Consider the following 72089-nt stretch of genomic DNA (forward strand, 5'->3'; position numbering starts at 1 on the left):
AAAAAAAAATAACGACTTTCTTGACTAAATGCGACGTTAATGCTAATACGTGTTTTTTCAAGTTTTGTGGAAAGAAATTCTTCAGTTTCTATTGGGTTTAAAAAAGAGTTTTTTCTTGTAAGTTCTATGAGTTTTTTTAACAAAATAAGGGTAAAAATAACTTTGTTTGATTGTCATGTCATAATAAAGTTTGGGATTATAATATAGGTATTCAAGCGTGACAGTTCTCATATAGAGAGGGAGACGAACAATTGGTGTAAAAATAAATAAAATAAAAATTAATTAAAAATAAGGAAAAACAAAATAAATAAAAAGAAGAAATGGAGTTATCTGAACTGCGGTTAAAATGGCAGTCTCGTGGAATAGGATCATGTGGTGCTGTATTGTTTCGCTCTGTAAGTTCTTATGTGGAAAAAATTGCTCCGTTGGATCGGAAAAATGTTGTGAAAAACTGGTATAAATGGGCTAAAGAGCAAAGGAAGGTTGGAAATCTGCCTGATTGGGGCATGCCTATGCCTGAAGAAGATATTCTTGGTGAAAATGTGAAAAATATTAATCTTGAACTTGAAGTCATTAGGAGGAGAAAAACAAGCATGTTGTTTAGTGAAAAATACAGACTGGCTTTGTTAGAAAAAACTAAAACCGATAGAGACAGATTTTTTGTGATTATGGAAATGGTAAAAATAAAGTTAAATACTGAAGTGATGGCACCAGTGAAAGCTGTTAAAAAGGAAGTTGTTGATGAAAATAATGTAACTGAAAAAACTGATTCACCACCACCTTACCTAGAAGGTGGAAACCAAAATGTAAACTCACAAATGTTGTCTGATAGATTGCAAAAAATGGTAATGAAAGAAAAAGTGAACACCCAGGCTCCAGTGTTCAATGTTACAGGAGGGCAGCTGATGATGGATCAAGATGGTAATGAAATAGATAAAACAAAAATGATAAATGTAAAAGAGATTATGGATAATGTAGCAATAATAACACACAGGCAAGAAAATCTCACAAGAGATCTGTTAGACACAGCAGAAAAAACACTTAACAGATCAGTTGAAATGGCAATTAGACAAGGACAAAATAAAGAAGATGAAGATGTGAGTGCAGCCCTGACAAGTGCACTAGAAACCATAGAAAAGTTGCGTAAAAAAGCAAAGGACAAAGCAGATAAATTGAAAAAGAAAAAGTACAGCGAGGAAGAAAGCAGCAGTGAGGATGAAGAACTAGACAAATATTGTAAGTATAAACTTGACCCAGGCACGCCATTGAAACCTTCTAAATATACAGTAAAAACTAGAAAAGGTGAGAAAGGGACACTAAAAGAAAGATCAGATGGATTAGGAACAAGCCTTTCTGGACAATTTCCTTTAGTGGTGAAAAGTGGAAGAAGGAGGGATTATACTGATTATGTCTCAGCAAGTATGATGGATGTACAATGTCTGAAAGAAAAACTTCCTCCGTTGGAAAGAGGAGCAGGTCCGTGGATTAATGTTTTTTGCAACAATATGACAGGAATTGTATTGGCTATTGGAGATTGGAGACAAATTGTTACAGCATGTGTGGGTGCTGATAAAGTGTCAAAAATAGAGGAAGAAGCAGGAACAGAATGCGAGCCTCATCAAACACCATTCTCTCATCATTCAAGACATATATGGCTGGCCATGAGGGAGGCGTTCCCTACAAAGGTGGATGTGAATGAACTAACGTCATGCATGTACAAAAATGAAGAAAGTGGTAGTGAATATGTAACACGTTATAGGACTAAGTGGGAGGAACAACTGGGTGGTCCACTAACTGACAGTCACCTTGCACTCTTCAGGGGGGCAATTGTAAAGGGATGCCCAACTTCTGTAAGAAACCGTTTAGAGGCTATAGTAGGATTGGATAAAAAATCTATAATAGAATGGGAAGAATATTTAAGCCATTATGTTAAGATGTTTATCGAAGAATTGAAAGAACAAGAAGAATGTGACAAAAATGACATGAGACAATTGAATAAAACAAAACTCTCTGAGCTTCGTCAACCGGTCAAGGAAAGACAGAAAGAAAAACAAATGGCACAACGGCCACCAATTACTGCAGCCCCACAGTATTTCACACCACACGACGACTGTTGTTATTCATGTGGGCAACCAGATCACTGGAGTAATGAATGTCCTTTCTATCTTCAGCATTATTTAACAGCCTAAAATACAATAATGCATAAATCTGCTTTCACCCCCCTACCTGATATGAATCCTCAGCCCTCATCAAACTAATGGTAGCATAAAAGAATAGCTAAAAATGATACAGTAGCAACAAGACAAAATAATTCCATTTTTTAAGGCTATTTCTAACTGAATGTGTTAAGTTGTGTAATTACAGGAAAGGAGATGTTTTAAATCAGCTACACAGAGGCTGGAGCGAGTTGTGTTGTGAGGACAGTTAAAACAAAGGACACAGACCCCTGCTGACATTCCACAGGTTGTAAACAATGCGACATGAGCCGTGTTGCAGTGGGGAAGATGATGTCAGGCTCATGGAGAAAGTGACTCCTGTGTCCAGTTGTAAGATGTAGGTAAGGAGAAGAATTTTGAGTAGTAATGAAGGTGTGAATCAGATTGTAGAAGTGGAGGTGTGAATCAGTTGCTGAAATGGTCATCTAAGAAAGGTCTCTAATGTAATTAATGATAAAAACAATTGGTCAAAAGGAAAGATGTTTTTTTGGGCAAGACGGTGATGCACAGAAGATTCTAGTTGGCTTTGAAAAAACATTGCATTACAAAGCCCATGAGATGTTTTTTATCAGGAATTTGTTAATTACAGAAGTTGAATTTATCAATGAAAGTGAAAATGGTTACTCTTTCATCCTTACTGTACAATGATTTACAATCTCATTTAGAAGACATGGTTCTGACAGGGAAGTCTTCGCAACATAAATAAATAGTGGTGACATTCACTTGAAAAATGACTTGAAAGGTTTCATATAAAATAGATGTAGGTTTTAATTCAATGGTAAAGGAATGATTTCCAAAGTTCAGCACAGGTGAGGTCAGACAACATAACACCCCAGTTTCAATTTTGCAGAAAGAAAAGTTGTATGTTTTTCTTGTATTTAACGAATATGTCTAGTTCTCCTTTTACAGTTGAAGGAGACCGGAAGCCTTAAAATGACCTAACAAAGGTCATGGATGATCCAGATTTAAATAAGCATTCAGGTGGAGATACCTGGAATGTGACACAGCAGGGGGTGGCACCAACACCAGTGCAGAACAGTGACACCATCATTTAAAGAAAACCTGGTAAAATAACATCTTAAGACTCTCACAGGTTCCACAAGAAGGACTACAGCAGAGACGGCGTAGTTAAACAGGGGGAGTTGGATCAAGGTGATCTTTGAGATGATCAGACAACAGTAGCCCAAAGGACAGGTAACATAAAAAGATGTTGTGTCTAAAAAGGAGGTTGATGTATGAATGGAATGAATGGAATGAGCAATGAATGAACAGTGAACAGTATTGGTGAAACTGATGTGGGGATTCCTGGTTTTATGTCCTAAATGGGGGACGCCCCGGGTAAATCAAAGCGAAAAAGAAAAGAAAAATGAAAAAATAAGCAAACAAAAACTAAGAATGAACCTAAAAACTTAAACTACACTAACAATAAAAATTAGCTCATTTAGATTAAAACTAAAACTGATCTAGATTTAAATAAACTAAAGAAGAAATAAAATATATATTAAAAGTAGAAATAAAAAAAAATATAAAAAATGTAAAGAACCAATATGGAAATAATAAAAATACAAAATAAACAAATGGGGTAAAAGAACATGTATTGTGGTCGACTCATACTGCCAGGTAACAGGCAGAGGGCAGGGAACGTGTATATTACTCTCTCCAACCAGGGTCAAAATCAGTGGACGCAGGATTTTCTGACCTGGATGAGTAAAGGCACTCAGAAGCATCAACCACATTCCCCATCAGAAAAAACAAGCGGATAAGTACATGGGGAAATTACCCAATTCTATTACATTAATAAAAAACTTTTTTTGGTCAGAGCTACTCCTGAATGAAGGTTGTTTGTGTGTAGGTTCAAGAAGATGGACTCGAAGAAGATTGAAGAAGACGGATTTCTGGGATCGTTTTTTCCTCTACACGCCTGGAATCGGATCATGGACGAAGAAGACCAGCTAGACTACGAGGAAGAACAGTCGGACCGACTGGTGAAGAACAATCATACCAACAACCAAAGAGGAACAATCGGACCAACAGACGGACTGGACTAATGAGAAACATGAAAGAATGATGAAAGACCACCTCTAAATAAGGCCAAACCTTGTGTCACCGTTTTAAAATGTTTTAAGCATAACAGACAGATGATTATATTTTCGGTTATACATATAGCGTGTGCAGGTACATGATAATAATATGTTATTGGGAAAATGATAATATTAGATAATATAATAATAAAGTAATGATAAAATATTGCTGCGGAACAACCATTTACTTAGAAAATTGGACCTTTTTGTTTATGACGTGACCTGTAAAGGCCACGTCAACAGGGGGAGTTGTTAGATTGGAAATTATTCTACACTATACGTATACGCCATAAGTTAAATTAATGCTAAAAAGATGATCAAAATATAGAGTATAAAATACTAGCCTCATCTAAGAGCTTAAACGTTTAAATACACATTCACAACCAACATTTCACTTTCATACTGATATACACTGTGTCAAGGGTAGCTTGAAACAGACTAGAGATTATTCAGCGATTTAATGAAGGACTGTCTGTCTGCTCAGTTCACACCTGTGGACATGAAACAAAAGGGCAACACGGAACACACCCAAAAGAGGGGGGCTGGAAGACAAAGGAACTTGCCCACACAACAGGCAAGGAAGGAAGTTACTCTCCAGGTGACTCGAAACAGGAGTTAACATAAAAGAACCACTGCCCCGGAACAGACGCCCCCTGGACAGGAAACTTTCCCTTAAATGTAGAGACAACCCATAACCAGAGACCGTCTTTCCCGGAGCTATTGACCTGTACAGCTGCCGGCAAAGAGCGAGTCCGATCGATCGTAAAAGTTTCTATGTTTGTTTGTTTTGAAGCGGTGAATAAACGACCGTACACTCTGAATTGATCCTTTTTTCTCCATAAAGCAAAGTATTAAGACCCGGAGGTGACGTCGTGTTGGAGCGACGGTAACGGACTCCGGTTTTATCCGTTTTACAATCGTTGTTTATTAACTAATCTTTATCTACTAGGTTCTGGTAGTGAGTGACACATGTGCGAAAAAATAGGTGAAATAAGGCGGCATTAGCTTAGCTACATGCTAACGTCATGCTACAGAGGTGGGATTAAATAAACGAATAAGCTTCGAAAATAATAAGCCAAATTGATAGATTAATTAAACCATATCGACGATAGTGAGATGTTTATTTCCCCGTGTAGCGACACAAGGATCTCAACAGGATAAAAAGGTTGTCGTGGTCAACGTTGACAAGTGTAACGGCTAGTTTTAGTGTTAGCCGCGTGACAAGTACAAACTTGAATCAAAAACTTCGAAGAGAAGGTAACAAACAAATCTTTTAAGAAATGAAACAAATAAACAACAAAAAACGGTCACTCACGGAACATCGAGTCCTCACCGATGTACGAAAACATGACGGCGATGACACCTGCAAGTGGACGAACGCTCGCTTCTGATTGGCTGACACCTGAACCTGCGTCAATGATGACGTACACGAGGCCTTTAATGCGTCTTTATCGAAGCGATATAAAATGTAATTTCCACCTGGATTTACCGTATTTCGCATCGGACCTTCGGTAAGTATCACCTTTTCCAATTGAGTCCATCATAGTTCTGCTTTAGCCACATTTTTGCTAACAATCCCACAACTGATCCAACGTCACTCAACACACATGTCAATAAAAACTACTTTTAACGTAATTTAAATGTAAATGACTCGTTTGAATTAGGCAGTAACTTAATTACTTTGACATGTTAATTAAAACAGCAAGAAATATTATAAATATAAATGTATTTATTTGTACAAGTAGGAAAATTATTGTACAGTTTATTACCACAGATCAATGTTAGTAACATCACAATAATCCATAATACATAATACACGTTGCCTAGAAAGTGTTGTTTCAACAGTTAAGGTTTATGTTTTAATTATAATTTAATTATATTTCTTAAAGAATTATAAATGACTTTTTTTGTACAGATGATTTCAACGATGGACCTCGTCACTATCGATCTGAGCAGCTTCTCGTCCGATTGGACTGATCCAAGCATGGAGTCGGACACAGTCCACTCCACGTTCCTGTCCATGATCGGGGACCTTCCGTCTGCTCCTGATTTGGACTCTGCTGCTCACGACGATCTGCTCTTGCTCAAACTCATTGAAGAGGTTGATGTCGAGCAGTTGGAGAAGGACTTGACCTCAGAGTTCAAGATGACGACGGCCCCTGAAACCAAACCCTTCCAATGTGGAGCCACGACGGTTCCATCGTTTGGACGAGTGCTGTCAGAGAACACACTAAGGCACTACCATCAAGTCCCATCTGGGTTGACTTGGGTCAACAGTGGAGTCCCCCCAGGGTTCTGGGTTCAGCCGCCACCAGCTGTGGAAGTCATGAGCCCGCTCGTCTTTTTGTTAGTGTCACACATGTTCATATCCAACTCCACGTCTTAAATATCGTCTTGAAATTAACTTTCCTTTTCATTCTAGCAACAATCAGAACATCAGGTCGACCTCCAGCCGCGCTCCTTCTCCGCCTCAGGCCTGCTCTTCCACGTTAGTCCTCACGTTTGATTCATCTAAATGCACACTTAACTCATAACATAGATCTAATGGCAATGATATGATGTTCCACCAGATGCTGTGGGGCCAGACCGTACGTCAAGAGACCAGCGAACGCCTTCATGGTGTTCATGAGGGAGAACAGGCAGATGGTAAAAAACACCATGAAGCCGAAAGATAGTGCCGAGACCAACACCATCCTGGGGCACATGGTGAGTGTCTAGAACACAGCCAGATTTGAACAAGTCCGAAAAGCTCTTGTTTGACGACCTGTTTTCCCTGTTTCTACAGTGGCGGAAGTTGTCGTCTCCAGACAAGGATTTTTACTATGGGATGGCAAAGGATGAGAGAAGAATGCACGCCGAGAAACACCCAGACTGGTCGGCGGGCAACAATTATGTAAATCACTTTATTTTCTCTCTTTCTCTTTTGGTAAGTGTTTTATTAATCTTTTTGTTTCTCTGTGTGCAGGGAAGGAAACACAAGAGGGAGAGAAAGAAGAAGAATCGTATCATCTAAAGCCGCTGTTTTAACTGCTGTACATATGTTGAGTGTAAATAAATTATTTTTAATCAAAAAGTCTTTTTGAATGCAGCAGATGATGTTGTCTACATCAGGGCTCGAGAACCTTTATTGTTTATAGAGCCATTTACGGGACGTGTCCCGCCAAAATAAAACTCTGTTTGACGGATAAACTGAATGCTAAACAGCTAATAGTCCTATAAAGTATATTTTACAAAAACAGGAAAGAAAATTATGAACTAATAAATGGTCTGTTTTAAACATGTAGCATGTGTCTGAAAGTTTAACTCTTTATACTCTTTATGCAGAAATTAAAAGAGAAATCTGGGGCCATCTTGTTACAAAGAAGTAGACGTTTCCCTCGTTTATGAGTTTAAATATACACTAAAAGTTCAACAGAGGTCCCGTATAAAGAGCTAGCAAGCTAAATGCTAAGTGGCTAACTCTTAATCCAGGACTGTCATATTTTAAGATAAATTAATAAAATAAATAGGAAACTATTTTTATGGACCATGACTGGAATGTGGGGCCATTCCCTGTCCTTCAGAGGGCTTTTCCTCTCCTCCTTTTCCCTGCAGCGGTGATTCTCAGCGGACGTGTTTACAGTAACTTCTGCTTCTGAAGTCTTCGCCAACTCGTCTCGGTTCAGCCATCATTCATAGTAAATAAAAACAAGGAAACAAGTTGGCTGAGAAGGCAGTACATCTTACATTGATGACGTCCAGGTATTGTTCTAGAACGGTGCGTCAATAACAACATTCATTTGACACCTCGGCACATGACATTAGAACTCCTGTTTTTCTTAATGATAATCTTTTAAACTGACTCAACAAGAGAATTTATCTTGTTTTGTAAACAAATGCATAGTATGTTGTGGCCGGCAGCTACACTTTAGGGACACTTGGCGGCGCCAGAAGCAATATTTTAAACCTTATGTATTTTCCCTTTTTAATAAGACTGTGCTTTGAGCAGTAAGTTATTCCAAAAGACAGACTTGAACTTGATTTTTAGACCAAGGAAACTAATAAAACTTCAATTTGAAGGCACACGGGCAGGATATGGGACATTTTCCCTTTCTCTTGATTTTAAAAATGAAATGCAAGACAACCCGTTCTCTCTTCTAAAAAAAAAAATATTGTGGCCTCATGAGCAAGAACAAAAATTAATTAAAATTTCAAGGGATTAATCTGCAGTATTTATTGGAATTTGGAATGATAATTTTAAAGAAGAAAACATGAGTAGGGGACACTTTGATTTCTCTTAACGTATCGTTCAGAATACTTTTCACCGTCTGTCGGTCCTCCCTGGAGATGTTTGTCTTGAGTTTCAGTAGAGCGGACACGTGTTTTTCACTGGAAAGAAATGGACACGATTCGATAAATGGCAGGTTATTCTAGCATGACATCGATCTTTTGGTCTGGACTTTATACTCGTCCTGATAAAGTTTGTATTTTGGTACCTGAGGTCGGGATACGAGGAGGCCAGTGTGACGACTTGCATCTGTATGGCCGGAACATCCTGGAGGCTCAACACTCCCGCAATCATGTCCAGGTATTCCTTCAGCCAGTTTTCTTTGGAACCCTGCACAAACATGTTTCAATAAGCTTTTAATTATCTCTTTGAAAAGTTAAATTAAATATATGAATACATCATACATAAAATGCACTTTTTCTTCTTTTTTTTTATTTGACTGAAAAAGAGAAAATATGGGGTTTGAAAATATATTTTTATTTACTAGTTTCAGTGCTGGAGGAGCTAATAATATGTAGCGGGTCCCAGCAGGGCCTTCGCTGACAGATATGATAATCCTGGAACCAGAAACTGTTTCCTTCAACTGATAAAAATCTCTAAACTTAGGAAAATGTTGTCGGAACATGATCTGGAGCTTGTAATCCATGCGTTTGTTTCTTCTCGTCTGGACTATTGTAACAGTTTGTTTCCATGTCTTAACAAGAAGGAGCTGTCTCGCCTGCAGTTGATTCAGAACTCTGCAGCGAGAATTCTAACCCGCTCAAGTAGAAGAACTCACATTTCTCCGATCCTTAAAACTCTTCACTGGTTTCCAGTTTCTTTTAGGATAAACTTTAAAATTCTGGTTCTTACTTTCAGAACTATTCATGGTCAGGCTCCTCCTTACATCACTGATCTGATCCAGCCTTACACCCCAGCTCGGGCTCTGAGGTCTGTGGATCAGAATCTACTTATGGTTCCTCGCACAAGGTTCAGAACCAGAGGAGAGAAATCTTTTCAGGCTGTTGCTCCTAAGCTTTGGAACAATCTTCCTCTCTCTTTGTGCTTGATGGAGTCTACTGACTCCTTTAATAAACATCTTAAGACGTTTTTATTTGTTCAGGCTTTTCCTTGATTTTCTGGAACTCCTGTTGTGTTATCAGTTTTATCTTGATCTTTAAAATATATACTTTATTGAATATTGTTTTGATTGTTTAAGCGCTTTGTGACCCTGGTCTGGAAAAGCGCTATACAAATAAGAATTACTTACTTACTTACTTACTTACTTACTTACAATGGACATGAACGACACCGGACCACAAGTGCTCATGAACTAAGTCTCTTGGATTATCTTTATTCACATATTGATAGAAGGAATGACGTTAAAGCTAACTTAGCATTAACTTAAGACACACTTATGTTGTCTAGCTAGCTAGGACTTCACTTACCTCTCATTCCTCATTGCTTTATCCCTGCTGCGGACTTTCTGATATCCATCTAGGAGTTATACAGGAGTTCCACCCAAATCAAAATCCAAATGATATATTTAACAAGTTGTTGTCGGCTAACGTTACCTTCCTCACGCAGTGATTCTCATCGCCTGCCTCTCTCTCTCAACAATGACTGTCTGTCAAATCTGCATCAACTTCCTGCTCCCAGGCTCGACCTTTGACACTGTTGAGTATAAATGTCTGGATACAAACCCACTTTTTATCATAGTATTGGCTCTTTTAAATTGATATAGATATTTATTATTTAAATTGTTGACATAAAGATTATATTTAAATATATTCATCATTCATTTTAACAAATCTAGTTTTCATCCTTGGTGAGATTTTAAATGTATTTGTGATACTCACAAAAGTGTTTTGTTTAGATATTATTATATAATGTTTTCTGTCACTTTTTGGTTTGTTGTTTAGTCCCACTAAGAGGGTGTAATAAAGATAAATGTGCAATGCCATGCAGAAAACGGACACAAGGTGGCAGCACTTGCGGGCGACGGTATTCATGGCAATACTTCGCACAAGTGAAACCCAAGAGACTTGGTTCATGAGCACTTGTGGTCCGGTGTCGTTCATGTCCATTGTAATTCCAGGTTGGTTAAGAACTCTTTCTTTAATTCCTCTTACTTTAAACTGTTTATAAGGATTTTTGATATGACAGTTATGTGTGTGAACATAGAAAGTGCTGCGGTTCATGATCGTGGCGATTACTAAAATGGCGTCCGTGGCCGTAGTTAAATGCTTCTGTGTGTATTTTTCTTTTGACTCCTTGACTTTTGTGCGGTAATATTTAATATGTTAAAATAGTCGTGTGTGTGTGGTGTGTGAGTCTGAATTGTGCATTTGTGTGCTATGAAGTTCAGACCAGTTATAGGAGCCGCCCTGGTTGAAAGCACGCGCAGAAATAAATATGTTATACCGTTTTGGCGAGTTAAACTGCAAAAGAGATTCATTTTGTTTTATTAAGTGTTCACTTATGGCATCTACTGTACATAATGTACGATTATTATTCTTGATGAAAGAATGAAGGGTGTATGTTGGAAGTGAAGGAATGATTGATAACAAGAAAATGATTAGTGATTAAAAGACATGGTTTGTTTTCAAAGGAAAATTGTAAAATTGACATTTATGTAAATGTACTTTGAAAGTGGTTTTTAAACCATTGCTAATGCAAAAGAAAAAGAACAAAGGAAGAGTCACGATTGCAGTTTAATGAAAATATGTGAATAAAGATAATCCAAGAGACTTGGTTCATGAGCACTTGTGGTCCGGTGTCGTTCATGTCCATTGTAATTCCAGGATTATCATATCTGTCAGCGAAGGCCCTGCTGGGACCCGCTACATATTATTAGCTTCTCCAGCACTGAAACTAGTCAATAAATATATATTTTCATACACAATATTTTCTCTTTTTCGGTCAAATAAAAATAAAAAGTGCATTTTAGATGTATTAACTTTTGAATATAATAACTATGATTATAATATTACCCTGAAGGTATAATTTTCAAATCATTCATTTTTGATCCTTGTTTATTTAGATTTACAATATAATGGATAAAAAGCTATGATTTGATTTTTATTTTGTTCATGGAGATAATTAGAGTCTCCAGAACGGGAATTTGAACTAGTGTTGTCTGGGGGTCAAGGTGACCCCGAAGGCCCTAAAACAAATGTGTTTGTGGTATCCCTTGTGTTGTCTCAGGGTCAAGGTGAACAACCTCCACCACTGCATATTTGTTCACTTTTTAAAAGTTATTTTGAAACCGACTACACTGTGGAACATCTTTTCAGTTTTGTCTCGTTTTATTTTCATTTTCTAAAAGGTTGAAAGGAGAAACGACTATGAAGATCTTTTGATTTATTTTTTAAATCAAAGTGAAAAGTCAAGTCAAGGTTAACTTCTTTGAGGGTAGAGGATCTAAACCGAGTCTCAGACGGATAAAAATGCCCCTCAATATAAAAAACGAAATTTGAATGAAAATGAAGTAATAAAATGACATGAAGCTAAAACGAAGATAAATCAAAAATAATAAGGAAAATAAATGCAAAGATATCTTGAAAAAAAAGTTTTTTTATTGACCTTGCATGAAATTAATTAATTGAATTTTTGTTTGACCTGAAACTTTGACTTGGATTTAAATTGTGACCTTTATTCACAATAACACCTGGCAAAGTCATCCAAATGTTGCTGCCCTGGAATGAAGGTGCCGCATGAAAACTAGAAGCATGCTTGTGCAAACAACGAGACAAAAGTGAAGGTGAAAGTACGATGAGTGCGTGGGTGTGTGCACGCAAGGGGTGGGAGGAAAGTGGGAGGAGCCTGTAGCCTCAGAAATCCTCCAACGCTCAGAGGACCAGAGAGTTATTTCCCCGACTGTAACTTCCAGGAGCTCACATCAGCCAAAGGCTGCTTGGAAGAGAATCCTCTCAAAACGAACAAATCTGGTGAGTAGGATGTTTGCGTTAACAATGTGTTTTGAATTTCTGTGTAAATGTAAATGTATTTTAACATAAAATCTGGCTGAGGATAGAAGTTGAAGTTGATAATGTTTGTCAGTTTAGTGCCAATAATTAAATATCAGGCTCTAGATGAGGTTAAAAAATGGCAAATAATGGGTTTTTTTGTTCTTAAAAATGATTGTTCAGCATCTTAAAATATTCAGAAGTGTAAGAAAAAATCATGTATGAATGGAAAAAACCCTTTTGTCATTTAAACGCTGTATTATGGTTTTCCTGCAGAGCAAACGGCTTGAATGAGGCTCCGGTCAAGGTCAGCGGCGTCACACGTGCCACCGATCCCAGAGGGAAGCCCAGCCGGAGGTTGGAGGTTCCCCAAAATATGGCCAGTCAGCAAAGGTCAGAAGGAACGCTCAATATCTAACCACTTATTTGTTTCTCTTCCAGTCGTCTCTTTTGACCAAGACCTGGAGCAATCTCACTTTTACGAGGCAGCACTTCAGCTGGTGGACAAAGAGAAGCTTCTGTTTGGTCAATCAGAGGAAGACAAAAAAGTCCTCAAGCTTGTTTCGGACCAGAAAATCCTGGAGACTCTCGTGATCCAGACCATATAGACTAAGAGTCTCTGAAGGGGGAACAAGAAGCGGCCGTGTTAGTGTCCGCCGTGAAAGCAGTCCAGCTGCAGGAGGAGCAGGACCAACTGGTGGATCAAATGGCCGGGTCGGCGCCATCCTGGAGGCAGAGCAGATGGAGGCAACAACACGACCAAGTGCTCACCAGCCTGGTGGAGGAGCGAATGGAGAACCCGTCGGTCTCAGCAGTCCGGTGAAGCAGAACTGCCTCCAGGCGAAGATCCACAGCATGGGCCTGCAGATGAAGGAGGACCTGCTGACGGTCGTGAAGGTGGTCAAGAGCTGCTACCCTCCGGAGATGGACATCTGTCAGTTCTATGCCGAGCTGTACCACCAGTAAATGAGCAAAGGCTTGGAGGAGATTGCAGAGTTCGGGCTGGGGGATGAGGACTGCAAGTTCCTGCTGCAATGGGTCACTGACTATTATCCTGGGTAAGTTGCCCGTCCAACTCCCCACCAATGCTATTCCTACCTTGAACTTCCTTCTTTGTTTTTAATTGGAAATTAAAGTGATTTTATATTTATCAATATAATCTTCTTATTCTATAAGACTGTTTAAGAACCCTCTTTTGGCGCCAGAGATCAACTTTGAAGGTCTAGGAAGTCTGCTGCCTGACCACATGGTGGCGTCGCTGCAGGAGCAGTACCTGAGCAAACAACAGGTATATTTACACATTAACTACACAGTAATATAAGCTTGTAAAACATTATTGAAGAATAAGATAAAAAAACAAACATTTTCCAAGCATTGTTATTTTGTTTCAGGTGGCCAAGACAAGAAAAAACATGTAATTTACCATTTGTTTATTATAAATATAAGTTGTATAAATTGACTCCACCCCTTACAATATGACTTAATTTAGTAACTAGTGAATCGTTTCATTGAAGACAACTTTGATGGGCAAGACAAAAGTGATTTTATATTTATCAATATAATCTTCTTATTCTATAAGACTGTTTAAGAACCCTCTTTTGGCGCCAGAGATCAACTTTGAAGGTCTAGGAAGTCTGCTGCCTGACCACATGGTGGCGTCGCTGCAGGAGCAGTACCTGAGCAAACAACAGGTATATTTACACATTAACTACACAGTAATATAAGCTTGTAAAACATTATTGAAGAATAAGATAAAAAAACAAACATTTTCCAAGCATTGTTATTTTGTTTCAGGTGGCCAAGACAAGAAAAAACATGTAATTTACCATTTGTTTATTATAAATATAAGTTGTATAAATTGACTCCACCCCTTACAATATGACTTAATTTAGTAACTAGTGAATCGTTTCATTGAAGACAACTTTGATGGGCAAGACAAAAGTAATTTCCATTCATTATTCATTCATCATCAGGTTTGTCCTGAGAGACAAAACTACACAAAGTTATTGAATTATTTAATACATTTTTAAAAAATACTTTCACAGTTAATGAATTGTTTTTTTTACATATAGAGTTTGATATTTTGATTCCAATAATTAAAAAATCTGAATTTCCCTATTCCATAAACCAGGGTCACAAAGCGCTTAAACAACAAAACAATACACAGTTAAAATACCTACAAATTAAAAAAGTATTTAAAAAAAAGTTCTTTCTTAAAACCTTTTTTTTTCAAATGTATTTTCTGTTCGATTGTTGTCATTTTGAACAGGCATGGTTGACTGATTTGACAGCATTGCAGTTATATTTTTCTGACACAGGGGGAGCCAACATTTTTTTTTTCAAACTTACGTATTATGACTTTAACAACCTTTGGAACAAATGTTTTTATAGATAAGATGTCTCGGTTGATCTTTAACACTTTTCTATTTATACACCTAAGATTGTAGGATTTAATCATAACTCGTGATTGATAACGTATCAAGCTTTTTTTGGTTTGATCAGGCAGAGATGACGACGTTCATCAGTCAAGTCCTGGCGGAAGCGAGGGAATCGTGGAAAAGCGAGCCGACAAAGAAGGACGGAAGCTTCACCATGTCCTATGACATCATTCAGGTATTTGAAAAAAAAGGATTCTTTTGGCTAAATCTAGTAGCGGTAACGTTTCAAACCATGACTTCATTTTCACACTTCAGCTCATCAACGGAATGCTGACCTCAGCGGGAATGGTCGTGGGTGATAGAGAGAAGGTCCAGTGTATAACTTGAACTGAGCGACTCGCTGTGCAGGTAACGTCTCTCACGTCAAAAGAAAAAAGATTCAAATGAATTAATGTTTTAGTTTCAAGGACTTCCAGGAGGACGTCATGAAGCAAAACAAGTGGAGCAGAAAACCGTTCATCAAAGCCAACCTCGGATGGATTCAACAATTCAGGTGGAGCCTCCGACTTCAGGGTGTGACCGCGAGGTGGTCATGTGACTCAACTGTCATGTGTCTGCAGGGATTTTATTTTGAAGAAGAGCTCCATGATCCTGGACGACGTTCGAGAGAGATGCATGAGCGTCCTGGCCGACATGAAACAATCGGCGCACCAGTTCCTACTGAGCCCGGTCCACCAGGCGCTCAAGGTGAGTGTCAATAACAGACGTACAGGTGATCAAAATAAAAATCCATCACTTGTGTCGCCCCAGCCAAACCACAGAAAGCTTGGAACCCACGATTGGCTGCACTCGTCAACGTTCGACAAGATGATCATCCCCTGAATCTTCTCACCAGGTAATAAAAAAGAGCTAAAAAAAAAAAGGTTTTCACGAGCTAAGACTCATGATCCGTGTCTTCAGGAGTTGATCGGACAGCTGCACCAGGAGGTGACGGTGGAATACGTCAGACGGCTGCTGAAGGGAGACGTGAAGCTGAGGAGTCGGGCTCAGCAGCAGGAGGCCTTCGACAGAGTGACGAGCGACGCCGACACTTTACAACGTTGGTTCAGTGATCAGGTGAGAAACTGTGGTGAAACTATGGACGTAGTTCAGTGACATTAGAATATGTTGAATTTAACCTTAAACTTGTTTTTATTGAAATGTTGTTGTTTAAGCATTTAATTGTTTCTTTTAAATAATTGAATTCAATAATGTGTATATATCGAAAGGTTGATTTTGTGGTTACAATTTTTTGAATACTTTCAAAATTAATTAATTGTTTTTTTACTGTAGAGTTTGATATTTTAATTCCAATAATTCAAAAATACATTTTTTGATTTCTTTTTTTATTTTTAATCGTAGCCTAAACAAAACATAAACATTCATTATATTTATAGTTATTTAAAAGGCTACCAATTGAACTATAATATAAATGACCTTTATATGTTGAGTGTATCCTCTCGTCCTCAGTTATCGCCAGAATCTCGCGGGATTTCATTGTCCCTTTGCTGATGACATTATGATTGATGCCATGAAAACCGATATTGTAAAATGAAACAGGGTGTGTTTGGTTTCATGCAATACATTTTTGTAAGAATTCTGACCCACTCTAGTAGAAGAACTCACATTTCTCCAATCCTTAAAACTCTTCAATGGCTGTCAGTTTCTCAATGGCTGCCAGTTTCTTTCAAGATCAATTTGAAATTTCTGGTTCTTACTTTAAGAGCTATTCATGGTCTAGCCTCGAAAAGCGCTTTACAAATAACACTTACTTACTTACTTACCTTTAAATATACTAATTATTGAAAAAGATTTTTCAATTAAAATAAATTCAACTTTTCAATATAAAAAAAACATTTAATTTAACTTTTCAAAGAGATAATTAAAAGCTTATTAAAACATGTGTGTGCAGGGGTCCAAAGAAAACTGGCTGAAGGAATACCTGGACATGATTGCGGGAGTGTTGAGCCTCCAGGATGTTCCGGCCATACAGATGCAAGTCGTCACACTGGCCTCCTCGTATCCCCACTTTATCAGGACGAGTATAAAGTCCAGACCAAAAGATCGATGCCATTTTAGAATAACCTGTCATTTATCGAATCGTGTCCATTTCTTTCCAGTGAAAAACGCGTGTCCGCTCTACTGAAACTCAAGACAAACATCTCCAGGGAGGACCGACAGACGGTGAAAAGTATTCTGAACGATACGTTAAGAGAAATCAAAGTGTCCCCTACTCATGTTTTCTTCTTTAAAATTATCATTCCAAATTCCAATAAATACTGCAGATTAATCCCTTGAAATTGTAATTAATTTATGTTCTTGCTCATGTGGCCACAATATTTTTAAGGGATGATATTTGAAAATAAAAGTGTATATTTCTTAATATAATATTTGCAAATGTTGTGTATTGTTTACAAGGCAACTTGTACATTGTAAATATTTGAAAATACTTATGTTTTTTCTAAATTAAAAATGTTTGGAATAAAGGGTGGACTTTTTTTTTTTTTAGAAAAGAGAACGGATTGTCTTGCGTTTCATTTTTAAAATCAAGGGACAAGAGAAAGGGACAATTTCTCATATCCTGCAAGTGTTCCTTCAAATTTAATAAGTTTAATAAGTTTTCCTGTTTTTGTAAAATATACTTTATAGGACTATTAGCTTTTTAGGATTCAGTTTATCCGTCAAACAGAGTTTTATTTTGGCGGGACACGACCCGTAAATGGCTCTTTACACAATAAAGGTTGTCGAGCCCTGATGTAGACAACATCATCTGCTGCATTCAAAAATACTTTTTGATTAAAAATAATTTATATACACTCAACATATGTACAGCAGTTAAAACGGCGGCTTTAGATGATAAGATTCTTCTTCTTTCTCTCCCTCTTGTGTTTCCTTCCCTGCACACAGAGAAACAAAAAGATTAACAAAACACTTACCAAAAGAGAAAGAGAGAAAATAAAGTTATTTACATAATTATTGCCCGCCGACCAGTCTGGGTGTTTCTCGGCGTGGATTCTTCTCTCATCCTTTGCCATCCCATAGTATAAATCCTTGTCTGGAGACGACAACTTCCGCCACTGTAGAAACAGGGAAAACAGGTCGTCAAACAAGAGCTTTTCGGACTTGTTCAAATCTGGCTGTGTTCTAGACACTCACCATGTGCCCCAGGATGGTGTTGGTCTCGGCACTATCTTTCGGCTTCATGGTGTTTTTTACCATCTGCCTGTTCTCCCTCATGAAAACCATGAAGGCGTTCGCTGGTCTCTTGACGTACGGTCTGGCCCCACAGCATCTGGTGGAACATCATATCATTGCCATTAGATCTATGTTATGAGTTAAGTGTGCATTTAGATGAATCAAACGTGAGGACTAACGTGGAAGAGCAGGCCTGAGGTGGAGAAGGAGCGCAGCTGGAGGTCGACCTGATGTTCTGATTGTTGCTAGAATGAAAAGGAAAGTTAATTTCAAGACGATATTTAAGACGTGGAGTTGGATATGAACATGTGTGACACTAACAAAAAGACGAGCGGGCTCATGACTTCCACAGCTGGTCGCGGCTGAACCCAGAACCCTGGGGGGACTCCACTGTTGACCCAAGTCAACCCAGCTGGGACTTGATGGTAGTGCCTTAGTGTGTTCTCTGACAGCACTCGTCCAAACGATGGAACCGTCGTGGCTCCACATTGGAAGGGGTGGGTTTCAGGGGCCGTCGTCATCTTGAACTCTGAGGTCAAGTCTTTCTCTAACTGCTCGACATCAACCTCTTCAATGAGTTTGAGCAAGAGCAGATCGTCTTGAGCAGCAGAGTCCAAATCAGGAGCAGACGGAAGGTCCCCGATCATGGACAGGAACGTGGAGTGGACTGTGTCCGACTCCGTGCTGGGATCAGTCCACTCGGACGAGAAGCTGCTCAGATCGATAGTGACGAGGTCCATTGTTGAAATCATCTGTACAACAGATTATTGATCAGATAAAATATGTTTAAACCAAAATTAAAACATAAACCTTAACTGTTGAAACAACACTTTCTAGGAAACGTGTATTATTGTGATGTTACTAACAATGATCTGTGGTAATAAACTGTACAATAATTGTACTACTTGTACAAATAAATACATTTATATTTATAATATCTCTTGCTGTTTTAATTAACATGTCAAAGTAATTAAGTTACTGCCTAATTCAAACGAGTCATTTACATTTAAATTACATTAAAAGTATTTTTTATTGACGTGTGTGTTGAGTGACGTTGGATCAGTTGTGGGATTGTTAGCAAAAATGTGGCTAAAGCAGAACTAAGATGGACTCAATTGGAAAAGGTGATACTTACCGAAGGTCCGATGCGAAATACGGTAAATCCAGGTGGAAATTACCTTTTATATCGCTTCGATAAAGACGCATTAAAGGCCTCGTGTACGTCATCATTGACGCAGGTTCAGGTGTCAGCCAATCAGAAGCGAGCGTTCGTCCACTTGCAGGTGTCATCGCCGGCATGTTTTCGTACATCGGTGAGGACTCGATGTTCCGTGAGTGACCGTTTTTTGTTGTTTATTTGTTTCATTTCTTAAAAGATTTGTTTGTTACCTTCTCTTCGAAGTTTTTGATTCAAGGTTGTACTTGTCACGCGGCTAACACTAAAACTAGCCGTTACACTTGTCAACGTTGACCACGACAACCTTTTTATCCTGTTGAGATCCTTGTGTCGCTACACGGGGAAATAAACATCTCACTATCGTCGATATGGTTTAATAAATCTATCAATTTGGCTTATTATTTTCGAAGCTTATTCGTTTATTTAATCCAACCTCTGTAGCATGACGTTAGCATGTAGCTAAGCTAATGCCGCCTTATTTCACCTAATTTTTCGCCCATGTATCACTCACTACCAGAACCTAGTAGATAAAGATTAGTTAATAAACAGCGATTGTAATTGAATTTTGCATTATTACTCGAAAACAACTTATTTAGGAGTAGTTTTCCGTTTTGTTTTTCAAATGGTGTCCAGCAGGGGGCAGTACCTCGGTGTGACGCCAAAGTCTAAACCCAATTTACTTAATTAAATCTTGTTTTTTATTATATTAATGTTTTTGGTGCTGTTTCTTATTGTTAAATAATGTTTGTTTTTTACTATTATTTAAAGAATAATGTCGCTACTCTCAGTCTGAAACGTGTTATGTCCATAAAGATCATTATTATTAATAATCATTGAGAAGCTCGAAAAGAACATGTGAGGAAAGATCGTATTCGGTAAAAAGTTTTTATGTATCTATTACACATTTTTACATCATTTGGCTGCAGCAAACATAGATTAAAAATGTAAAATTACTTCATTTTCAATTTTAAGTAGAGAAACCAAACAGGAACACAACAAATTAGAACCGATTGAAGATCCAAATGTTTTTTTTCATAAAATAAGAATAACTAAACATGAGGTAAAAGTTGTTTTTGTTGAGAAGAAATGTCTATTTTCTGTTTTGTATTTACTTAATTATCCATTTACCATGAAACCTGAAAATTGAATCTTGTTTTTAATCATATTCCTTTTTTGGTGCTGTTCTGGGTGCTGCTGCTCTCCTGCAGAAGATCCTGGAGGTGGATATAAATCTGCCGGTGGTGAAGGTCGAGCAGATGACCCGCCGCTCCTGATTCCATTTCTGGCGTCAGTCTCACAAGCTTAGTTTGAACGTCAGTCTGAACAGCTAGTAGATGCTTTTCAAGGTTCGTATCATCTTTCACTTCCATCCCTTTGAACTGTTGATCCACAAATGTGTCAATGACTTTTATTTCCTCCTTAGGATCTTCATCATCTGATAGTAGAAATCCTTGTCCTGCGACGACAACTTCCGCCACTGTATAAACAGGAAAACAGGTCGTCAAACAAGAGCTTTTCGGACTTGTACAAATCTGGCTGTGTTTTAGACACTCACCATGTGCCCCAGGAGGGTGTTGGCCTCTGCATCTTCAGGCTTCATCGTGTTTTTCACTTTCTCCCTGTTCTCCCTCATGAACACCATGAAGGCGTTCGGTGGTCTCTTGACATAGGGTTTTCTGGCCCCACAGCATCTGGTGGAACATCAGATCATTGCCATTAGATCTATGTTATGAGTTAAGTGTGGGTTGTTGCTGGAATGAGATAGAAAAATGATATTTAGAATCAGAATTAATATTAAAAAATGTACAAAAAGGAGACAAAACTTGTGTGACACTTACAAAAAGGCGAGAGGGTTCATGGTTGGCACTGCTGGAACATTCTGGAGACACCAACACGAAGAAGGTCATGAACAGCTACTACATCAACAGTTGACAGTTGAAAAGCCACTGACCTGCTGTTGGAAAACAACGTGTTGTTCGTACGTGTTTCCATGTATGAAGGGATGAATCATCATCGGTGGAAGCTGCACCCAGAACCCCGGGGGGGGGGGGGGGGGCGCCACCGTCGATCCATCTCCCTCCTGTCTGGACCGGATAGTTCTGCCCGACAGTGTTCTCCGACAGCACCGGTGACTCCAGGGCCTCGACTTCATCGAGGAGTTTCATCAACTCCTCAAAGTCAATTTGAGGAGCAGAGTTGGAATCTGACGGAAGATCCCCGAATATTTCCTGGAGCGTTGAGGGTCCACGCCGGAGAGAAACTGCTCGGATTCGGAACAACGAAGTCCATCGTGGAAATCATCCGTGTAATAGTTTGAAAATGTCATTTAGAATTCTTTAATAAATACTCTGAGCAGAAACGTGTCTTTACCTTCTTCAGACGTCTGGAGATACAAGGTGTAAAATACTCTGTTGAACCTGAGATGAAGACAGAAAAAGAAATTTAAAATATATTGCCAATGGCTCATAAATTAAAGTGTAAGGTGCTAATTTGACAAGGTTTATATTTAACACTTAATGAACAAACAGTAGAGAGCAGCTAGAAATGCAGTATATCTTGTCAGGTGCATTATTATGGGCTGTTTATGATCCAATCCACTGATAAAAATCGAAATATTATGTGGATTAACACAAAAAACAATGGATAAATGTTCACGTCATTTTGAAAATATATTAGGCTAATAATTCAATCACATGACTTGTTTAATGTTGTTTTTTTATTTTAAAGTAATCAACTTGAATTAATTTTCACACACTTACAGTCTTTATAGTTTATTTCAACCTAATACTGGGGAAATTGACCATTTACAGTAAATAAACACATACAGTGGATCTTTATTGATAAATAAGTACAAATAAGTTTCAGATCAAATATTTTTTAACCAAAATTAAAACATAAACCTTAACTGTTGAAACAACACTTTCTAGGCAACGTGTATTATTGGAATGTTACTAACAATGATCTGGGGTAATAGACTGTACAATTATTTTCCTACTTGTACAAATAAATACATTTATATTTATAATATTTCTTGCTGTTTTAGTTAACATGTCAAAGTAATAAAGTTATTGCGTAATTCAAACGATTCATATACATTCAAAATCACATTAAAAGTAGTTTTTATTGACATGTGTGTTGAGTGACGTTGGATCAGTTGTGGGATTTTTTAGCAAAAAAGTGCCTAAAGCAGAACTAAGATGGACTCAATTGGAAAAGGTGATACTTACCGAAGGTCTGATGCATTTTATATCACGTCGACACAATAAAGGCCTCCTTCACACTCCCTTTAGCTAAATAACGGACACACACAGCTTGCTGCTCGGTGTTGCCATCTCTAGCCTCAAATCTGCAGGTGGGGTAGTTTAAAGTAACTTACTACGTCAACCAGGTGTCACCTCTCAGTGTCTACTCTCTGTGACATCTCTCTCTGAAGCCCATCAACTTCCATCTCTCTGCCTCTGCACTCCGCTCCACTTAGTCTGAAGCAACATGAAAACATTACTGTTTATTAACGTACAAATATGTACATAGTTCAAATTTTTTATGGTCTTCAGTTTTCCCATGGAATTATAATAACAGTTTTTTTAGTGATTAAAAGACATGGTTTGTTTGTCTAGACAAAGCGGAACAACAGTTACTGGGAGAGATGAAAGTTGATGAGCAAAAGCGGAGGTGAGTTGACTATCAATGAATGATGTCCCAATGTTTTCCTTCTTTTTTTTGCATCAGTCATTTGATGAGGAATATGAGGAAAAAAGAAAAAACTGTCAGTTTCTTACAGAATGCATTTTGATCAGGTGACTTTTTTGTCACAAGGAAGGATGGGATAACTTTGTAAACAGAGCAGCTTTCGCTGTTATTATAATTCCATGGGAAAACTGAAGACCATAAAAAATGTGAACTATGTACATATTTGTATATTTATAAACAGTAATATTTTCATGTTGCTTCAGACTAAGTGGTAGTGCAGAGGCAGAGAGATGGAAGTTGATGGGCTTCAGGGAGAGATGACACAGAGAGTAGACACTGAGAGGTGACACCTGGTTGAAGTAGTAAGTTACTTTAAACTACGCCACCTGCAGATTTGAGGCTAGAGATGGTATATATATACCATATATATATGGTATATATACTTTTAATGTAATTTAAATGTATATGAGTCGTTTGAATTACGCATTAACTTAATTACTTTGACATGTTTATTAAAACAGCAAGAGATATTATAAATATAAATGTATTTATTTGTACAAGTAGGAAAATAATTGTACAGTTTATTACCATAGATAGATCATAGTAACATCACAATAATACATGTTGCCTAGAAAGTGTTGTTTCAACAGTTAAGGTTTATGTTTTAATTTTGGTTAAAAAATATTTGATCTGAAACTTATTTGTACTTATTTATCAATAAAGATACACTGTATGTGTTTATTTACTATAAATGGTCAATTTCCCCAGTATTAGGTTGAAATAAATTATAAAGACTGTAAGTGTGTCAAAATGAATTCAAGTTGATTACTTTAAAATAAAAAAACAACATTAAACAAGTCATGTGATTGAATTATTAGCTTAATATATTTTCAAAATGACATCTGAACTGTAATAATAAATATTTATCCATTGTTTTTTGTGTTAATCCATGTAATATTTAGATTTTTATCAGTGGATTGGATCATAAACAGCCCATAATAATGCACCTGACAACATATACTGCATTTCTAGCTGCTCTCAACTGTTCATTCATTAAGTGTTAAATATAAACCTTGTCAAATTAGCACCTTACACTTTAATTTATGAGCCACTGGCAATATTTTTAATTTCCTTTTTCTGTCTTCATCTCAGGTTCAACAGAATATTTTACACCTTGTATCTCCAGACGTCTGAAGAAGGTAAAGACACGTTTCTGCTCAGAGTATTTATTAAAGAATTATAAATGACATTTTCTAACTATTTCACAGATGCTTTCCACGATGGACTTCGTTGTTCCGAATCCGAGCCGTTTCTCTCCGGCGTGGACCGATCCCAGCGAAGAGTTGGACACTGTCCTCTCAACGCTCCAGGAAATGTTCGGGGATCTTCCGTCAGATTCCAACTCTGCTCCTCAAATTGACTTTGAGGAGTTGATGAAACTCCTCGATGAAGTCGAGGCCCTGGAGCCACGAAAAGACTCGACCTCCGGACTTGTCGACACGACAACGTACGACATCAACCCGCTACAATGTGGAGCCCCGACAGTGCCGTGTCGTATAGACCGGTGCTGTCGGAGAACACTGTCGGGCAGAACCATCCGGTCCAGACAGGAGGGAGATGGATCGACGTTGGCGCCCCCCCGGGGTTCTGGGTGCAGCTTCCACCGATGATGGCTCATCCCTTCTTACATGGAAACACGTACGAACAACACGTTGTTTTCCAACAGCAGGTCAGTGGCTGATCAACTGTCAACTGTTGATGTAGTAGCTGTTCATGACCTTCTTTGTGTTTGTGTCTCCAGAATGTTCCAGCAGTGCCAACCATGAACCCTCTCGCCTTTTTGTAAGTGTCACACAAGCTTTGTCTCCTTTTTGTACATTTTTTAATATTAATTCTGATTCTAAATATCATTTTCTATCTCATTCCAGCAACAACCAGAACGTCCAGCCGACCTCCGGCTTCGCTCCTTCTCTTCCTCCGGCCTGCACTTCCCAGTTAGTTCTCTCGCTTTTTTTACTTTTCCAAAAATGCAACCTTCACTCATAAAATTGATCTAATGTTGTCAATGATCTGATGCGGTTGTGGCAAAAAACCACCCTATGTCAAGAGACCCTGAACGCCTTCATGGTGTTCATGAGGGAGAACAGGGAGAAAGTGAAAAACACGATGAAGCCTAAAGACAGTGCAGAGACCAACACCATCCTGGGGCACATGGTGAGTGTCTAAAACACAGCCAGATTTGTACAAGTCCCAAAAGCTCTTGTTTGACAACCTGTTTTCCTGTTTCTACAGTGGCGGAAGTTGTCGTCGCAGGACAAGGATTTCTACTATCAGATGATGAAGATCCTAAGGAGGAAATAAAAGTCATTGACACATTTGTGGATCAACAGTTCAAAGGGATGGAAGTGAAAGATGATACGAACCTTGAAAAGCATCTACTAGCTGTTCAGACTGACGTTCAAACTAAGCTTGTGAGACTGACGCCAGAAATGGAATCAGGAGCGGCGGGTCATCTGCTCGACCTTCACCACCGGCAGATTTATATCCACCTCCAGGATCTTCTGCAGGAGAGCAGCAGCACCCAGAACAGCACCAAAAAGGAATATGATTAAAAACAAGATTCAATTTTCAGGTTTCATGGTAAATGGATAATTAAGTAAATACAAAACAGAAAATAGACATTTCTTCCCAACAACAACAACTTTTTCCTCATGTTTAGTTATTCTTATTTTATAAAAAAAAAACATTTGGATCTTCAATCGGTTCTAATTTGTTGTGTTCCTGTTTGGTTTCTCTACGTGAAATTGAAAATGAAGTCATTTTACATTTTTAATCTATGTTTGCTGCAGCCAAATGATGTAAAAATTTGTAATAGATGGATAAAAACTTATTACCAAATACGATATTTCCTCACATGTTCTTTTCGAGCTTCTCAATGATTATTAATAATAATGATCTTTATGGACATAACACGTTTCAGACTGAGAGTAGCGACACTATTCTTTAAATAATAGTAAAAAACAAACATTATTTAACAATAAGAAACAGCACCAAAAACATGAATATAATAAAAAACAAGATTTAATTAAGTAAATTGGGTTTAAACTTTAGCGTCACACCAGAGATACTGCCCCCTGCTGGACACCATTAGAAAAACAAAACGGGGAAAAACGGAAAACTACTCCTAAATAAGTTGTTTTCGAGTAATAAGGAAAAATTCAATCACAATTGTTAGATTGGAAATTATTCTACACTATACGTATACGCCATAAGTTAAATTAATGCTAAAAAGATGATCAAAATATAGAGTATAAAATACTAGCCTCATCTAAGAGCTTAAACGTTTAAATACACATTCACAACCAACATTTCACTTTCATACTGATATACACTGTGTCAAGGGTAGCTTGAAACAGACTAGAGATTATTCAGCGATTTAATGAAGGACTGTCTGTCTGCTCAGTTCACACCTGTGGACGTGAAACAAAAGGGCAACACGGAACACACCCAAAAGAGGGGGGCTGGAAGACAAAGGAACTTGCCCACACAACAGGCAAGGAAGGAAGTTACTCTCCAGGTGACTCGAAACAGGAGTTAACATAAAAGAACCACTGCCCCGGAACAGACGCCCCCTGGACAGGAAACTTTCCCTTAAATGTAGAGACAACCCATAACCAGAGACCGTCTTTCCCGGAGCTATTGACCTGTACAGCTGCCGGCAAAGAGCGAGTCCGATCGATCGTAAAAGTTTCTATGTTTGTTTGTTTTGAAGCGGTGAATAAACGACCGTACACTCTGAATTGATCCTTTTTTCTCCATAAAGCAAAGTATTAAGACCCGGAGGTGACGTCGTGTTGGAGCGACGGTAACGGACTCCGGTTTTATCCGTTTTAAATGGTGCCGTGACCCGGATTTGTTTTGGAGATTCTTGGAAAGAGGAATGGCGACTGACTGAAGTTTTTTCTCAGCCGGACGAACGGGACAAAGATAAGGTAAGCAGAAAGCCTTTTATTTGATTTCTGCATTTAGTTTCGTCTGGCTGAGTTGATCGATGTCCGAAGCTGTGTGAGTGGATGGGTTGTGCGTTGATTCCGCTTGTAAAGCAAACGAACATATAACTTGTTGTTTTGGTTTTGGTTTTCCGTTACGATTCTCGGCACATAAAGTAATCACAGACAGAACAAAATTGGCCGGGGATTCTGTCGAGTGACAAATATATCTCTATTAGCACGTTTTAAAGGCATTTAATTCACCCTTTTAGAGAGGCTTAACCCCCGAGAGTACGAACGGAATGTTTTAAAAAAAAAGGCTTTTCTTGGTTAAATAATCGAGTTTCTGGGTATGGTTACGCTGACTAGTGAGTACTTATATTATGATAAAAAATAAAAACACTTTCTTGATTAAATACAACGTTAACGCTAATGTGTGTTTTTTAAGTTTTTTGGGAAGAAATTTATAGATAAGCTTTCTTGAATTTCTATTGGTTAAAAAAGAGGTTTTTTTCTTGTAAGTTTTATGCTGCGAGTTTATTTTTAAAAAAGGGAAAAAACGGCTTACTTGGAGTTATTTATAAAAGTAGTTTTACGGTCAACTGCCGTGGACTTCTATTGGTTGAAAAAAGCGTTTTTTGCTTGTGAATTTTATATCACAAGTTTTTTTTTAATAGATTTTTGGTCATTATAATATAAGTATTCAAGCATGTTTTTTGTTTTAAAAAGCATTTTCTTGCGAGGATTGATGCCGCAAGTTTTTTGACAAGGGTTGAAATACTTTTGTTGTTTCTTATGTTACGTTGGTTGCATAGTGAGTACCTATATTGTGATAAAAAAAAATAACGACTTTCTTGACTAAATGCGACGTTAATGCTAATACGTGTTTTTTCAAGTTTTGTGGAAAGAAATTCTTCAGTTTCTATTGGGTTTAAAAAAGAGTTTTTTCTTGTAAGTTCTATGAGTTTTTTTAACAAAATAAGGGTAAAAATAACTTTGTTTGATTGTCATGTCATAATAAAGTTTGGGATTATAATATAGGTATTCAAGCGTGACAGTTCTCATATAGAGAGGGAGACGAACAATTGGTGTAAAAATAAATAAAATAAAAATTAATTAAAAATAAGGAAAAACAAAATAAATAAAAAGAAGAAATGGAGTTATCTGAACTGCGGTTAAAATGGCAGTCTCGTGGAATAGGATCATGTGGTGCTGTATTGTTTCGCTCTGTAAGTTCTTATGTGGAAAAAATTGCTCCGTTGGATCGGAAAAATGTTGTGAAAAACTGGTATAAATGGGCTAAAGAGCAAAGGAAGGTTGGAAATCTGCCTGATTGGGGCATGCCTATGCCTGAAGAAGATATTCTTGGTGAAAATGTGAAAAATATTAATCTTGAACTTGAAGTCATTAGGAGGAGAAAAACAAGCATGTTGTTTAGTGAAAAATACAGACTGGCTTTGTTAGAAAAAACTAAAACCGATAGAGACAGATTTTTTGTGATTATGGAAATGGTAAAAATAAAGTTAAATACTGAAGTGATGGCACCAGTGAAAGCTGTTAAAAAGGAAGTTGTTGATGAAAATAATGTAACTGAAAAAACTGATTCACCACCACCTTACCTAGAAGGTGGAAACCAAAATGTAAACTCACAAATGTTGTCTGATAGATTGCAAAAAATGGTAATGAAAGAAAAAGTGAACACCCAGGCTCCAGTGTTCAATGTTACAGGAGGGCAGCTGATGATGGATCAAGATGGTAATGAAATAGATAAAACAAAAATGATAAATGTAAAAGAGATTATGGATAATGTAGCAATAATAACACACAGGCAAGAAAATCTCACAAGAGATCTGTTAGACACAGCAGAAAAAACACTTAACAGATCAGTTGAAATGGCAATTAGACAAGGACAAAATAAAGAAGATGAAGATGTGAGTGCAGCCCTGACAAGTGCACTAGAAACCATAGAAAAGTTGCGTAAAAAAGCAAAGGACAAAGCAGATAAATTGAAAAAGAAAAAGTACAGCGAGGAAGAAAGCAGCAGTGAGGATGAAGAACTAGACAAATATTGTAAGTATAAACTTGACCCAGGCACGCCATTGAAACCTTCTAAATATACAGTAAAAACTAGAAAAGGTGAGAAAGGGACACTAAAAGAAAGATCAGATGGATTAGGAACAAGCCTTTCTGGACAATTTCCTTTAGTGGTGAAAAGTGGAAGAAGGAGGGATTATACTGATTATGTCTCAGCAAGTATGATGGATGTACAATGTCTGAAAGAAAAACTTCCTCCGTTGGAAAGAGGAGCAGGTCCGTGGATTAATGTTTTTTGCAACAATATGACAGGAATTGTATTGGCTATTGGAGATTGGAGACAAATTGTTACAGCATGTGTGGGTGCTGATAAAGTGTCAAAAATAGAGGAAGAAGCAGGAACAGAATGCGAGCCTCATCAAACACCATTCTCTCATCATTCAAGACATATATGGCTGGCCATGAGGGAGGCGTTCCCTACAAAGGTGGATGTGAATGAACTAACGTCATGCATGTACAAAAATGAAGAAAGTGGTAGTGAATATGTAACACGTTATAGGACTAAGTGGGAGGAACAACTGGGTGGTCCACTAACTGACAGTCACCTTGCACTCTTCAGGGGGGCAATTGTAAAGGGATGCCCAACTTCTGTAAGAAACCGTTTAGAGGCTATAGTAGGATTGGATAAAAAATCTATAATAGAATGGGAAGAATATTTAAGCCATTATGTTAAGATGTTTATCGAAGAATTGAAAGAACAAGAAGAATGTGACAAAAATGACATGAGACAATTGAATAAAACAAAACTCTCTGAGCTTCGTCAACCGGTCAAGGAAAGACAGAAAGAAAAACAAATGGCACAACGGCCACCAATTACTGCAGCCCCACAGTATTTCACACCACACGACGACTGTTGTTATTCATGTGGGCAACCAGATCACTGGAGTAATGAATGTCCTTTCTATCTTCAGCATTATTTAACAGCCTAAAATACAATAATGCATAAATCTGCTTTCACCCCCCTACCTGATATGAATCCTCAGCCCTCATCAAACTAATGGTAGCATAAAAGAATAGCTAAAAATGATACAGTAGCAACAAGACAAAATAATTCCATTTTTTAAGGCTATTTCTAACTGAATGTGTTAAGTTGTGTAATTACAGGAAAGGAGATGTTTTAAATCAGCTACACAGAGGCTGGAGCGAGTTGTGTTGTGAGGACAGTTAAAACAAAGGACACAGACCCCTGCTGACATTCCACAGGTTGTAAACAATGCGACATGAGCCGTGTTGCAGTGGGGAAGATGATGTCAGGCTCATGGAGAAAGTGACTCCTGTGTCCAGTTGTAAGATGTAGGTAAGGAGAAGAATTTTGAGTAGTAATGAAGGTGTGAATCAGATTGTAGAAGTGGAGGTGTGAATCAGTTGCTGAAATGGTCATCTAAGAAAGGTCTCTAATGTAATTAATGATAAAAACAATTGGTCAAAAGGAAAGATGTTTTTTTGGGCAAGACGGTGATGCACAGAAGATTCTAGTTGGCTTTGAAAAAACATTGCATTACAAAGCCCATGAGATGTTTTTTATCAGGAATTTGTTAATTACAGAAGTTGAATTTATCAATGAAAGTGAAAATGGTTACTCTTTCATCCTTACTGTACAATGATTTACAATCTCATTTAGAAGACATGGTTCTGACAGGGAAGTCTTCGCAACATAAATAAATAGTGGTGACATTCACTTGAAAAATGACTTGAAAGGTTTCATATAAAATAGATGTAGGTTTTAATTCAATGGTAAAGGAATGATTTCCAAAGTTCAGCACAGGTGAGGTCAGACAACATAACACCCCAGTTTCAATTTTGCAGAAAGAAAAGTTGTATGTTTTTCTTGTATTTAACGAATATGTCTAGTTCTCCTTTTACAGTTGAAGGAGACCGGAAGCCTTAAAATGACCTAACAAAGGTCATGGATGATCCAGATTTAAATAAGCATTCAGGTGGAGATACCTGGAATGTGACACAGCAGGGGGTGGCACCAACACCAGTGCAGAACAGTGACACCATCATTTAAAGAAAACCTGGTAAAATAACATCTTAAGACTCTCACAGGTTCCACAAGAAGGACTACAGCAGAGACGGCGTAGTTAAACAGGGGGAGTTGGATCAAGGTGATCTTTGAGATGATCAGACAACAGTAGCCCAAAGGACAGGTAACATAAAAAGATGTTGTGTCTAAAAAGGAGGTTGATGTATGAATGGAATGAATGGAATGAGCAATGAATGAACAGTGAACAGTATTGGTGAAACTGATGTGGGGATTCCTGGTTTTATGTCCTAAATGGGGGACGCCCCGGGTAAATCAAAGCGAAAAAGAAAAGAAAAATGAAAAAATAAGCAAACAAAAACTAAGAATGAACCTAAAAACTTAAACTACACTAACAATAAAAATTAGCTCATTTAGATTAAAACTAAAACTGATCTAGATTTAAATAAACTAAAGAAGAAATAAAATATATATTAAAAGTAGAAATAAAAAAAAAATATAAAAAATGTAAAGAACCAATATGGAAATAATAAAAATACAAAATAAACAAATGGGGTAAAAGAACATGTATTGTGGTCGACTCATACTGCCAGGTAACAGGCAGAGGGCAGGGAACGTGTATATTACTCTCTCCAACCAGGGTCAAAATCAGTGGACGCAGGATTTTCTGACCTGGATGAGTAAAGGCACTCAGAAGCATCAACCACATTCCCCATCAGAAAAAACAAGCGGATAAGTACATGGGGAAATTACCCAATTCTATTACATTAATAAAAAACTTTTTTTGGTCAGAGCTACTCCTGAATGAAGGTTGTTTGTGTGTAGGTTCAAGAAGATGGACTCGAAGAAGATTGAAGAAGACGGATTTCTGGGATCGTTTTTTCCTCTACACGCCTGGAATCGGATCATGGACGAAGAAGACCAGCTAGACTACGAGGAAGAACAGTCGGACCGACTGGTGAAGAACAATCATACCAACAACCAAAGAGGAACAATCGGACCAACAGACGGACTGGACTAATGAGAAACATGAAAGAATGATGAAAGACCACCTCTAAATAAGGCCAAACCTTGTGTCACCGTTTTAAAATGTTTTAAGCATAACAGACAGATGATTATATTTTCGGTTATACATATAGCGTGTGCAGGTACATGATAATAATATGTTATTGGGAAAATGATAATATTAGATAATATAATAATAAAGTAATGATAAAATATTGCTGCGGAACAACCATTTACTTAGAAAATTGGACCTTTTTGTTTATGACGTGACCTGTAAAGGCCACGTCAACAGGGGGAGTTGTTAGATTGGAAATTATTCTACACTATACGTATACGCCATAAGTTAAATTAATGCTAAAAAGATGATCAAAATATAGAGTATAAAATACTAGCCTCATCTAAGAGCTTAAACGTTTAAATACACATTCACAACCAACATTTCACTTTCATACTGATATACACTGTGTCAAGGGTAGCTTGAAACAGACTAGAGATTATTCAGCGATTTAATGAAGGACTGTCTGTCTGCTCAGTTCACACCTGTGGACGTGAAACAAAAGGGCAACACGGAACACACCCAAAAGAGGGGGGCTGGAAGACAAAGGAACTTGCCCACACAACAGGCAAGGAAGGAAGTTACTCTCCAGGTGACTCGAAACAGGAGTTAACATAAAAGAACCACTGGCCCGGAACAGACGCCCCCTGGACAGGAAACTTTCCCTTAAATGTAGAGACAACCCATAACCAGAGACCGTCTTTCCCGGAGCTATTGACCTGTACAGCTGCCGGCAAAGAGCGAGTCCGATCGATCGTAAAAGTTTCTATGTTTGTTTGTTTTGAAGCGGTGAATAAACGACCGTACACTCTGAATTGATCCTTTTTTCTCCATAAAGCAAAGTATTAAGACCCGGAGGTGACGTCGTGTTGGAGCGACGGTAACGGACTCCGGTTTTATCCGTTTTACAATCGTTGTTTATTAACTAATCTTTATCTACTAGGTTCTGGTAGTGAGTGACACATGTGCGAAAAAATAGGTGAAATAAGGCGGCATTAGCTTAGCTACATGCTAACGTCATGCTACAGAGGTGGGATTAAATAAACGAATAAGCTTCGAAAATAATAAGCCAAATTGATAGATTAATTAAACCATATCGACGATAGTGAGATGTTTATTTCCCCGTGTAGCGACACAAGGATCTCAACAGGATAAAAAGGTTGTCGTGGTCAACGTTGACAAGTGTAACGGCTAGTTTTAGTGTTAGCCGCGTGACAAGTACAAACTTGAATCAAAAACTTCGAAGAGAAGGTAACAAACAAATCTTTTAAGAAATGAAACAAATAAACAACAAAAAACGGTCACTCACGGAACATCGAGTCCTCACCGATGTACGAAAACATGACGGCGATGACACCTGCAAGTGGACGAACGCTCGCTTCTGATTGGCTGACACCTGAACCTGCGTCAATGATGACGTACACGAGGCCTTTAATGCGTCTTTATCGAAGCGATATAAAATGTAATTTCCACCTGGATTTACCGTATTTCGCATCGGACCTTCGGTAAGTATCACCTTTTCCAATTGAGTCCATCATAGTTCTGCTTTAGCCACATTTTTGCTAACAATCCCACAACTGATCCAACGTCACTCAACACACATGTCAATAAAAACTACTTTTAACGTAATTTAAATGTAAATGACTCGTTTGAATTAGGCAGTAACTTAATTACTTTGACATGTTAATTAAAACAGCAAGAAATATTATAAATATAAATGTATTTATTTGTACAAGTAGGAAAATTATTGTACAGTTTATTACCACAGATCAATGTTAGTAACATCACAATAATCCATAATACATAATACACGTTGCCTAGAAAGTGTTGTTTCAACAGTTAAGGTTTATGTTTTAATTATAATTTAATTATATTTCTTAAAGAATTATAAATGACTTTTTTTGTACAGATGATTTCAACGATGGACCTCGTCACTATCGATCTGAGCAGCTTCTCGTCCGATTGGACTGATCCAAGCATGGAGTCGGACACAGTCCACTCCACGTTCCTGTCCATGATCGGGGACCTTCCGTCTGCTCCTGATTTGGACTCTGCTGCTCACGACGATCTGCTCTTGCTCAAACTCATTGAAGAGGTTGATGTCGAGCAGTTGGAGAAGGACTTGACCTCAGAGTTCAAGATGACGACGGCCCCTGAAACCAAACCCTTCCAATGTGGAGCCACGACGGTTCCATCGTTTGGACGAGTGCTGTCAGAGAACACACTAAGGCACTACCATCAAGTCCCATCTGGGTTGACTTGGGTCAACAGTGGAGTCCCCCCAGGGTTCTGGGTTCAGCCGCCACCAGCTGTGGAAGTCATGAGCCCGCTCGTCTTTTTGTTAGTGTCACACATGTTCATATCCAACTCCACGTCTTAAATATCGTCTTGAAATTAACTTTCCTTTTCATTCTAGCAACAATCAGAACATCAGGTCGACCTCCAGCCGCGCTCCTTCTCCGCCTCAGGCCTGCTCTTCCACGTTAGTCCTCACGTTTGATTCATCTAAATGCACACTTAACTCATAACATAGATCTAATGGCAATGATATGATGTTCCACCAGATGCTGTGGGGCCAGACCGTACGTCAAGAGACCAGCGAACGCCTTCATGGTGTTCATGAGGGAGAACAGGCAGATGGTAAAAAACACCATGAAGCCGAAAGATAGTGCCGAGACCAACACCATCCTGGGGCACATGGTGAGTGTCTAGAACACAGCCAGATTTGAACAAGTCCGAAAAGCTCTTGTTTGACGACCTGTTTTCCCTGTTTCTACAGTGGCGGAAGTTGTCGTCTCCAGACAAGGATTTTTACTATGGGATGGCAAAGGATGAGAGAAGAATGCACGCCGAGAAACACCCAGACTGGTCGGCGGGCAACAATTATGTAAATCACTTTATTTTCTCTCTTTCTCTTTTGGTAAGTGTTTTATTAATCTTTTTGTTTCTCTGTGTGCAGGGAAGGAAACACAAGAGGGAGAGAAAGAAGAAGAATCGTATCATCTAAAGCCGCTGTTTTAACTGCTGTACATATGTTGAGTGTAAATAAATTATTTTTAATCAAAAAGTCTTTTTGAATGCAGCAGATGATGTTGTCTACATCAGGGCTCGAGAACCTTTATTGTTTATAGAGCCATTTACGGGACGTGTCCCGCCAAAATAAAACTCTGTTTGACGGATAAACTGAATGCTAAACAGCTAATAGTCCTATAAAGTATATTTTACAAAAACAGGAAAGAAAATTATGAACTAATAAATGGTCTGTTTTAAACATGTAGCATGTGTCTGAAAGTTTAACTCTTTATACTCTTTATGCAGAAATTAAAAGAGAAATCTGGGGCCATCTTGTTACAAAGAAGTAGACGTTTCCCTCGTTTATGAGTTTAAATATACACTAAAAGTTCAACAGAGGTCCCGTATAAAGAGCTAGCAAGCTAAATGCTAAGTGGCTAACTCTTAATCCAGGACTGTCATATTTTAAGATAAATTAATAAAATAAATAGGAAACTATTTTTATGGACCATGACTGGAATGTGGGGCCATTCCCTGTCCTTCAGAGGGCTTTTCCTCTCCTCCTTTTCCCTGCAGCGGTGATTCTCAGCGGACGTGTTTACAGTAACTTCTGCTTCTGAAGTCTTCGCCAACTCGTCTCGGTTCAGCCATCATTCATAGTAAATAAAAACAAGGAAACAAGTTGGCTGAGAAGGCAGTACATCTTACATTGATGACGTCCAGGTATTGTTCTAGAACGGTGCGTCAATAACAACATTCATTTGACACCTCGGCACATGACATTAGAACTCCTGTTTTTCTTAATGATAATCTTTTAAACTGACTCAACAAGAGAATTTATCTTGTTTTGTAAACAAATGCATAGTATGTTGTGGCCGGCAGCTACACTTTAGGGACACTTGGCGGCGCCAGAAGCAATATTTTAAACCTTATGTATTTTCCCTTTTTAATAAGACTGTGCTTTGAGCAGTAAGATATTCCAAAAGACAGACTTGAACTTGATTTTTAGACCAAGGAAACTAATAAAACTTCAATTTGAAGGCACACGGGCAGGATATGGGACATTTTCCCTTTCTCTTGATTTTAAAAATGAAATGCAAGACAACCCGTTCTCTCTTCTAAAAAAAAAAATATTGTGGCCTCATGAGCAAGAACAAAAATTAATTAAAATTTCAAGGGATTAATCTGCAGTATTTATTGGAATTTGGAATGATAATTTTAAAGAAGAAAACATGAGTAGGGGACACTTTGATTTCTCTTAACGTATCGTTCAGAATACTTTTCACCGTCTGTCGGTCCTCCCTGGAGATGTTTGTCTTGAGTTTCAGTAGAGCGGACACGTGTTTTTCACTGGAAAGAAATGGACACGATTCGATAAATGGCAGGTTATTCTAGCATGACATCGATCTTTTGGTCTGGACTTTATACTCGTCCTGATAAAGTTTGTATTTTGGTACCTGAGGTCGGGATACGAGGAGGCCAGTGTGACGACTTGCATCTGTATGGCCGGAACATCCTGGAGGCTCAACACTCCCGCAATCATGTCCAGGTATTCCTTCAGCCAGTTTTCTTTGGAACCCTGCACAAACATGTTTCAATAAGCTTTTAATTATCTCTTTGAAAAGTTAAATTAAATATATGAATACATCATACATAAAATGCACTTTTTCTTCTTTTTTTTTATTTGACTGAAAAAGAGAAAATATGGGGTTTGAAAATATATTTTTATTTACTAGTTTCAGTGCTGGAGGAGCTAATAATATGTAGCGGGTCCCAGCAGGGCCTTCGCTGACAGATATGATAATCCTGGAACCAGAAACTGTTTCCTTCAACTGATAAAAATCTCTAAACTTAGGAAAATGTTGTCGGAACATGATCTGGAGCTTGTAATCCATGCGTTTGTTTCTTCTCGTCTGGACTATTGTAACAGTTTGTTTCCATGTCTTAACAAGAAGGAGCTGTCTCGCCTGCAGTTGATTCAGAACTCTGCAGCGAGAATTCTAACCCGCTCAAGTAGAAGAACTCACATTTCTCCGATCCTTAAAACTCTTCACTGGTTTCCAGTTTCTTTTAGGATAAACTTTAAAATTCTGGTTCTTACTTTCAGAACTATTCATGGTCAGGCTCCTCCTTACATCACTGATCTGATCCAGCCTTACACCCCAGCTCGGGCTCTGAGGTCTGTGGATCAGAATCTACTTATGGTTCCTCGCACAAGGTTCAGAACCAGAGGAGAGAAATCTTTTCAGGCTGTTGCTCCTAAGCTTTGGAACAATCTTCCTCTCTCTTTGTGCTTGATGGAGTCTACTGACTCCTTTAATAAACATCTTAAGACGTTTTTATTTGTTCAGGCTTTTCCTTGATTTTCTGGAACTCCTGTTGTGTTATCAGTTTTATCTTGATCTTTAAAATATATACTTTATTGAATATTGTTTTGATTGTTTAAGCGCTTTGTGACCCTGGTCTGGAAAAGCGCTATACAAATAAGAATTACTTACTTACTTACTTACTTACAATGGACATGAACGACACCGGACCACAAGTGCTCATGAACTAAGTCTCTTGGATTATCTTTATTCACATATTGATAGAAGGAATGACTTTAAAGCTAACTTAGCATTAACTTAAGACACACTTATGTTGTCTAGCTAGCTAGGACTTCACTTACCTCTCATTCCTCATTGCTTTATCCCTGCTGCGGACTTTCTGATATCCATCTAGGAGTTATACAGGAGTTCCACCCAAATCAAAATCCAAATGATATATTTAACAAGTTGTTGTCGGCTAACGTTACCTTCCTCACGCAGTGATTCTCATCGCCTGCCTCTCTCTCTCAACAATGACTGTCTGTCAAATCTGCATCAACTTCCTGCTCCCAGGCTCGACCTTTGACACTGTTGAGTATAAATGTCTGGATACAAACCCACTTTTTATCATAGTATTGGCTCTTTTAAATTGATATAGATATTTATTATTTAAATTGTTGACATAAAGATTATATTTAAATATATTCATCATTCATTTTAACAAATCTAGTTTTCATCCTTGGTGAGATTTTAAATGTATTTGTGATACTCACAAAAGTGTTTTGTTTAGATATTATTATATAATGTTTTCTGTCACTTTTTGGTTTGTTGTTTAGTCCCACTAAGAGGGTGTAATAAAGATAAATGTGCAATGCCATGCAGAAAACGGACACAAGGTGGCAGCACTTGCGGGCGACGGTATTCATGGCAATACTTCGCACAAGTGAAACCCAAGAGACTTGGTTCATGAGCACTTGTGGTCCGGTGTCGTTCATGTCCATTGTAATTCCAGGTTGGTTAAGAACTCTTTCTTTAATTCCTCTTACTTTAAACTGTTTATAAGGATTTTTGATATGACAGTTATGTGTGTGAACATAGAAAGTGCTGCGGTTCATGATCGTGGCGATTACTAAAATGGCGTCCGTGGCCGTAGTTAAATGCTTCTGTGTGTATTTTTCTTTTGACTCCTTGACTTTTGTGCGGTAATATTTAATATGTTAAAATAGTCGTGTGTGTGTGGTGTGTGAGTCTGAATTGTGCATTTGTGTGCTATGAAGTTCAGACCAGTTATAGGAGCCGCCCTGGTTGAAAGCACGCGCAGAAATAAATATGTTATACCGTTTTGGCGAGTTAAACTGCAAAAGAGATTCATTTTGTTTTATTAAGTGTTCACTTATGGCATCTACTGTACATAATGTACGATTATTATTCTTGATGAAAGAATGAAGGGTGTATGTTGGAAGTGAAGGAATGATTGATAACAAGAAAATGATTAATGATTAAAAGACATGGTTTGTTTTCAAAGGAAAATTGTAAAATTGACATTTATGTAAATGTACTTTGAAAGTGGTTTTTAAACCATTGCTAATGCAAAAGAAAAAGAACAAAGGAAGAGTCACGATTGCAGTTTAATGAAAATATGTGAATAAAGATAATCCAAGAGACTTGGTTCATGAGCACTTGTGGTCCGGTGTCGTTCATGTCCATTGTAATTCCAGGATTATCATATCTGTCAGCGAAGGCCCTGCTGGGACCCGCTACATATTATTAGCTTCTCCAGCACTGAAACTAGTCAATAAATATATATTTTCATACACAATATTTTCTCTTTTTCGGTCAAATAAAAATAAAAAGTGCATTTTAGATGTATTAACTTTTGAATATAATAACTATGATAATAATATTACCCTGAAGGTATAATTTTCAAATCATTCATTTTTGATCCTTGTTTATTTAGATTTACAATATAATGGATAAAAAGCTATGATTTGATTTTTATTTTGTTCATGGAGATAATTAGAGTCTCCAGAACGGGAATTTGAACTAGTGTTGTCTGGGGGTCAAGGTGACCCCGAAGGCCCTAAAACAAATGTGTTTGTGGTATCCCTTGTGTTGTCTCAGGGTCAAGGTGAACAACCTCCACCACTGCATATTTGTTCACTTTTTAAAAGTTATTTTGAAACCGACTACACTGTGGAACATCTTTTCAGTTTTGTCTCGTTTTATTTTCATTTTCTAAAAGGTTGAAAGGAGAAACGACTATGAAGATCTTTTGATTTATTTTTTAAATCAAAGTGAAAAGTCAAGTCAAGGTTAACTTCTTTGAGGGTAGAGGATCTAAACCGAGTCTCAGACGGATAAAAATGCCCCTCAATATAAAAAACGAAATTTGAATGAAAATGAAGTAATAAAATGACATGAAGCTAAAACGAAGATAAATCAAAAATAATAAGGAAAATAAATGCAAAGATATCTTGAAAAAAAAGTTTTTTTATTGACCTTGCATGAAATTAATTAATTGAATTTTTGTTTGACCTGAAACTTTGACTTGGATTTAAATTGTGACCTTTATTCACAATAACACCTGGCAAAGTCATCCAAATGTTGCTGCCCTGGAATGAAGGTGCCGCATGAAAACTAGAAGCATGCTTGTGCAAACAACGAGACAAAAGTGAAGGTGAAAGTACGATGAGTGCGTGGGTGTGTGCACGCAAGGGGTGGGAGGAAAGTGGGAGGAGCCTGTAGCCTCAGAAATCCTCCAACGCTCAGAGGACCAGAGAGTTATTTCCCCGACTGTAACTTCCAGGAGCTCACATCAGCCAAAGGCTGCTTGGAAGAGAATCCTCTCAAAACGAACAAATCTGGTGAGTAGGATGTTTGCGTTAACAATGTGTTTTGAATTTCTGTGTAAATGTAAATGTATTTTAACATAAAATCTGGCTGAGGATAGAAGTTGAAGTTGATAATGTTTGTCAGTTTAGTGCCAATAATTAAATATCAGGCTCTAGATGAGGTTAAAAAATGGCAAATAATGGGTTTTTTTGTTCTTAAAAATGATTGTTCAGCATCTTAAAATATTCAGAAGTGTAAGAAAAAATCATGTATGAATGGAAAAAACCCTTTTGTCATTTAAACGCTGTATTATGGTTTTCCTGCAGAGCAAACGGCTTGAATGAGGCTCCGGTCAAGGTCAGCGGCGTCACACGTGCCACCGATCCCAGAGGGAAGCCCAGCCGGAGGTTGGAGGTTCCCCAAAATATGGCCAGTCAGCAAAGGTCAGAAGGAACGCTCAATATCTAACCACTTATTTGTTTCTCTTCCAGTCGTCTCTTTTGACCAAGACCTGGAGCAATCTCACTTTTACGAGGCAGCACTTCAGCTGGTGGACAAAGAGAAGCTTCTGTTTGGTCAATCAGAGGAAGACAAAAAAGTCCTCAAGCTTGTTTCGGACCAGAAAATCCTGGAGACTCTCGTGATCCAGACCATATAGACTAAGAGTCTCTGAAGGGGGAACAAGAAGCGGCCGTGTTAGTGTCCGCCGTGAAAGCAGTCCAGCTGCAGGAGGAGCAGGACCAACTGGTGGATCAAATGGCCGGGTCGGCGCCATCCTGGAGGCAGAGCAGATGGAGGCAACAACACGACCAAGTGCTCACCAGCCTGGTGGAGGAGCGAATGGAGAACCCGTCGGTCTCAGCAGTCCGGTGAAGCAGAACTGCCTCCAGGCGAAGATCCACAGCATGGGCCTGCAGATGAAGGAGGACCTGCTGACGGTCGTGAAGGTGGTCAAGAGCTGCTAGCCTCCGGAGATGGACATCTGTCAGTTCTATGCCGAGCTGTACCACCAGTAAATGAGCAAAGGCTTGGAGGAGATTGCAGAGTTCGGGCTGGGGGATGAGGACTGCAAGTTCCTGCTGCAATGGGTCACTGACTATTATCCTGGGTAAGTTGCCCGTCCAACTCCCCACCAATGCTATTCCTACCTTGAACTTCCTTCTTTGTTTTTAATTGGAAATTAAAGTGATTTTATATTTATCAATATAATCTTCTTATTCTATAAGACTGTTTAAGAACCCTCTTTTGGCGCCAGAGATCAACTTTGAAGGTCTAGGAAGTCTGCTGCCTGACCACATGGTGGCGTCGCTGCAGGAGCAGTACCTGAGCAAACAACAGGTATATTTACACATTAACTACACAGTAATATAAGCTTGTAAAACATTATTGAAGAATAAGATAAAAAAACAAACATTTTCCAAGCATTGTTATTTTGTTTCAGGTGGCCAAGACAAGAAAAAACATGTAATTTACCATTTGTTTATTATAAATATAAGTTGTATAAATTGACTCCACCCCTTACAATATGACTTAATTTAGTAACTAGTGAATCGTTTCATTGAAGACAACTTTGATGGGCAAGACAAAAGTGATTTTATATTTATCAATATAATCTTCTTATTCTATAAGACTGTTTAAGAACCCTCTTTTGGCGCCAGAGATCAACTTTGAAGGTCTAGGAAGTCTGCTGCCTGACCACATGGTGGCGTCGCTGCAGGAGCAGTACCTGAGCAAACAACAGGTATATTTACACATTAACTACACAGTAATATAAGCTTGTAAAACATTATTGAAGAATAAGATAAAAAAACAAACATTTTCCAAGCATTGTTATTTTGTTTCAGGTGGCCAAGACAAGAAAAAACATGTAATTTACCATTTGTTTATTATAAATATAAGTTGTATAAATTGACTCCACCCCTTACAATATGACTTAATTTAGTAACTAGTGAATCGTTTCATTGAAGACAACTTTGATGGGCAAGACAAAAGTAATTTCCATTCATTATTCATTCATCATCAGGTTTGTCCTGAGAGACAAAACTACACAAAGTTATTGAATTATTTAATACATTTTTAAAAATACTTTCACAGTTAATGAATTGTTTTTTTTACATATAGAGTTTGATATTTTGATTCCAATAATTAAAAAATCTGAATTTCCCTATTCCATAAACCAGGGTCACAAAGCGCTTAAACAACAAAACAATACACAGTTAAAATACCTACAAATTAAAAAAGTATTTAAAAAAAAGTTCTTTCTTAAAACCTTTTTTTTTCAAATGTATTTTCTGTTCGATTGTTGTCATTTTGAACAGGCATGGTTGACTGATTTGACAGCATTGCAGTTATATTTTTCTGACACAGGGGGAGCCAACATTTTTTTTTTCAAACTTACGTATTATGACTTTAACAACCTTTGGAACAAATGTTTTTATAGATAAGATGTCTCGGTTGATCTTTAACACTTTTCTATTTATACACCTAAGATTGTAGGATTTAATCATAACTCGTGATTGATAACGTATCAAGCTTTTTTTGGTTTGATCAGGCAGAGATGACGACGTTCATCAGTCAAGTCCTGGCGGAAGCGAGGGAATCGTGGAAAAGCGAGCCGACAAAGAAGGACGGAAGCTTCACCATGTCCTATGACATCATTCAGGTATTTGAAAAAAAAGGATTCTTTTGGCTAAATCTAGTAGCGGTAACGTTTCAAACCATGACTTCATTTTCACACTTCAGCTCATCAACGGAATGCTGACCTCAGCGGGAATGGTCGTGGGTGATAGAGAGAAGGTCCAGTGTATAACTTGAACTGAGCGACTCGCTGTGCAGGTAACGTCTCTCACGTCAAAAGAAAAAAGATTCAAATGAATTAATGTTTTAGTTTCAAGGACTTCCAGGAGGACGTCATGAAGCAAAACAAGTGGAGCAGAAAACCGTTCATCAAAGCCAACCTCGGATGGATTCAACAATTCAGGTGGAGCCTCCGACTTCAGGGTGTGACCGCGAGGTGGTCATGTGACTCAACTGTCATGTGTCTGCAGGGATTTTATTTTGAAGAAGAGCTCCATGATCCTGGACGACGTTCGAGAGAGATGCATGAGCGTCCTGGCCGACATGAAACAATCGGCGCACCAGTTCCTACTGAGCCCGGTCCACCAGGCGCTCAAGGTGAGTGTCAATAACAGACGTACAGGTGATCAAAATAAAAATCCATCACTTGTGTCGCCCCAGCCAAACCACAGAAAGCTTGGAACCCACGATTGGCTGCACTCGTCAACGTTCGACAAGATGATCATCCCCTGAATCTTCTCACCAGGTAATAAAAAAGAGCTAAAAAAAAAAAGGTTTTCACGAGCTAAGACTCATGATCCGTGTCTTCAGGAGTTGATCGGACAGCTGCACCAGGAGGTGACGGTGGAATACGTCAGACGGCTGCTGAAGGGAGACGTGAAGCTGAGGAGTCGGGCTCAGCAGCAGGAGGCCTTCGACAGAGTGACGAGCGACGCCGACACTTTACAACGTTGGTTCAGTGATCAGGTGAGAAACTGTGGTGAAACTATGGACGTAGTTCAGTGACATTAGAATATGTTGAATTTAACCTTAAACTTGTTTTTATTGAAATGTTGTTGTTTAAGCATTTAATTGTTTCTTTTAAATAATTGAATTCAATAATGTGTATATATCGAAAGGTTGATTTTGTGGTTACAATTTTTTGAATACTTTCAAAATTAATTAATTGTTTTTTTACTGTAGAGTTTGATATTTTAATTCCAATAATTCAAAAATACATTTTTTGATTTCTTTTTTTATTTTTAATCGTAGCCTAAACAAAACATAAACATTCATTATATTTATAGTTATTTAAAAGGCTACCAATTGAACTATAATATAAATGACCTTTATATGTTGAGTGTATCCTCTCGTCCTCAGTTATCGCCAGAATCTCGCGGGATTTCATTGTCCCTTTGCTGATGACATTATGATTGATGCCATGAAAACCGATATTGTAAAATGAAACAGGGTGTGTTTGGTTTCATGCAATACATTTTTGTAAGAATTCTGACCCACTCTAGTAGAAGAACTCACATTTCTCCAATCCTTAAAACTCTTCAATGGCTGTCAGTTTCTCAATGGCTGCCAGTTTCTTTCAAGATCAATTTGAAATTTCTGGTTCTTACTTTAAGAGCTATTCATGGTCTAGCCTCGAAAAGCGCTTTACAAATAACACTTACTTACTTACTTACCTTTAAATATACTAATTATTGAAAAAGATTTTTCAATTAAAATAAATTCAACTTTTCAATATAAAAAAAACATTTAATTTAACTTTTCAAAGAGATAATTAAAAGCTTATTAAAACATGTGTGTGCAGGGGTCCAAAGAAAACTGGCTGAAGGAATACCTGGACATGATTGCGGGAGTGTTGAGCCTCCAGGATGTTCCGGCCATACAGATGCAAGTCGTCACACTGGCCTCCTCGTATCCCCACTTTATCAGGACGAGTATAAAGTCCAGACCAAAAGATCGATGCCATTTTAGAATAACCTGTCATTTATCGAATCGTGTCCATTTCTTTCCAGTGAAAAACGCGTGTCCGCTCTACTGAAACTCAAGACAAACATCTCCAGGGAGGACCGACAGACGGTGAAAAGTATTCTGAACGATACGTTAAGAGAAATCAAAGTGTCCCCTACTCATGTTTTCTTCTTTAAAATTATCATTCCAAATTCCAATAAATACTGCAGATTAATCCCTTGAAATTGTAATTAATTTATGTTCTTGCTCATGTGGCCACAATATTTTTAAGGGATGATATTTGAAAATAAAAGTGTATATTTCTTAATATAATATTTGCAAATGTTGTGTATTGTTTACAAGGCAACTTGTACATTGTAAATATTTGAAAATACTTATGTTTTTTCTAAATTAAAAATGTTTGGAATAAAGGGTGGACTTTTTTTTTTTTTAGAAAAGAGAACGGATTGTCTTGCGTTTCATTTTTAAAATCAAGGGACAAGAGAAAGGGACAATTTCTCATATCCTGCAAGTGTTCCTTCAAATTTAATAAGTTTAATAAGTTTTCCTGTTTTTGTAAAATATACTTTATAGGACTATTAGCTTTTTAGGATTCAGTTTATCCGTCAAACAGAGTTTTATTTTGGCGGGACACGACCCGTAAATGGCTCTTTACACAATAAAGGTTGTCGAGCCCTGATGTAGACAACATCATCTGCTGCATTCAAAAAGACTTTTTGATTAAAAATAATTTATATACACTCAACATATGTACAGCAGTTAAAACGGCGGCTTTAGATGATAAGATTCTTCTTCTTTCTCTCCCTCTTGTGTTTCCTTCCCTGCACACAGAGAAACAAAAAGATTAACAAAACACTTACCAAAAGAGAAAGAGAGAAAATAAAGTTATTTACATAATTATTGCCCGCCGACCAGTCTGGGTGTTTCTCGGCGTGGATTCTTCTCTCATCCTTTGCCATCCCATAGTATAAATCCTTGTCTGGAGACGACAACTTCCGCCACTGTAGAAACAGGGAAAACAGGTCGTCAAACAAGAGCTTTTCGGACTTGTTCAAATCTGGCTGTGTTCTAGACACTCACCATGTGCCCCAGGATGGTGTTGGTCTCGGCACTATCTTTCGGCTTCATGGTGTTTTTTACCATCTGCCTGTTCTCCCTCATGAAAACCATGAAGGCATTCGCTGGTCTCTTGACGTACGGTCTGGCCCCACAGCATCTGGTGGAACATCATATCATTGCCATTAGATCTATGTTATGAGTTAAGTGTGCATTTAGATGAATCAAACGTGAGGACTAACGTGGAAGAGCAGGCCTGAGGTGGAGAAGGAGCGCAGCTGGAGGTCGACCTGATGTTCTGATTGTTGCTAGAATGAAAAGGAAAGTTAATTTCAAGACGATATTTAAGACGTGGAGTTGGATATGAACATGTGTGACACTAACAAAAAGACGAGCGGGCTCATGACTTCCACAGCTGGTCGCGGCTGAACCCAGAACCCTGGGGGGACTCCACTGTTGACCCAAGTCAACCCAGCTGGGACTTGATGGTAGTGCCTTAGTGTGTTCTCTGACAGCACTCGTCCAAACGATGGAACCGTCGTGGCTCCACATTGGAAGGGGTGGGTTTCAGGGGCCGTCGTCATCTTGAACTCTGAGGTCAAGTCTTTCTCTAACTGCTCGACATCAACCTCTTCAATGAGTTTGAGCAAGAGCAGATCGTCTTGAGCAGCAGAGTCCAAATCAGGAGCAGACGGAAGGTCCCCGATCATGGACAGGAACGTGGAGTGGACTGTGTCCGACTCCGTGCTGGGATCAGTCCACTCGGACGAGAAGCTGCTCAGATCGATAGTGACGAGGTCCATTGTTGAAATCATCTGTACAACAGATTATTGATCAGATAAAATATGTTTAAACCAAAATTAAAACATAAACCTTAACTGTTGAAACAACACTTTCTAGGAAACGTGTATTATTGTGATGTTACTAACAATGATCTGTGGTAATAAACTGTACAATAATTGTACTACTTGTACAAATAAATACATTTATATTTATAATATCTCTTGCTGTTTTAATTAACATGTCAAAGTAATTAAGTTACTGCCTAATTCAAACGAGTCATTTACATTTAAATTACATTAAAAGTATTTTTTATTGACGTGTGTGTTGAGTGACGTTGGATCAGTTGTGGGATTGTTAGCAAAAATGTGGCTAAAGCAGAACTAAGATGGACTCAATTGGAAAAGGTGATACTTACCGAAGGTCCGATGCGAAATACGGTAAATCCAGGTGGAAATTACCTTTTATATCGCTTCGATAAAGACGCATTAAAGGCCTCGTGTACGTCATCATTGACGCAGGTTCAGGTGTCAGCCAATCAGAAGCGAGCGTTCGTCCACTTGCAGGTGTCATCGCCGGCATGTTTTCGTACATCGGTGAGGACTCGATGTTCCGTGAGTGACCGTTTTTTGTTGTTTATTTGTTTCATTTCTTAAAAGATTTGTTTGTTACCTTCTCTTCGAAGTTTTTGATTCAAGGTTGTACTTGTCACGCGGCTAACACTAAAACTAGCCGTTACACTTGTCAACGTTGACCACGACAACCTTTTTATCCTGTTGAGATCCTTGTGTCGCTACACGGGGAAATAAACATCTCACTATCGTCGATATGGTTTAATAAATCTATCAATTTGGCTTATTATTTTCGAAGCTTATTCGTTTATTTAATCCAACCTCTGTAGCATGACGTTAGCATGTAGCTAAGCTAATGCCGCCTTATTTCACCTAATTTTTCGCCCATGTATCACTCACTACCAGAACCTAGTAGATAAAGATTAGTTAATAAACAGCGATTGTAATTGAATTTTTCATTATTACTCGAAAACAACTTATTTAGGAGTAGTTTTCCGTTTTGTTTTTCAAATGGTGTCCAGCAGGGGGCAGTACCTCGGTGTGACGCCAAAGTCTAAACCCAATTTACTTAATTAAATCTTGTTTTTTATTATATTAATGTTTTTGGTGCTGTTTCTTATTGTTAAATAATGTTTGTTTTTTACTATTATTTAAAGAATAATGTCGCTACTCTCAGTCTGAAACGTGTTATGTCCATAAAGATCATTATTATTAATAATCATTGAGAAGCTCGAAAAGAACATGTGAGGAAAGATCGTATTCGGTAAAAAGTTTTTATGTATCTATTACACATTTTTACATCATTTGGCTGCAGCAAACATAGATTAAAAATGTAAAATTACTTCATTTTCAATTTTAAGTAGAGAAACCAAACAGGAACACAACAAATTAGAACCGATTGAAGATCCAAATGTTTTTTTTCATAAAATAAGAATAACTAAACATGAGGTAAAAGTTGTTTTTGTTGAGAAGAAATGTCTATTTTCTGTTTTGTATTTACTTAATTATCCATTTACCATGAAACCTGAAAATTGAATCTTGTTTTTAATCATATTCCTTTTTTGGTGCTGTTCTGGGTGCTGCTGCTCTCCTGCAGAAGATCCTGGAGGTGGATATAAATCTGCCGGTGGTGAAGGTCGAGCAGATGACCCGCCGCTCCTGATTCCATTTCTGGCGTCAGTCTCACAAGCTTAGTTTGAACGTCAGTCTGAACAGCTAGTAGATGCTTTTCAAGGTTCGTATCATCTTTCACTTCCATCCCTTTGAACTGTTGATCCACAAATGTGTCAATGACTTTTATTTCCTCCTTAGGATCTTCATCATCTGATAGTAGAAATCCTTGTCCTGCGACGACAACTTCCGCCACTGTATAAACAGGAAAACAGGTCGTCAAACAAGCGCCACCGTCGATCCATCTCCCTCCTGTCTGGACCGGATAGTTCTGCCCGACAGTGTTCTCCGACAGCACCGGTGACTCCAGGGCCTCGACTTCATCGAGGAGTTTCATCAACTCCTCAAAGTCAATTTGAGGAGCAGAGTTGGAATCTGACGGAAGATCCCCGAATATTTCCTGGAGCGTTGAGGGTCCACGCCGGAGAGAAACTGCTCGGATTCGGAACAACGAAGTCCATCGTGGAAATCATCCGTGTAATAGTTTGAAAATGTCATTTATAATTCTTTAATAAATACTCTGAGCAGAAACGTGTCTTTACCTTCTTCAGACGTCTGGAGATACAAGGTGTAAAATACTCTGTTGAACCTGAGATGAAGACAGAAAAAGAAATTTAAAATATATTGCCAATGGCTCATAAATTAAAGTGTAAGGTGCTAATTTGACAAGGTTTATATTTAACACTTAATGAACAAACAGTTGAGAGCAGCTAGAAATGCAGTATATGTTGTCAGGTGCATTATTATGGGCTGTTTATGATCCAATCCACTGATAAAAATCTAAATATTATGTGGATTAACACAAAAAACAATGGATAAATATTTATTATTACAGTTCACGTCATTTTGAAAATATATTAGGCTAATAATTCAATCACATGACTTGTTTAATGTTGTTTTTTTATTTTAAAGTAATCAACTTGAATTAATTTTGACACACTTACAGTCTTTATAGTTTATTTCAACCTAATACTGGGGAAATTGACCATTTACAGTAAATAAACACATACAGTGGATCTTTATTGATAAATAAGTACAAATAAGTTTCAGATCAAATATTTTTTAACCAAAATTAAAACATAAACCTTAACTGTTGAAACAACACTTTCTAGGCAACGTGTATTATTGGAATGTTACTAACAATGATATGGGGTAATAGACTGTACAATTATTTTCCTACTTGTACAAATAAATACATTTATATTTATAATATTTCTTGCTGTTTTAGTTAACATGTCAAAGTAATAAAGTTATTGCGTAATTCAAACGATTCATATACATTCAAAATCACATTAAAAGTAGTTTTTATTGACATGTGTGTTGAGTGACGTTGGATCAGTTGTGGGATTTTTTAGCAAAAAAGTGCCTAAAGCAGAACTAAGATGGACTCAATTGGAAAAGGTGATACTTACCGAAGGTCTGATGCATTTTATATCACGTCGACACAATAAAGGCCTCCTTCACACTCCCTTTAGCTAAATAACGGACACACACAGCTTGCTGCTCGGTGTTGCCATCTCTAGCCTCAAATCTGCAGGTGGGGTAGTTTAAAGTAACTTACTACGTCAACCAGGTGTCACCTCTCAGTGTCTACTCTCTGTGACATCTCTCTCTGAAGCCCATCAACTTCCATCTCTCTGCCTCCGCACTCCGCTCCACTTAGTCTGAAGCAACATGAAAACATTACTGTTTATTAACGTACAAATATGTACATAGTTCAAATTTTTTATGGTCTTCAGTTTTCCCATGGAATTATAATAACAGTTTTTTTAGTGATTAAAAGACATGGTTTGTTTGTCTAGACAAAGCGGAACAACAGTTACTGGGAGAGATGAAAGTTGATGAGCAAAAGCGGAGGTGAGTTGACTATCAATGAATGATGTCCCAATGTTTTCCTTCTTTTTTTTGCATCAGTCATTTGATGAGGAATATGAGGAAAAAAGAAAAAACTGTCAGTTTCTTACAGAATGCATTTTGATCAGGTGACTTTTTTGTCACAAGGAAGGATGGGATAACTTTGTAAACAGAGCAGCTTTCGCTGTTATTATAATTCCATGGGAAAACTGAAGACCATAAAAAATGTGAACTATGTACATATTTGTATATTTATAAACAGTAATATTTTCATGTTGCTTCAGACTAAGTGGTAGTGCAGAGGCAGAGAGATGGAAGTTGATGGGCTTCAGGGAGAGATGACACAGAGAGTAGACACTGAGAGGTGACACCTGGTTGAAGTAGTAAGTTACTTTAAACTACGCCACCTGCAGATTTGAGGCTAGAGATGGTATATATATACCATATATATATGGCATATATACTTTTAATGTAATTTAAATGTATATGAGTCGTTTGAATTACGCATTAACTTAATTACTTTGACATGTTTATTAAAACAGCAAGAGATATTATAAATATAAATGTATTTATTTGTACAAGTAGGAAAATAATTGTACAGTTTATTACCATAGATAGATCATAGTAACATCACAATAATACATGTTGCCTAGAAAGTGTTGTTTCAACAGTTAAGGTTTATGTTTTAATTTTGGTTAAAGAATATTTGATCTGAAACTTATTTGTACTTATTTATCAATAAAGATCCACTGTATGTGTTTATTTACTATAAATGGTCAATTTCCCCAGTATTAGGTTGAAATAAACTATAAAGACTGTAAGTGTGTCAAAATGAATTCAAGTTGATTACTTTAAAATAAAAAAACAACATTAAACAAGTCATGTGATTGAATTATTAGCTTAATATATTTTCAAAATGACATCTGAACTGTAATAATAAATATTTATCCATTGTTTTTTGTGTTAATCCATGTAATATTTAGATTTTTATCAGTGGATTGGATCATAAACAGCCCATAATAATGCACCTGACAACATATACTGCATTTCTAGCTGCTCTCAACTGTTCATTCATTAAGTGTTAAATATAAACCTTGTCAAATTAGCACCTTACACTTTAATTTATGAGCCACTGGCAATATTTTTAATTTCCTTTTTCTGTCTTCATCTCAGGTTCAACAGAATATTTTACACCTTGTATCTCCAGACGTCTGAAGAAGGTAAAGACACGTTTCTGCTCAGAGTATTTATTAAAGAATTATAAATGACATTTTCTAACTATTTCACAGATGCTTTCCACGATGGACTTCGTTGTTCCGAATCCGAGCCGTTTCTCTCCGGCGTGGACCGATCCCAGCGAAGAGTTGGACACTGTCCTCTCAACGCTCCAGGAAATGTTCGGGGATCTTCCGTCAGATTCCAACTCTGCTCCTCAAATTGACTTTGAGGAGTTGATGAAACTCCTCGATGAAGTCGAGGCCCTGGAGCCACGAAAAGACTCGACCTCCGGACTTGTCGACACGACAACGTACGACATCAACCCGCTACAATGTGGAGCCCCGACAGTGCCGTGTCGTATAGACCGGTGCTGTCGGAGAACACTGTCGGGCAGAACCATCCGGTCCAGACAGGAGGGAGATGGATCGACGTTGGCGCCCCCCCGGGGTTCTGGGTGCAGCTTCCACCGATGATGGCTCATCCCTTCTTACATGGAAACATGTACGAACAACACGTTGTTTTCCAACAGCAGGTCAGTGGCTGATCAACTGTCAACTGTTGATGTAGTAGCTGTTCATGACCTTCTTTGTGTTTGTGTCTCCAGAATGTTCCAGCAGTGCCAACCATGAACCCTCTCGCCTTTTTGTAAGTGTCACACAAGCTTTGTCTCCTTTTTGTACATTTTTTAATATTAATTCTGATTCTAAATATCATTTTCTATCTCATTCCAGCAACAACCAGAACGTCCAGCCGACCTCCGGCTTCGCTCCTTCTCTTCCTCCGGCCTGCACTTCCCAGTTAGTTCTCTCGCTTTTTTTACTTTTCCAAAAATGCAACCTTCACTCATAAAATTGATCTAATGTTGTCAATGATCTGATGCGGTTGTGGCAAAAAACCACCCTACGTCAAGAGACCCTGAACGCCTTCATGGTGTTCATGAGGGAGAACAGGGAGAAAGTGAAAAACACGATGAAGCCTAAAGACAGTGCAGAGACCAACACCATCCTGGGGCACATGGTGAGTGTCTAAAACACAGCCAGATTTGTACAAGTCCCAAAAGCTCTTGTTTGACAACCTGTTTTCCTGTTTCTACAGTGGCGGAAGTTGTCGTCGCAGGACAAGGATTTCTACTATCAGATGATGAAGATCCTAAGGAGGAAATAAAAGTCATTGACACATTTGTGGATCAACAGTTCAAAGGGATGGAAGTGAAAGATGATACGAACCTTGAAAAGCATCTACTAGCTGTTCAGACTGACGTTCAAACTAAGCTTGTGAGACTGACGCCAGAAATGGAATCAGGAGCGGCGGGTCATCTGCTCGACCTTTACCACCGGCAGATTTATATCCACCTCCAGGATCTTCTGCAGGAGAGCAGCAGCACCCAGAACAGCACCAAAAAGGAATATGATTAAAAACAAGATTCAATTTTCAGGTTTCATGGTAAATGGATAATTAAGTAAATACAAAACAGAAAGTAGACATTTCTTCTCAACAACAACAACTTTTTCCTCATGTTTAGTTATTCTTATTTTATAAAAAAAAAACATTTGGATCTTCAATCGGTTCTAATTTGTTGTGTTCCTGTTTGGTTTCTCTACGTGAAATTGAAAATGAAGTCATTTTACATTTTTAATCTATGTTTGCTGCAGCCAAATGATGTAAAAATGTGTAATAGATGGATAAAAACTTATTACCAAATACGATATTTCCTCACATGTTCTTTTCGAGCTTCTCAATGATTATTAATAATAATGATCTTTATGGACATAACACGTTTCAGACTGAGAGTAGCGACACTATTCTTTAAATAATAGTAAAAAACAAACATTATTTAACAATAAGAAACAGCACCAAAAACATGAATATAATAAAAAACAAGATTTAATTAAGTAAATTGGGTTTAAACTTTAGCGTCACACCAGAGATACTGCCCCCTGCTGGACACCATTAGAAAAACAAAACGGGGAAAAACGGAAAACTACTCCTAAATAAGTTGTTTTCGAGTAATAATGAAAAATTCAATCACAATCGTTGTTTATTAACTAATCTTTATCTACTAGGTTCTGGTAGTGAGTGACACATGTGCGAAAAAATAGGTGAAATAAGGCGGCATTAGCTTAGCTACATGCTAACGTCATGCTACAGAGGTGGGATTAAATAAACGAATAAGTTTCGAAAATAATAAGCCAAATTGATAGATTAATTAAACCATATCGACGATAGTGAGATGTTTATTTCCCCGTGTAGCGACACAAGGATCTCAACAGGATAAAAAGGTTGTCGTGGTCAACGTTGACAAGTGTAACGGCTAGTTTTAGTGTTAGCCGAGTGACAAGTACAAACTTGAATCAAAAACTTCGAAGAGAAGGTAACAAACAAATCTTTTAAGAAATGAAACAAATAAACAACAAAAAACGGTCACTCACGGAACATCGAGTCCTCACCGATGTACGAAAACATGACGGCGATGACACCTGCAAGTGGACGAACGCTCGCTTCTGATTGGCTGACACCTGAACCTGCGTCAATGATGACGTACACGAGGCCTTTAATGCGTCTTTATCGAAGCGATATAAAATGTAATTTCCACCTGGATTTACCGTATTTCGCATCGGACCTTCGGTAAGTATCACCTTTTCCAATTGAGTCCATCATAGTTCTGCTTTAGCCACATTTTTGCTAACAATCCCACAACTGATCCAACGTCACTCAACACACATGTCAATAAAAACTACTTTTAACGTAATTTAAATGTAAATGACTCGTTTGAATTAGGCAGTAACTTAATTACTTTGACATGTTAATTAAAACAGCAAGAAATATTATAAATATAAATGTATTTATTTGTACAAGTAGGAAAATTATTGTACAGTTTATTACCACAGATCAATGTTAGTAACATCACAATAATCCATAATACATAATACACGTTGCCTAGAAAGTGTTGTTTCAACAGTTAAGGTTTATGTTTTAATTATAATTTAATTATATTTCTTAAAGAATTATAAATGACTTTTTTTGTACAGATGATTTCAACGATGGACCTCGTCACTATCGATCTGAGCAGCTTCTCGTCCGATTGGACTGATCCAAGCATGGAGTCGGACACAGTCCACTCCACGTTCCTGTCCATGATCGGGGACCTTCCGTCTGCTCCTGATTTGGACTCTGCTGCTCACGACGATCTGCTCTTGCTCAAACTCATTGAAGAGGTTGATGTCGAGCAGTTGGAGAAGGACTTGACCTCAGAGTTCAAGATGACGACGGCCCCTGAAACCAAACCCTTCCAATGTGGAGCCACGACGGTTCCATCGTTTGGACGAGTGCTGTCAGAGAACACACTAAGGCACTACCATCAAGTCCCAGCTGGGTTGACTTGGGTCAACAGTGGAGTCCCCCCAGGGTTCTGGGTTCAGCCGCCACCAGCTGTGGAAGTCATGAGCCCGCTCGTCTTTTTGTAAGTGTCACACATGTTCATATCCAACTCCACGTCTTAAATATCGTCTTGAAATTAACTTTCCTTTTCATTCTAGCAACAATCAGAACATCAGGTCGACCTCCAGCCGCGCTCCTTCTCCGCCTCAGGCCTGCTCTTCCACGTTAGTCCTCACGTTTGATTCATCTAAATGCACACTTAACTCATAACATAGATCTAATGGCAATGATATGATGTTCCACCAGATGCTGTGGGGCCAGACCGTACGTCAAGAGACCAGCGAACGCCTTCATGGTGTTCATGAGGGAGAACAGGCAGATGGTAAAAAACACCATGAAGCCGAAAGATAGTGCCGAGACCAACACCATCCTGGGGCACATGGTGAGTGTCTAGAACACAGCCAGATTTGAACAAGTCCGAAAAGCTCTTGTTTGACGACCTGTTTTCCCTGTTTCTACAGTGGCGGAAGTTGTCGTCTCCAGACAAGGATTTTTACTATGGGATGGCAAAGGATGAGAGAAGAATGCACGCCGAGAAACACCCAGACTGGTCGGCGGGCAACAATTATGTAAATCACTTTATTTTCTCTCTTTCTCTTTTGGTAAGTGTTTTATTAATCTTTTTGTTTCTCTGTGTGCAGGGAAGGAAACACAAGAGGGAGAGAAAGAAGAAGAATCTTATCATCTAAAGCCGCTGTTTTAACTGCTGTACATATGTTGAGTGTAAATAAATTATTTTTAATCAAAAAGTCTTTTTGAATGCAGCAGATGATGTTGTCTACATCAGGGCTCGAGAACCTTTATTGTTTATAGAGCCATTTACGGGACGTGTCCCGCCAAAATAAAACTCTGTTTGACGGATAAACTGAATGCTAAACAGCTAATAGTCCTATAAAGTATATTTTACAAAAACAGGAAAGAAAATTATGAACTAATAAATGGTCTGTTTTAAACATGTAGCATGTGTCTGAAAGTTTAAAAGAGAAATCTGGGGCCATCTTGTTACAAAGAAGTAGACGTTTCCCTCGTTTATGAGTTTAAATATACACTAAAAGTTCAACAGAGGTCCCGTATAAAGAGCTAGCAAGCTAAATGCTAAGTGGCTAACTCTTAATCCAGGACTGTCATATTTTAAGATAAATTAATAAAATAAATAGGAAACTATTTTTATGGACCATGACTGGAATGTGGGGCCATTCCCTGTCCTTCAGAGGGCTTTTCCTCTCCTCCTTTTCCCTGCAGCGGTGATTCTCAGCGGACGTGTTTACAGTAACTTCTGCTTCTGAAGTCTTCGCCAACTCGTCTCGGTTCAGCCATCATTCATAGTAAATAAAAACAAGGAAACAAGTTGGCTGAGAAGGCAGTACATCTTACATTGATGACGTCCAGGTATTGTTCTAGAACGGTGCGTCAATAACAACATTCATTTGACACCTCGGCACATGACATTAGAACTCCTGTTTTTCTTAATGATAATCTTTTAAACTGACTCAACAAGAGAATTTATCTTGTTTTGTAAACAAATGCATAGTATGTTGTGGCCGGCAGCTACACTTTAGGGACACTTGGCGGCGCCAGAAGCAATATTTTAAACCTTATGTATTTTCCCTTTTTAATAAGACTGTGCTTTGAGCAGTAAGATATTCCAAAAGACAGACTTGAACTTGATTTTTAGACCAAGGAAACTAATAAAACTTCAATTTGAAGGCACACGGGCAGGATATGGGACATTTTCCCTTTCTCTTGATTTTAAAAATGAAATGCAAGACAACCCGTTCTCTCTTCTAAACAAAAAAAATATTGTGGCCTCATGAGCAAGAACAAAAATTAATTAAAATTTCAAGGGATTAATCTGCAGTATTTATTGGAATTTGGAATGATAATTTTAAAGAAGAAAACATGAGTAGGGGACACTTTGATTTCTCTTAACGTATCGTTCAGAATACTTTTCACCGTCTGTCGGTCCTCCCTGGAGATGTTTGTCTTGAGTTTCAGTAGAGCGGACACGTGTTTTTCACTGGAAAGAAATGGACACGATTCGATAAATGGCAGGTTATTCTAGCATGACATCGATCTTTTGGTCTGGACTTTATACTCGTCCTGATAAAGTTTGTATTTTGGTACCTGAGGTCGGGATACGAGGAGGCCAGTGTGACGACTTGCATCTGTATGGCCGGAACATCCTGGAGGCTCAACACTCCCGCAATCATGTCCAGGTATTCCTTCAGCCAGTTTTCTTTGGAACCCTGCACACACATGTTTCAATAAGCTTTTAATTATCTCTTTGAAAAGTTAAATTAAATATATGAATACATCATACATAAAATGCACTTTTTCTTCTTTTTTTTTATTTGACCGAAAAAGAGAAAATATGGGGTTTGAAAATATATTTTTATTTACTAGTTTCAGTGCTGGAGGAGCTAATAATATGTAGCGGGTCCCAGCAGGGCCTTCGCTGACAGATATGATAATCCTGGAACCAGAAACTGTTTCCTTCAACTGATAAAAATCTCTAAACTTAGGAAAATGTTGTCGGAACATGATCTGGAGCTTGTAATCCATGCGTTTGTTTCTTCTCGTCTGGACTATTGTAACAGTTTGTTTCCATGTCTTAACAAGAAGGAGCTGTCTCGCCTGCAGTTGATTCAGAACTCTGCAGCGAGAATTCTAACCCGCTCAAGTAGAAGAACTCACATTTCTCCGATCCTTAAAACTCTTCACTGGCTTCCAGTTTCTTTTAGGATAAACTTTAAAATTCTGGTTCTTACTTTCAGAACTATTCATGGTCAGGCTCCTCCTTACATCACTGATCTGATCCAGCCTTACACCCCAGCTCGGGCTCTGAGGTCTGTGGATCAGAATCTACTTATGGTTCCTCGCACAAGGTTCAGAACCAGAGGAGAGAAATCTTTTCAGGCTGTTGCTCCTAAGCTTTGGAACAATCTTCCTCTCTCTTTGTGCTTGATGGAGTCTACTGACTCCTTTAATAAACATCTTAAGACGTTTTTATTTGTTCAGGCTTTTCCTTGATTTTCTGGAACTCCTGTTGTGTTATCAGTTTTATCTTGATCTTTAAAATATATACTTTATTGAATATTGTTTTGATTGTTTAAGCGCTTTGTGACCCTGGTCTGGAAAAGCGCTATACAAATAAGAATTACTTACTTACTTACTTACTTACTTACTGTTGTGGTCACAGCAGCCTGCTGTGTTCCCCTCCCCCTGGTCTGCCACTCCTCCTGTCGCCTCACCTCACACCTGGTCCTCATCAACAATCACACTCACCTGTTCCTGATCCCCAATCAACCCCCTTCATCTACCCTTGGATTCCCCGCGGTCGGCGCCAGATCGTACTCTACTCTACCGTGGTAACTATACGTGACTGGCTCAGTTTATGTGTTACCTTCGTTCTCGTATTGAAGTCTCTCGTTGTTTTTTCGGACCTCAGCTAACTTTTGTTCCTCTGCCTGCAGTAACTCGGATCCCTCACTCCAGCTCGCCGATCTCGCTCTCCCTCCGGCTTCCCCTTCAACTACCTGCTTCCCCTTCGTTCAATAAACCCCTTTTGTACTCTCTGGAACTTCGCCTCTGTCTGCTCTTGGGTTCAGCATCGCAGAACATAACAACTTACAATGGACATGAACGACACCGGACCACAAGTGCTCATGAACCAAGTCTCTTGGATTATCTTTATTCACATATTGATAGAAGGAATGACGTTAAAGCTAACTTAGCATTAACTTAAGACGCACTTATGTTGTCTAGCTAGCTAGGACTTCACTTACCTCTCATTCCTCATTGCTTTATCCCTGCTGCGGACTTTCTGATATCCATCTAGGAGTTATACAGGAGTTCCACTCAAATCAAAATCCAAATGATATATTTAACAAGTTGTTGTCGGCTAACGTTACCTTCCTCACGCAGTGATTCTCATCGCCTGCCTCTCTCTCTCAACAATGACTGTCTGTCAAATCTGCATCAACTTCCTGCTCCCAGGCTCGACCTTTGACACTGTTGAGTATAAATGTCTGGATACAAACCCACTTTTTATCATAGTATTGGCTCTTTTAAATTGATATAGATATTTATTATTTAAATTGTTGACATAAAGATTATATTTAAATATATTCATCATTCATTTTAACAAATCTAGTTTTCATCCTTGGTGAGATTTTAAATGTATTTGTGATACTCACAAAAGTGTTTTGTTTAGATATTATTATATAATGTTTTCTGTCACTTTTTGGTTTGTTGTTTAGTCCCACTAAGAGGGTGTAATAAAGATAAATGTGCAATGCCATGCAGAAAACGGACACAAGGTGGCAGCACTTGCGGGCGACGGTATTCATGGCAATACTTCGCACAAGTGAAACCCAAGAGACTTGGTTCATGAGCACTTGTGGTCCGGTGTCGTTCATGTCCATTGTAATTCCAGGTTGGTTAAGAACTCTTTCTTTAATTCCTCTTACTTTAAACTGTTTATAAGGATTTTTGATATGACAGTTATGTGTGTGAACATAGAAAGTGCTGCGGTTCATGATCGTGGCGATTACTAAAATGGCGTCCGTGGCCGTAGTTAAATGCTTCTGTGTGTATTTTTCTTTTGACTCCTTGACTTTTGTGCGGTAATATTTAATATGTTAAAATAGTCGTGTGTGTGTGGTGTGTGAGTCTGAATTGTGCATTTGTGTGCTATGAAGTGTGAAAAGTATTGTGTGGAGTATATGTAGCATGCTAGCATGACTGCAAGTTCAGACCAGTTATAGGAGCCGCCCTGGTTGAAAGCACGCGCAGAAATAAATATGTTATACCGTTTTGGCGAGTTAAACTGCAAAAGAGATTCATTTTGTTTTATTAAGTGTTCACTTATGGCATCTACTGTACATAATGTACGATTATTATTCTTGATGAAAGAATGAAGGGTGTATGTTGGAAGTGAAGGAATGATTGATAACAAGAAAATGATTAGTGATTAAAAGACATGGTTTGTTTTCAAAGGAAAATTGTAAAATTGACATTTATGTAAATGTACTTTGAAAGTGGTTTTTAAACCATTGCTAATGCAAAAGAAAAAGAACAAAGGAAGAGTCACGATTGCAGTTTAATGAAAATATGTGAATAAAGATAATCCAAGAGACTTGGTTCATGAGCACTTGTGGTCCGGTGTCGTTCATGTCCATTGTAATTCCAGGATTATCATATCTGTCAGCGAAGGCCCTGCTGGGACCCGCTACATATTATTAGCTTCTCCAGCACTGAAACTAGTCAATAAATATATATTTTCATACACAATATTTTCTCTTTTTCGGTCAAATAAAAATAAAAAGTGCATTTTAGATGTATTAACTTTTGAATATAATAACTATGATTATAATATTACCCTGAAGGTATAATTTTCAAATCATTCATTTTTGATCCTTGTTTATTTAGATTTACAATATAATGGATAAAAAGCTATGATTTGATTTTTATTTTGTTCATGGAGATAATTAGAGTCTCCAGAACGGGAATTTGAACTAGTGTTGTCTGGGGGTCAAGGTGACCCCGAAGGCCCTAAAACAAATGTGTTTGTGGTATCCCTTGTGTTGTCTCAGGGTCAAGGTGAACAACCTCCACCACTGCATATTTGTTCACTTTTTAAAAGTTATTTTGAAACCGACTACACTGTGGAACATCTTTTCAGTTTTGTCTCGTTTTATTTTCATTTTCTAAAAGGTTGAAAGGAGAAACGACTATGAAGATCTTTTGATTTATTTTTTAAATCAAAGTGAAAAGTCAAGTCAAGGTTAACTTCTTTGAGGGTAGAGGATCTAAACCGAGTCTCAGACGGATAAAAATGCCCCTCAATATAAAAAACGAAATTTGAATGAAAATGAAGTAATAAAATGACATGAAGCTAAAACGAAGATAAATCAAAAATAATAAGGAAAATAAATGCAAAGATATCTTGAAAAAAAAGTTTTTTTATTGACCTTGCATGAAATTAATTAATTGAATTTTTGTTTGACCTGAAACTTTGACTTGGATTTAAATTGTGACCTTTATTCACAATAACACCTGGCAAAGTCATCCAAATGTTGCTGCCCTGGAATGAAGGTGCCGCATGAAAACTAGAAGCATGCTTGTGCAAACAACGAGACAAAAGTGAAGGTGAAAGTACGATGAGTGCGTGGGTGTGTGCACGCAAGGGGTGGGAGGAAAGTGGGAGGAGCCTGTAGCCTCAGAAATCCTCCAACGCTCAGAGGACCAGAGAGTTATTTCCCCGACTGTAACTTCCAGGAGCTCACATCAGCCAAAGGCTGCTTGGAAGAGAATCCTCTCAAAACGAACAAATCTGGTGAGTAGGATGTTTGCGTTAACAATGTGTTTTGAATTTCTGTGTAAATGTAAATGTATTTTAACATAAAATCTGGCTGAGGATAGAAGTTGAAGTTGATAATGTTTGTCAGTTTAGTGCCAATAATTAAATATCAGGCTCTAGATGAGGTTAAAAAATGGCAAATAATGGGTTTTTTTGTTCTTAAAAATGATTGTTCAGCATCTTAAAATATTCAGAAGTGTAAGAAAAAATCATGTATGAATGGAAAAAACCCTTTTGTCATTTAAACGCTGTATTATGGTTTTCCTGCAGAGCAAACGGCTTGAATGAGGCTCCGGTCAAGGTCAGCGGCGTCACACGTGCCACCGATCCCAGAGGGAAGCCCAGCCGGAGGTTGGAGGTTCCCCAAAATATGGCCAGTCAGCAAAGGTCAGAAGGAACGCTCAATATCTAACCACTTATTTGTTTCTCTTCCAGTCGTCTCTTTTGACCAAGACCTGGAGCAATCTCACTTTTACGAGGCAGCACTTCAGCTGGTGGACAAAGAGAAGCTTCTGTTTGGTCAATCAGAGGAAGACAAAAAAGTCCTCAAGCTTGTTTCGGACCAGAAAATCCTGGAGACTCTCGTGATCCAGACCATATAGACTAAGAGTCTCTGAAGGGGGAACAAGAAGCGGCCGTGTTAGTGTCCGCCGTGAAAGCAGTCCAGCTGCAGGAGGAGCAGGACCAACTGGTGGATCAAATGGCCGGGTCGGCGCCATCCTGGAGGCAGAGCAGATGGAGGCAACAACACGACCAAGTGCTCACCAGCCTGGTGGAGGAGCGAATGGAGAACCCGTCGGTCTCAGCAGTCCGGTGAAGCAGAACTGCCTCCAGGCGAAGATCCACAGCATGGGCCTGCAGATGAAGGAGGACCTGCTGACGGTCGTGAAGGTGGTCAAGAGCTGCTACCCTCCGGAGATGGACATCTGTCAGTTCTATGCCGAGCTGTACCACCAGTAAATGAGCAAAGGCTTGGAGGAGATTGCAGAGTTCGGGCTGGGGGATGAGGACTGCAAGTTCCTGCTGCAATGGGTCACTGACTATTATCCTGGGTAAGTTGCCCGTCCAACTCCCCACCAATGCTATTCCTACCTTGAACTTCCTTCTTTGTTTTTAATTGGAAATTAAAGTGATTTTATATTTATCAATATAATCTTCTTATTCTATAAGACTGTTTAAGAACCCTCTTTTGGCGCCAGAGATCAACTTTGAAGGTCTAGGAAGTCTGCTGCCTGACCACATGGTGGCGTCGCTGCAGGAGCAGTACCTGAGCAAACAACAGGTATATTTACACATTAACTACACAGTAATATAAGCTTGTAAAACATTATTGAAGAATAAGATAAAAAAACAAACATTTTCCAAGCATTGTTATTTTGTTTCAGGTGGCCAAGACAAGAAAAAACATGTAATTTACCATTTGTTTATTATAAATATAAGTTGTATAAATTGACTCCACCCCTTACAATATGACTTAATTTAGTAACTAGTGAATCGTTTCATTGAAGACAACTTTGATGGGCAAGACAAAAGTGATTTTATATTTATCAATATAATCTTCTTATTCTATAAGACTGTTTAAGAACCCTCTTTTGGCGCCAGAGATCAACTTTGAAGGTCTAGGAAGTCTGCTGCCTGACCACATGGTGGCGTCGCTGCAGGAGCAGTACCTGAGCAAACAACAGGTATATTTACACATTAACTACACAGTAATATAAGCTTGTAAAACATTATTGAAGAATAAGATAAAAAAACAAACATTTTCCAAGCATTGTTATTTTGTTTCAGGTGGCCAAGACAAGAAAAAACATGTAATTTACCATTTGTTTATTATAAATATAAGTTGTATAAATTGACTCCACCCCTTACAATATGACTTAATTTAGTAACTAGTGAATCGTTTCATTGAAGACAACTTTGATGGGCAAGACAAAAGTAATTTCCATTCATTATTCATTCATCATCAGGTTTGTCCTGAGAGACAAAACTACACAAAGTTATTGAATTATTTAATACATTTTTAAAAATACTTTCACAGTTAATGAATTGTTTTTTTTACATATAGAGTTTGATATTTTGATTCCAATAATTAAAAAATCTGAATTTCCCTATTCCATAAACCAGGGTCACAAAGCGCTTAAACAACAAAACAATACACAGTTAAAATACCTACAAATTAAAAAAGTATTTAAAAAAAAGTTCTTTCTTAAAACCTTTTTTTTTCAAATGTATTTTCTGTTCGATTGTTGTCATTTTGAACAGGCATGGTTGACTGATTTGACAGCATTGCAGTTATATTTTTCTGACACAGGGGGAGCCAACATTTTTTTTTTCAAACTTACGTATTATGACTTTAACAACCTTTGGAACAAATGTTTTTATAGATAAGATGTCTCGGTTGATCTTTAACACTTTTCTATTTATACACCTAAGATTGTAGGATTTAATCATAACTCGTGATTGATAACGTATCAAGCTTTTTTTGGTTTGATCAGGCAGAGATGACGACGTTCATCAGTCAAGTCCTGGCGGAAGCGAGGGAATCGTGGAAAAGCGAGCCGACAAAGAAGGACGGAAGCTTCACCATGTCCTATGACATCATTCAGGTATTTGAAAAAAAAGGATTCTTTTGGCTAAATCTAGTAGCGGTAACGTTTCAAACCATGACTTCATTTTCACACTTCAGCTCATCAACGGAATGCTGACCTCAGCGGGAATGGTCGTGGGTGATAGAGAGAAGGTCCAGTGTATAACTTGAACTGAGCGACTCGCTGTGCAGGTAACGTCTCTCACGTCAAAAGAAAAAAGATTCAAATGAATTAATGTTTTAGTTTCAAGGACTTCCAGGAGGACGTCATGAAGCAAAACAAGTGGAGCAGAAAACCGTTCATCAAAGCCAACCTCGGATGGATTCAACAATTCAGGTGGAGCCTCCGACTTCAGGGTGTGACCGCGAGGTGGTCATGTGACTCAACTGTCATGTGTCTGCAGGGATTTTATTTTGAAGAAGAGCTCCATGATCCTGGACGACGTTCGAGAGAGATGCATGAGCGTCCTGGCCGACATGAAACAATCGGCGCACCAGTTCCTACTGAGCCCGGTCCACCAGGCGCTCAAGGTGAGTGTCAATAACAGACGTACAGGTGATCAAAATAAAAATCCATCACTTGTGTCGCCCCAGCCAAACCACAGAAAGCTTGGAACCCACGATTGGCTGCACTCGTCAACGTTCGACAAGATGATCATCCCCTGAATCTTCTCACCAGGTAATAAAAAAGAGCTAAAAAAAAAAAGGTTTTCACGAGCTAAGACTCATGATCCGTGTCTTCAGGAGTTGATCGGACAGCTGCACCAGGAGGTGACGGTGGAATACGTCAGACGGCTGCTGAAGGGAGACGTGAAGCTGAGGAGTCGGGCTCAGCAGCAGGAGGCCTTCGACAGAGTGACGAGCGACGCCGACACTTTACAACGTTGGTTCAGTGATCAGGTGAGAAACTGTGGTGAAACTATGGACGTAGTTCAGTGACATTAGAATATGTTGAATTTAACCTTAAACTTGTTTTTATTGAAATGTTGTTGTTTAAGCATTTAATTGTTTCTTTTAAATAATTGAATTCAATAATGTGTATATATCGAAAGGTTGATTTTGTGGTTACAATTTTTTGAATACTTTCAAAATTAATTAATTGTTTTTTTACTGTAGAGTTTGATATTTTAATTCCAATAATTCAAAAATACATTTTCTGATTTCTTTTTTTATTTTTAATCGTAGCCTAAACAAAACATAAACATTCATTATATGTATAGATGTATCCTCTCGTCCTCAGTTATCGCCAGAATCTCGCGGGATTTCATTGTCCCTTTGCTGATGACATTATGATTGATGCCATGAAAACCGATATTGTAAAATGAAACAGGGTGTGTTTGGTTTCATGCAATACATTTTTGTAAGAATTCTGACCCACTCTAGTAGAAGAACTCACATTTCTCCAATCCTTAAAACTCTTCAATGGCTGTCAGTTTCTCAATGGCTGCCAGTTTCTTTCAAGATCAATTTGAAATTTCTGGTTCTTACTTTAAGAGCTATTCATGGTCTAGCCTCGAAAGGCGCTTTACAAATAACACTTACTTACTTACTTACCTTTAAATATACTAATTATTGAAAAAGATTTTTCAATTAAAATAAATTCAACTTTTCAATATAAAAAAAACATTTAATTTAACTTTTCAAAGAGATAATTAAAAGCTTATTAAAACATGTGTGTGCAGGGGTCCAAAGAAAACTGGCTGAAGGAATACCTGGACATGATTGCGGGAGTGTTGAGCCTCCAGGATGTTCCGGCCATACAGATGCAAGTCGTCACACTGGCCTCCTCGTATCCCCACCTCAGGTACCAAAATACAAACTTTATCAGGACGAGTATAAAGTCCAGACCAAAAGATCGATGCCATTTTAGAATAACCTGTCATTTATCGAATCGTGTCCATTTCTTTCCAGTGAAAAACGCGTGTCCGCTCTACTGAAACTCAAGACAAACATCTCCAGGGAGGACCGACAGACGGTGAAAAGTATTCTGAACGATACGTTAAGAGAAATCAAAGTGTCCCCTACTCATGTTTTCTTCTTTAAAATTATCATTCCAAATTCCAATAAATACTGCAGATTAATCCCTTGAAATTGTAATTAATTTATGTTCTTGCTCATGTGGCCACAATATTTTTAAGGGATGATATTTGAAAATAAAAGTGTATATTTCTTAATATAATATTTGCAAATGTTGTGTATTGTTTACAAGGCAACTTGTACATTGTAAATATTTGAAAATACTTATGTTTTTTCTAAATTAAAAATGTTTGGAATAAAGGGTGGACTTTTTTTTTTTTTAGAAAAGAGAACGGATTGTCTTGCGTTTCATTTTTAAAATCAAGGGACAAGAGAAAGGGACAATTTCTCATATCCTGCAAGTGTTCCTTCAAATTTAATAAGTTTAATAAGTTTTCCTGTTTTTGTAAAATATACTTTATAGGACTATTAGCTTTTTAGGATTCAGTTTATCCGTCAAACAGAGTTTTATTTTGGCGGGACACGACCCGTAAATGGCTCTTTACACAATAAAGGTTGTCGAGCCCTGATGTAGACAACATCATCTGCTGCATTCAAAAAGACTTTTTGATTAAAAATAATTTATTTACACTCAACATATGTACAGCAGTTAAAACGGCGGCTTTAGATGATAATATTCTTCTTCTTTCTCTCCCTCTTGTGTTTCCTTCCCTGCACACAGAGAAACAAAAAGATTAACAAAACACTTACCAAAAGAGAAAGAGAGAAAATAAAGTTATTTACATAATTATTGCCCGCCGACCAGTCTGGGTGTTTCTCGGCGTGGATTCTTCTCTCATCCTTTGCCATCCCATAGTATAAATCCTTGTCTGGAGACGACAACTTCCGCCACTGTAGAAACAGGGAAAACAGGTCGTCAAACAAGAGATTTTCGGACTTGTTCAAATCTGGCTGTGTTCTAGACACTCACCATGTGCCCCAGGATGGTGTTGGTCTCGGCACTATCTTTCGGCTTCATGGTGTTTTTTACCATCTGCCTGTTCTCCCTCATGAAAACCATGAAGGCGTTCGCTGGTCTCTTGACGTACGGTCTGGCCCCACAGCATCTGGTGGAACATCATATCATTGCCATTAGATCTATGTTATGAGTTAAGTGTGCATTTAGATGAATCAAACGTGAGGACTAACGTGGAAGAGCAGGCCTGAGGCGGAGAAGGAGCGCGGCTGGAGGTCTTCTGGATGTTCTGATTGTTGCTAGAATGAAAAGGAAAGTTAATTTCAAGACGATATTTAAGACGTGGAGTTGGATATGAACATGTGTGACACTAACAAAAAGACGAGCGGGCTCATGACTTCCACAGCTGGTCGCGGCTGAACCCAGAACCCTGGGGGGACTCCACTGTTGACCCAAGTCAACCCAGCTGGGACTTGATGGTAGTGCCTTAGTGTGTTCTCTGACAGCACTCGTCCAAACGATGGAACCGTCGTGGCTCCACATTGGAAGGGGTGGGTTTCAGGGGCCGTCGTCATCTTGAACTCTGAGGTCAAGTCTTTCTCCAACTGCTCGACATCAACCTCTTCAATGAGTTTGAGCAAGAGCAGATCGTCGTGAGCAGCAGAGTCCAAATCAGGAGCAGACGGAAGGTCCCCGATCATGGACAGGAACGTGGAGTGGACTGTGTCCGACTCCGTGCTGGGATCAGTCCACTCGGACGAGAAGCTGCTCAGATCGATAGTGACGAGGTCCATTGTTGAAATCATCTGTACAACAGATTATTGATCAGATAAAATATGTTTAAACCAAAATTAAAACATAAACCTTAACTGTTGAAACAACACTTTCTAGGAAACGTGTATTATTGTGATGTTACTAACAATGATCTGTGGTAATAAACTGTACAATAATTGTACTACTTGTACAAATAAATACATTTATATTTATAATATCTCTTGCTGTTTTAATTAACATGTCAAAGTAATTAAGTTACTGCCTAATTCAAACGAGTCATTTACATTTAAATTACATTAAAAGTATTTTTTATTGACGTGTGTGTTGAGTGACGTTGGATCAGTTGTGGGATTGTTAGCAAAAATGTGGCTAAAGCAGAACTAAGATGGACTCAATTGGAAAAGGTGATACTTACCGAAGGTCCGATGCGAAATACGGTAAATCCAGGTGGAAATTACCTTTTATATCGCTTCGATAAAGACGCATTAAAGGCCTCGTGTACGTCATCATTGACGCAGGTTCAGGTGTCAGCCAATCAGAAGCGAGCGTTCGTCCACTTGCAGGTGTCATCGCCGGCATGTTTTCGTACATCGGTGAGGACTCGATGTTCCGTGAGTGACCGTTTTTTGTTGTTTATTTGTTTCATTTCTTAAAAGATTTGTTTGTTACCTTCTCTTCGAAGTTTTTGATTCAAGGTTGTACTTGTCACGCGGCTAACACTAAAACTAGCCGTTACACTTGTCAACGTTGACCACGACAACCTTTTTATCCTGTTGAGATCCTTGTGTCGCTACACGGGGAAATAAACATCTCACTATCGTCGATATGGTTTAATAAATCTATCAATTTGGCTTATTATTTTCGAAGCTTATTCGTTTATTTAATCCAACCTCTGTAGCATGACGTTAGCATGTAGCTAAGCTAATGCCGCCTTATTTCACCTAATTTTTCGCCCATGTATCACTCACTACCAGAACCTAGTAGATAAAGGTTAGTTAATAAACAGCGATTGTAATTGAATTTTGCATTATTACTCGAAAACAACTTATTTAGGAGTAGTTTTCCGTTTTGTTTTTCAAATGGTGTCCAGCAGGGGGCAGTACCTCGGTGTGACGCCAAAGTCTAAACCCAATTTACTTAATTAAATCTTGTTTTTTATTATATTAATGTTTTTGGTGCTGTTTCTTATTGTTAAATAATGTTTGTTTTTTACTATTATTTAAAGAATAATGTCGCTACTCTCAGTCTGAAACGTGTTATGTCCATAAAGATCATTATTATTAATAATCATTGAGAAGCTCGAAAAGAACATGTGAGGAAAGATCGTATTCGGTAAAAAGTTTTTATGTATCTATTACACATTTTTACATCATTTGGCTGCAGCAAACATAGATTAAAAATGTAAAATTACTTCATTTTCAATTTTAAGTAGAGAAACCAAACAGGAACACAACAAATTAGAACCGATTGAAGATCCAAATGTTTTTTTTCATAAAATAAGAATAACTAAACATGAGGTAAAAGTTGTTTTTGTTGAGAAGAAATGTCTATTTTCTGTTTTGTATTTACTTAATTATCCATTTACCATGAAACCTGAAAATTGAATCTTGTTTTTAATCATATTCCTTTTTTGGTGCTGTTCTGGGTGCTGCTGCTCTCCTGCAGAAGATCCTGGAGGTGGATATAAATCTGCCGGTGGTGAAGGTCGAGCAGATGACCCGCCGCTCCTGATTCCATTTCTGGCGTCAGTCTCACAAGCTTAGTTTGAACGTCAGTCTGAACAGCTAGTAGATGCTTTTCAAGGTTCGTATCATCTTTCACTTCCATCCCTTTGAACTGTTGATCCACAAATGTGTCAATGACTTTTATTTCCTCCTTAGGATCTTCATCATCTGATAGTAGAAATCCTTGTCCTGCGACGACAACTTCCGCCACTGTATAAACAGGAAAACAGGTCGTCAAACAAGAGCTTTTCGGACTTGTACAAATCTGGCTGTGTTTTAGACACTCACCATGTGCCCCAGGAGGGTGTTGGCCTCTGCATCTTCAGGCTTCATCGTGTTTTTCACTTTCTCCCTGTTCTCCCTCATGAACACCATGAAGGCGTTCGGTGGTCTCTTGACATAGGGTTTTCTGGCCCCACAGCATCTGGTGGAACATCAGATCATTGCCATTAGATCTATGTTATGAGTTAAGTGTGGGTTGTTGCTGGAATGAGATAGAAAAATGATATTTAGAATCAGAATTAATATTAAAAAATGTACAAAAAGGAGACAAAACTTGTGTGACACTTACAAAAAGGCGAGAGGGTTCATGGTTGGCACTGCTGGAACATTCTGGAGACACAAACACGAAGAAGGTCATGAACAGCTACTACATCAACAGTTGACAGTTGATCAGCCACTGTCCTGCTGTTGGAAAACAACGTGTTGTTCGTACGTGTTTCCATGTATGAAGGGATGAATCATCATCGGCGGAAGCTGCACCCAGAACCCCGGGGGTCTCGACCGGATAGTTCTGCCCGACAGTGTTCTCCGACAGCACCGGTGACTCCAGGGCCTCGACTTCATCGAGGAGTTTCATCAACTCCTCAAAGTCAATTTGAGGAGCAGAGTTGGAATCTGACGGAAGATCCCCGAATATTTCCTGGAGCGTTGAGGGTCCACGCCGGAGAGAAACTGCTCGGATTCGGAACAACGAAGTCCATCGTGGAAATCATCCGTGTAATAGTTTGAAAATGTCATTTAGAATTCTTTAATAAATACTCTGAGCAGAAACGTGTCTTTACCTTCTTCAGACGTCTGGAGATACAAGGTGTAAAATACTCTGTTGAACCTGAGATGAAGACAGAAAAAGAAATTTAAAATATATTGCCAATGGCTCATGAATTAAAGTGTAAGGTGCTAATTTGACAAGGTTTATATTTAACACTTAATGAACAAACAGTTGAGAGCAGCTAGAAATGCAGTATATGTTGTCAGGTGCATTATTATGGGCTGTTTATGATCCAATCCACTGATAAAAATCGAAATATTATGTGGATTAACACAAAAAACAATGGATAAATATTTATTATTACAGTTCACGTCATTTTGAAAATATATTAGGCTAATAATTCAATCACATGACTTGTTTAATGTTGTTTTTTTATTTTAAAGTAATCAACTTGAATTAATTTTGACACACTTACAGTCTTTATAGTTTATTTCAACCTAATACTGGGGAAATTGACCATTTACAGTAAATAAACACATACAGTGGATCTTTATTGATAAATAAGTACAAATAAGTTTCAGATCAAATATTTTTAAACCAAAATTAAAACATAAACCTTAACTGTTGAAACAACACTTTCTAGGCAACGTGTATTATTGGAATGTTACTAACAATGATCTGGGGTAATAGACTGTACAATTATTTTCCTACTTGTACAAATAAATACATTTATATTTATAATATTTCTTGCTGTTTTAGTTAACATGTCAAAGTAATAAAGTTATTGCGTAATTCAAACGATTCATATACATTCAAAATCACATTAAAAGTAGTTTTTATTGACATGTGTGTTGAGTGACGTTGGATCAGTTGTGGGATTTTTTAGCAAAAAAGTGCCTAAAGCAGAACTAAGATGGACTCAATTGGAAAAGGTGATACTTACCGAAGGTCTGATGCATTTTATATCACGTCGACACAATAAAGGCCTCCTTCACACTCCCTTTAGCTAAATAACGGACACACACAGCTTGCTGCTCGGTGTTGCCATCTCTAGCCTCAAATCTGCAGGTGGGGTAGTTTAAAGTAACTTACTACGTCAACCAGGTGTCACCTCTCAGTGTCTACTCTCTGTGACATCTCTCTCTGAAGCCCATCAACTTCCATCTCTCTGCCTCTGCACTCCGCTCCACTTAGTCTGAAGCAACATGAAAACATTACTGTTTATTAACGTACAAATATGTACATAGTTCAAATTTTTTATGGTCTTCAGTTTTCCCATGGAATTATAATAACAGTTTTTTTAGTGATTAAAAGACATGGTTTGTTTGTCTAGACAAAGCGGAACAACAGTTACTGGGAGAGATGAAAGTTGATGAGCAAAAGCGGAGGTGAGTTGACTATCAATGAATGATGTCCCAATGTTTTCCTTCTTTTTTTTGCATCAGTCATTTGATGAGGAATATGAGGAAAAAAGAAAAAACTGTCAGTTTCTTACAGAATGCATTTTGATCAGGTGACTTTTTTGTCACAAGGAAGGATGGGATAACTTTGTAAACAGAGCAGCTTTCGCTGTTATTATAATTCCATGGGAAAACTGAAGACCATAAAAAATGTGAACTATGTACATATTTGTATATTTATAAACAGTAATATTTTCATGTTGCTTCAGACTAAGTGGTAGTGCAGAGGCAGAGAGATGGAAGTTGATGGGCTTCAGGGAGAGATGACACAGAGAGTAGACACTGAGAGGTGACACCTGGTTGAAGTAGTAAGTTACTTTAAACTACGCCACCTGCAGATTTGAGGCTAGAGATGGTATATAT

At 38.2% G+C, this 72089-nt stretch overlaps 2 pseudogenes; both read left to right on the forward strand.

The window, feature by feature from the left end:
* Positions 1-10201: 10201 nt before the first annotated feature.
* Positions 10202-17623, forward strand: LOC148071572 (tumor necrosis factor alpha-induced protein 2-like; annotated as a pseudogene).
* Positions 17624-39348: 21725 nt separating this feature from the next.
* On the forward strand, positions 39349-44879 carry LOC148071573 (tumor necrosis factor alpha-induced protein 2-like; annotated as a pseudogene).
* The last annotated feature ends 27210 nt before the right edge of the window (positions 44880-72089 follow it).

Source organism: Callionymus lyra, chromosome 9 (genome assembly GCF_982586985.1).
Source record: "Callionymus lyra chromosome 9, fCalLyr1.hap1.1, whole genome shotgun sequence".
Lineage (NCBI taxonomy): Eukaryota > Metazoa > Chordata > Actinopteri > Syngnathiformes > Callionymidae > Callionymus > Callionymus lyra.